Below are 72,089 nucleotides of genomic sequence, written 5' to 3'. Positions count from 1 at the left end.
GTGTTCAGAATACATGACCTCATATTAAATATCTCTGCTGTCTGAACATTCCTCTGCTTTAAACTTCCCCTCTTCCTCCTCCTCCTCCTCTTCCTCCTTCTCCTCCTGCTCCCAAACTCTGTTCTCTGCCTTGTCTCTAGTCCCACCGATGCACCATTTCTTTCCTCTAATAAATTCTAAAAGGGATGAGCGAGTTCCTAGTTCTGTGTCTTCCTGCGTTGTGTAACATTGCTTGCTCACTGGAATGTTCAGTAAGAGTTGTTGAATGAAAACCAAACTGAGTATTTTGTCCAGCAGAAGCAGGACTGCCTGCTATGGTGTTGAATCCATTATTAGGACCCCTGTCAAGGATGGGGCCTTGGGAGAGGTGAGCTGTAGGTGCAAAGAACAGAAAGGCTCATCGTCTAAAATCACAAACTAAATCAATAGCTGTAGAGCAGCTACTATTGGGATGAAAAAAATCAAGATAAGCACACATCTTTCCTTTCGTTTCCACTCCGAGTGTGAGAAGGAAGATACGTGTATTTCTCATCAGGCCAAAGGACTGCCTAGATGAGAAACATCTCCAGTGAGCAGTGCTTATTTCAACTACATGGGGAACTCCTTCCCAGGGAATCCTACTTACAGAAAGCTCTGTTCATTGTGGAGCCAGAAGAGAGTGCCCCAAAAATGAGGAGGCACCATGTGCTCCTGATGAAATGAAGTCAGCAACACCATTCTGATGTGTGCTGGATCTAAACTGAACCCCAAAAGTAGAATTTTACCATCACATGCTCAGCACATCTGAAAAATAAATAGCCTCATTTACATAATTGCACAATTGTGGACAGTCTGGATTCCAAAAGCCAGGATATATATTACTAGCACATGTCAGACCTATGGAAGGGTTAATCCAGGATGTCTATTACTAGCACACATCAGACCTATGGGAGAGTTAATTCAGGATGTATATTATTACCGGCATGTATCAGGCCTATGAAGGGTTAATTCTCAAAAGAAGCCCCTTCTCATACAGATGGAGGCAGGAAGCTGTTGTCAATGTTTAATCAATCAATAGGCATTTATTTTATGATATAAGGTTTACATTGCTCTCCATCTGGAGTTAAGTGGAAGAATGAAGAAGAGAATCTGTCAGAAGCAAAATTACTTCTTGTTAGCTTTGCCTCCAACGTTTCAGTTCAGCCTAGTACATGTTAATCTTTTCTATAACTTAAATAAGGCAAGAGAAAGTGATTATGTTAACCCTCTGTGGATTTCTCAAAAAGTCTCATCTCAAACCAACAATTTAGGCCACACTCTCCATGAGCTGTCAGAGTTCTGTCTCAAAATGTGATCACATAATTGGCCAGTTACTTTGTAGACGCCATTGTGTTACCAGTTGTATAAAATCCTGTGGTTCTAATTTCTCTTTCACTCTCCAGCACCTCCACCCTGGGTTCTGTGTCTAACTCTAAGAGCACTGTGGGAGAGTGCAAATAATACAGACTTTGGATATAAATAAACTTCATTTAAATGTCCTCAATTGGGAAGAGTTTTACGTTTGAGACAAAGCTCAGATTTCAGTTAGAAATGGCAGCACAGAAGTGCTTTAAAAGGGAAACAGAGCAAGTCATGAACAAGTGAAGGGCAAGAGTTGCCCTTGACTTGCTGGCCTGGGAACTGAGTAGGAATGGGAACCCCAGCCAGGGCATAACATCTCCAGGGACACTGGCCAAATGTCAGAACTGAGAGACAGTCGTGGGTGTTTCAGGGGTGTGCCTCCTGCCCATCCCTTGAGTGATTCTGGGCAGAGCTTTGTGGCTTCTCCAGAGTAGGAGTGAATGAAATGGAATTGGGAAGATGAGTCACAAACAAAACACTAGACCATCCTTCTTTAAGCCTAAACTCTAACTGGATATTTGGAGGGAAATCATCCTCTTATTGGCCAAAACTATAATCCAGTCAGCATCAGCACAGAGCACTGAAGGAGAGGGATGCCAAGGGACCATAGGATGCTCACCACCAGCTTGAAGGGGTCCTGTGACGATCAATACTGTCATCTTATCCAATCACCTAGGGACAAGGCCCCAAGCATGTCTGGGAGGGACTGTCTGAATGTAGTTAGAACATTCCTGTACTGTGAGGGAGTGCTTAGATTGGGTTAACTGAGTGAGAAGACCCGCCCCCCTAACTGTGAGCAGCACCATTCCATGGGCTGGTGTCCGTGACTGAAGAAAAAAGGAAAAAGAGGCTCAGGAGGACAGCAGTCATTCCTTTCTGCTTCCTGACAACAGATGGAATACGGCCGGCCAGTCACCTCAAGCTTCTGCCAGTATGAATTCCCTACTATAACGGCTGCACCCTCAAACTGAGGGCCAAAATAAATGTTTTTTCCTTCAGGTCACTTTGCGGGGCTATTTTATCACAGGAACAGGAAAGGTAATTAATATAGTCTCTAACAACCCAGCAGGAAAGGATAGGTCGGGTTTACTAGGCACACCGCAGACAAATGACAGAGGAAGACCTCAGGGTACTGCACTTTGAATCTCCACATACAAGGACCTCGCTGCTAGTGGTTCTAGAACATTCCATTGGGAATAGATTTCTTTTAAGCTGGTTTGGGGAGGAAATTTTAGTTACACATGTAAACAGGAATAAAACCCTCTGCATATTCAAGAACGCCCACTTGATCTGTCTAAATGGCAAGGTATCTTAGCCTGGTGCCTCTGTGATTTAACTGATATTAGACTTCAGAAAATATTTATGGGAAGAGGAAGCAACAATTAACAATTTCATTAATTCAATTACAACACACAGTAGCTCCTCCATAAATGTTTGTTGTTGCTGATGATAATTAAAATCTCTTTTATATATGGGCTATGACAGATAACCAGGTCATAACTAAGTCCTGTAGCTTGATGAGAACTCCCATTATGTATAAATATTGACTAAGGCTGAGCCTCACACATACCTATGAAATTCAAGTTTATAATCTCCAACTCACCAACAGTAAATGAGTTAAACTGGGACCTCTGTTTCAACAAACAACTACTGTATTGAAGAAGGAAGTACAGACATTATCCTAAATCTATACATAGTACTGTCATTTTTCCATGTTTTACAGGCAAATTTTGCATAAAACGTCTGATATTTCTTCATCATTTGGGGACTCTTGGGATTTTGATGGTAAAGGTCTTTTTGGTGATACAGTCCCCCACAGAGGACCAAGAGGAAGAATGAAAGACAAGATTACAAGATAAAAAAAAAAAAAAACATAAAGACTCACTCCGTCCTAACCTGTGCATGGTGACACATCCCAGCACTCCTCAGGCTGAGGGAAACTCACTTGTCTGAAACCATTCTAGGTTACATATGAAGACCCAGTCTGAAAATAAAGATCAACCTTACTCTTTAGTTATGCCTTGGAGCAATTACTTAGCTATAGCTAAGTAATATTTGACTCAAACTTTTTCTTTTTTAATATTTTTATTTTTCATTGATACATAGCAACTGTTCACGTTTTTTGCATAGGATATGATGTTCTAACCCATGTATTCAATGTGTGGTGGTCAGATTGGGATGGGTGGCATGTCTCTCAACTCAGACATTATTTATTTTCAAACTTTGCTTTCAAACTTTTTGCTAAAACCAGAATATAAGTAATTTAGACAGATATTCTGGTCAGAAGTCAGCCATGGATAAAGTAATTGCAATTTTTTTTATTATTGCATGTATATGAATGCTTTACCTACATGTATGTATGGGCAACACCTGTGTGCCTGATGCCCACAAAGGTCAGAAGAGGGTGTCAGGCTCCTGGAACTGGAGTTATACACCATTGTGAGCCACCCTTAGGTGCTGAGAACTGACCTGGGGCCCTCTATAAGAGCAACAAGTGTTCTTACCAGCCTCATAATAGTTTCTTTAGCTCCTACTCATCAGTGCATGTGTGTGTGTGTGTGTGTGTGTGTGTGTGTGTGTGTGTGTGTGTGTGTGTGTGTGTTTTCAACTACACAAACTAAATAGTGGGAAATGGGATGAAGATAAGGTGGGCCAGAAGTAAACATGCCAACGTTCTGGGCTCCTGGGTCTGTCTTCCCCAAACTTACTACTAAGACACTAGATCACATGTAAGATTCTAAATATTCATAACTGGATCCACAGTTTCATTTTCACTACCTCAGTCCAAACAAGGCTCTTCACTCCCTGGCCCCTTGCTGCTGAATCTCCACAGCATGAGCAAATACTGAGAAACAAGAAAGCTAGGGCTGGGGAGATGGTACAGTCAGCAAGCGCTGGCTGCCCAAGCCTGAGGACCTGAGTTCAGGCCTCTGGCACCTCTGTAAAAAGCCAGCCTGAAAGGGTCTGCAGGCTTGCTGGCCAGCTAGTGTGGCTGAACTGGCAAGCTCCAGGTTCCAAGTGAGACTCTGTCTCACAAACTAAGGTGTGGCTGGTTGTAGTGATGTACACCAGTAAGGATTTGCTGAAGGAGGCAGGATGATCAGTCTGGACTACACATTTAAGGCCAGTATGGTGGTGCATGCCTTTTATCCCAGCACTTGGGAGGCAGAGGGAGATGGATCTCTTTGAGGCCAGTCAGAGTGAATTCTAGGACAGCCAGGGCTACATAGAGAAACACTATCTCAACAAATAAACTAATAATGTGGAAAGTGATGGAATACACCAAATGTCGAACCTCTGGCCTCTACACACACATACACTAGCAAGCATACACAGTGTCTTAGAGCTACTATTGCTGTGATGAAACACCATGACCAAAAGCATCGTGGGGAGGAGACAGATGGCTTTTTTTCACTCACAGTTCCATATCACCAAAAGGAGGAACTCAAGCAGGGCAGGAACCTGGAGGCAGGAGCTGATGCAGAGGCCATGGAGGGGTGCTGCAGGAACCTGGAGGCAGGAGCTGATGCAGAGGCCATGGAGGGGTGCTGCTTACTGACTTGCTTCACATATAAGCCTGCTTCCTTATACAACCCAGGACCACCAGCCCGGGAATGGCACACCCACAATGGGCTGGGTGGTCCCCCATTGACCAATAATTAAGAAAATGCCTTACAGCTGGATCTTATGGAGGCATTTCCTCAACTGAGGCTCCCTCCTCTCTGATGACTCCGGCTTATGTCAAGCTGACATAAAAGTAGCTAGTGTACACAGCATACCAGCACACACTAAACCAGCATTCACTAGGTACACACACACACACAAAGGTATGTACACACACATGTGCACACACACACACACACACACACACACACACACACGAAGCAAGAAAGCCATCATAGAAAAAAGAAGATCAATCAAAGCATAATTTTCAGGGATTTTTACAAAGTAAAAACATGGTCATCGTTGTGAGTAGGCACCAAATTTAACTGCTAAGGATACAACAACTTCACCCGGACCTCTTTCCCTGGGGAGTAGAATCATTTAAGGATATGGACAGATTAAAATTTTGTCTTTATAATAAATTGGTGCACTTCATTGTTCACTCTCATTTCAGACTGAAAATCTTCAACAATTGAAATTCTCTCTCATAAGGAAAAAACAGTCATGTGCATTAATTGGTTGAAAACTGAGGGAGAACATGGCTGTGGGGGCCAAGCTTTCTTGTGTTGAGCCTTTGAAAGAAGAACAAAACACAACAACAATGTCCTCAGATAAATTGTGATTTTTCTCAAGCAAGGCTTCTCTGGAAAATTCTTAAGGAAATATTGCCACCTCCTGGACAGGAGCACAAGGAACAACCACCGGGCTCTTGCTTCACAGCGTCTTTGTAGCCTCGTTTACAAGGGCAACAAAAAGAACATTGCTTTGGTCTCTTCTCTTTTCTGTTACTATTGCCACACGACATTGATACACTAAAAAAATAATAATAGTAATAGTAATAATAATAATAATAATAAATCAAGTCATTATAAAAAAATCACAAAACTTTTGCAAATTGAACTGAAAGCCCATTTCAACACTAAATAAATTCTCCAGGGGGAAAATAGGTCACACTCAGCAGGTTTACTCAGCTTTTTAAAAATCTCACACACTCTGTAACACTTACAGGAACCTGATTAAAAAAATCTTGGCAGAATCCCAACTTGTTTCTGCCCCTTTATAATGTTGTTAATCTCACTTTATAAATAAGTTCAAGTGTGCCTAGCCTGTCTTAAATGTTTCAATATATTTTAATATTATAAAAAGTTAGCAGCACTTACAACTTTTCCTTGTAGTGTTTTGAGAGAGTCTTGCTGTGGAGCCCAAGGTGGCCTCAAACCGGTGATTCTTCTGCCTCTGCCTCCCAAGTGTTGACATACCACCCCACCTGGTTTAAAACTTAAGACTTAAAAATGAGACACCTGAGCCGGGCAGTGGTGACGCACACCTTTAATCCCAGCACTTGGGAGACAGAGGCAGGCGGATCTCTGTGAGTTCGAGGCCAGCCTGGGCTACCAAGTGAGTTCCAGGACAGGCTCCAAAGCTACAGAGAAACCCTGTCTTGAAAAGCCAAAAAAAAAAAAAAAAAATGAGACACCTGAAGAGGTTGTGGATATATAACTAGTGTATGCGAAGCCCTGAGGGAAAAAAGAGATGTCTGTGTTCTTCCTGATCATTTATAAAATGCTGGTGTCCTGCAATGATTTCCTCTTCTGATTAGTCAGTTGTCCTTACCATTTTTTTTTTTTTTTTTTTTTTTTTTTTTTTTTTTTTTTTTAGTAAAACAGACATTAATAAAACTATAGCAAAGAGAGAGCTGAATACTTGGTCGGTTTCCACCATCACAACAAATACGTGCAGCATCTCTGTGACATCTGTGCCTTGTGTTTGTGAGTCCGGTGTGGAGACGTCTGCAAGCCTGCAAAGCATATTTCACTACTGGATGAGAACATACAGAAAACCTGCACCGCTTGTCTTCCTCAACACTGTTTCGCTGTGTGAGTTTCTGCATGAAAACCTGGGCCCCTCTTCCTGTGGGCTTCACAGGGTTTCGGGTACCATTTCTCCGAGAAACATTTTCACTACAAGGATGTGATTAACTGTGATTGACATCCCCCCCCCCCCCATGTCTACATTCACTCTGGGGAGAAACTTTGCAGAGAAGCCCCATCTTGCAACAAGTCCCCCCCAAACTGATGGCAGATCTATCTTCTGTTCCCCAGTACTTGGGATGAGTGGTCCTGTCACCCAGTCAAAACCGGTCAGCCACTGACACCTGTGCTAGAACACTGCCTCAGTTTCCTCCACAAGCATCCTCTGCTCAGGCGGCAGCAGGTCCTGGATGTCTTTGCAAATGAGGTAAACACAGGCGTAGGAAGGGAGCTCAATTTCTTTAACCAACTGGCGCTTCTTATTGTTCTCTCCCAGGCAGTGACTGAGGTAACGACAAGTACCGATTTCAACGCCAGTGTGTCACGATGTGTGTCACCAGTGTCCCCAGAGAAGTGGGAGCATGACGGATGGGATGGAGGCAGATGAGGATGCAGGCTCTGCCTCCCACCCGCAAAGCTCTAAGCTAACTTTCCGTCCAGTTGCTAAAGCTGACATGGCAGCAGTTTCCAGAGGTCTCGGTATTGTACCACGGACTAGAGCAGCTTCAGAGAATACCAAGAAAATGAAAGCAGAGAAACAGGGAGAGCATTTCTTTTTTCCTAGAAATCTTGTTTTGAGCTGGGGAGTCCCTCATGCAAAAACATCTTGGTGCCAGTGATTATCTGGATCTGCAAAGGCTAAACTGATTCACTGTCCTGCAGACACCCAAGGGCTGAATATCAAGGAACAAATGCATTAATCATGGCAGCACCTGGGTGCCAAGCACATAAAGACCGCTGCTCCCGGCAGCAGTGATCACAGGAACCTTTCCCAAGACCCAGACCCCCAAGTAGCTCTCTGAAGTGTCATTACTGACCATGTGTGGTGGGAGGGATGGGGCGAGCATCTGACATTCTCTGAAACATGCACTGAGAAATAAACGTATTTGCATTTAGACCTTGTATAAAAAGGGAAGTAGGGTGGACGGGAGACTCTTTGGGCCAGAGTCATTGCAGATGAAACAAACACGTGGACACTGAAACACACGTGTGTGCGCACACAAACACACACACACACACACAAACACGCACGCACGCACAAAAGCTTTCAGGGAGAAACAGAAAATAATGTTTTGCAATTACAGTCCACAGCTGCTGTGGTTCTAATGTGTGCTTGCTACACAGGTGCGGCCATTATAACAATGAATAGCGCGCATTAAAGGTACCATCCATAGGGGTAATAATACCAGGGTTGAAAAGGTATTTTCATTTGCAGCCTGATGTTAGGCAGAAAATAAAATAAGGCGTTTCACAGCCAGCCTGATGGCTCAGCTGCCACATGGGAGGCCTGAGCCTGGGATGAATATAGGACCCTTCTGTGTGGATCTCTCAGTGGGAACCTGGCCGTGACTCCTACTACAGAGACTACCAAATCTCTTCCTACTCTTTAAAATAGTAAATAAATAAAAAGCCTTCTGATCATGAATTCGGTGAACTGAGGTTCTTAATAACTCACAGAGTTAGTAGGATCAGTCAGCCCGGCACCTACTAGAAATATTATTTTTAAAAATGGAGGAGAAATCCAAGAGATGGGGAAATGGGATAGAATGACTTTTGTGGGGAAGCAGCCTGGAGGGGGACATGGCTTTGAAACCACTCCCCAAGGCCTTTCTGGGTCATACCATGTGGCTTCCCATGCCACACGGCCCAAAAATGATCCTGCCACTGCGAGCTGTGGAACGTGAGGTTCCGGGTTCCACACACCCGACCCGACCCGGTAGGAGGATGAGGGCAGCACCTCATCTCAGTCATCTACTTCCGGTTCCGGGTTCCACACACCCAGCCCGGCAGGAGGATGAGGACAGTACTTCATCTTATTTATCACTCCGGCTTCTTTACTCTCAGTGGAAAAAAACTCCTCTTCAGGCGAGCAAGGTGTTCATGCTGAGTGAGGGCAGGAAGAGGCTGGGCAGGAGGCCTTGAACCAGCTTCATAGAAAGCAAAGGAGCATGGTCGATCCCGTGAACCTGAAACCCTCCGACACCCCGACCCTCTGCAAAGTGAGGTCCGTAACATTTGCTGCAGAGTTGGGTGACGTTCAAGAGCACAGCGGACACTAATGCAGTGCTGGCACATGTTACTTCAGGAGAGTCCTTTTCTGTCATCACTTCTCCTGAGTGGGTTCGTACGTGAAACAGAAATAGGGATCAGGAAAGAAGAACACGAAGTACATTTGGCCTTCTGTATGCATGGGTTCCACATCTGAGGATTCAACCAATCACAATGGAAAATTCCCTCGAAAAGTGTGCATGTGTGATGAACGTGCACAGGTGTATTTTCCTGACATTAACACCTAAACAATCCAGAGCAGCAACTGTTTACACAGCATTTGTGGTGTGCTAGATATTAGGAGTAATCTGTAGGTAACTTAAAGCATACAAGAAGGTGTGTATGTTACACACAAGTACTGTGTCCTTTTACTTAAGGGACTCAAGCATCCCGTACCTGACCCGTACCAATAGGTCGTGCTATGCATATTTCTCAATGCCATAACCAGCCTTAGCTTAAGTGTCTCAGGAAGACAGTTAAATGTTTAGCGCTCTGCAGGAAAACTGTTTTCATGCTGTCTATCATTAGCAGAGATGCAAGCAAACAATAAAACAGATAATAATGCATGTTGTGGTATGAGTTTGAAAAGAGAGGGGTCCATGGGACACAGGTGGGTGCTGGCACAGTGCAGGTGGCCTGGGCGTGCTTCCCCAGAGCCCAGGTGGACAGCCACCCACAGCTTGGAAGTCTGGAAGCTCACTACCCTGGCAGCGAGATGAGGGCCATGCAGTCCTCGCCAGAATGAAAACCATTCTAGAGAAGTGGGATAGGCCCCCATTTACCAAGAAAGGCAGGAACATAGCCCTTTGTAGAGAGGCCTTAAAAGTGAGGAGAGGATTCAAATTAATTTGAAACTTCACAGGAAGCCTGTATAATGAAAACAAAACTCAATTGCCATGCTGGCTGGCACACTCTGGGTCTGGAAGAGCTCACACAGCAGAGCTCTGGATCGCTGCAGCCCACTGGGAAGACAAGGAAAACAGAGCCACAGAGACAGAGGCTGTGATGATGATGATGATGATGATGATGATGATGATGATGATGATGATAATGGAGATATGAGAAGGATGAGGAAACTGTGAGGTGAGAAAGGGTCTTACCTATCTGTCACTCTCGGGGATCCAAGAGCTCTTAGCTGCTTTCATGGTACATTCATTTTATTGAGTCATTCAACAAGAATTGTTGACCAGTATGGTGGTTTGAATGAAAATGGCCCCCATAGGTTCATAAGGAATGGTACTTATTGGGAGGTTTAGCCTTGTTGGAGTAGGTATGGCCTTGTTGGAGGAAGTGTGTCACTGGGGGGCTCCAAGGTTTCAGATAGTCAAGCCAGCTCCCCCCTCTCCCCCTCTGCCTACTGCCTGCTTATCTGGATGTAGAACTCTCAGCTCCCTCTCCAGTACCATGTCTGCATGCATGCAGCCTTGCTTCCTGCTATGACAATAATGGACTAAACCTCTGGACTGTAAGCCAGCCCCCATTAAATGTTTTCCTTTATAAGAGTTGCCTTAGTCATGGTGTCTCTTCACAGCAATAAAAACCCTAACTAAGACAGAATTTGGTACGAGGGACTGGGGTGTTGCTGTAATAGGCCAGACCATGCTTTTAATTGGAGAAATGTGGACTTTGGGACTCTGGATTAGAAAAGCAGCTGAATGCTTTAAGCAGGGCTCAATGGGCCATCCTAGTAGGGGCAGGGAAGACAGTGGTGCTGAGGGAGACTTGACCTGTGGGGGCCTGGTGCAAGAGGTTTCAGAGGAGAATATTAATATGTGGCCTAGAGAGCATTCTTGGGATGTTTTGGTGAAGAATATGGCTGATTTCTGCCCTTGTTCAAAATATCTGCCTGAAGCTAAATTGAAGAGTTATGGATTAACAGCTTTGGCAGAGATTTCCAGACAGCTTAGTATTAACTGTGTTGCTTGAGTATTAGTGGCCACGCTTATGAGATCTATAATAAAAAGGAGCAAGCTGAGCAAGGAAAAATACAAAATGCACCGTTTGAGGAGAAAGGGGACACCAGGAAGCATAAACAGATTAAAGGAAAGCCTGATGCTAAGTGAAATAAAGGGAGTGTTGACCTCAGAGCAAGACCTCACCTAGCTAAGCTTCCAACGTGAGGAAAGGAACTAAAGAAAAGTGAAAAGGAATTAAAGAAATGCTTAGGGCCAGGCATGGTGATGCACACCTTTAATCCCAACACTCAGAAGGCAGAAGCTGATGGATCTCTGAGTTCAAGGCCAGCATGGTCTAGAAAGTTCCAGGACAGCCAAGCTTAGGCAGTGAAGGAAACGACTGAAAACAGAAAGCTGGTGAAGATGTAATTGAATGAGGGGGCCATGTTCCAGCCCCAGCAAGCAGCAGAACTTGGCAGCTTCAGCCACATGGCTCTGGCTTTAGAGTCAAGGATAGAAGGAAGGGATTATGAGATCTCCCTCTATGGTTAAGGAAAGCTACTGAGGCCAGGCATTCTGAGATGAAATTATAAGACATTGTCATTTTACTCCCAAGCTACTCAGGGGATTCAGCTGCTGTGTCTGAAGACATCCATATGCCAACAAGCCTTATGAGTGAGCTTAGACTCAAATCCTCCTTCTAGTCTACAGTCAGCTCATTGTAGCTCTGGCTGAGAAACCCTGAACCAGAACCACCAGCAGAGGTATACTGTTGTGGAATGTTTGTTTAACTATGCAAAGATGTGATGCATATAACTATGTAAAGATGTGTTGCATTTGTTTAACTATGTAAAGATGTGTTGTATTTGTTTATGCTGTGGAATATTTGTTTAACTATGTAAAGATGTGTTGCATTTTGTTTGACTATGTAAAGATATGTTGCTGTTTTAGCTTGCCTGCCTAAGGCACCTGATTGGCCTAATAGAGAGCTGAATGGCCAATAGCAAGGGAGGAGTTATAGGCAGGGCCTCCAGGCAGGGATAGTAAGTAGTAGGAGGAATGTAGGCTTGGGGAAGAAAGAAAAAGAGATATCAGGGAAATGCCAGGATCCAGCCAGAGAGACATGGAGGAAGCAGGAAAGGAGGACATACAGAATGAAAGAAGGATAATAAGCCCCAAGGCAAAACGTAGATGAATAGAAACAGGTTAAATTAAGTTATAAAAAAGAGCTAGTGGGACGAGCCTAAGCTAAGGCCAAGCATTCATAGTTAATAAGTCTCTGTGTGTTTATTTGGGAGCTGGTTGGCAGCCCAAAGAAAATGCCAACTACAGTATATTTCTGTTGTTTGTTTTGTTTTGTATTTTGAGGTAGAGTCTATTTCGTAGCTCTGGCTGTCCTGGAATTCACTAGACCAGGCTGGCCTTGAACTTACAGAGATCTGTCTGCCTCTGCCTCCCAAGTGCTGGGATTAAAGGTGTGCGCCACCACCGCCCAGTAGAAGTATGTTTCTGACTGTTGGTAACTGCAGTAGACAAATGTTTGTTGTTTTAAGATGCTCAGTACTAATTTATTAAAGGTAATTAATATACCTGCTACCATGATAAGCCAAGTAACATAAAGTATGGTCATTCCCCAGCACCTGCAGGACTCCTTAAAAGATCTCAAAGTGCACAGATTCTCCAGTATCCTTATAAAATAAGCATAGTGTTTGCATATAACCTACCCATAGCCTGACTGCTTTAAATGTCTGCATATGGCTTGAAATAGCTAATACAATGTAAATCTTATGTAAATACATGTTACTTAGGGAATAATGGCAAGGAAAAAGCTACGTAGTCATATTCAGATACAACCACTGTGGGTCTAACAGCAGCTTCAATCTCTGATTGGCTGATGGTGTAGATGTGGAAGGTGAAGACATGCAGAGCCAATTGAATGGACTATTTATTACACTTTAGATATGAACTGCCCCCACAGGCTCCTGTGTTTGAACACTTGCTTGCCAGTTGGTGGTGCTATCTGGGGAAGTGGTGGACCCTCTGGGAGGTATGTCGTTGCTAGAAGCCAAGTCCTGAGCCTTATGACTCGACCCCTCTTCTGGTCCCATCTCTGCTCCCTTACCCTCCCAGACGTGAGTGAACTGCCTCCCACTACTGCTGCCACAGCCCAGGGCTGCTTCTCCTGCCATTCCTTCCTCACCGTGACAAACTGTGCCCTCAAACCACGCCAAAACAAATCCTTCCTTCCTTAAGTTGCTGAAGATCAAATGCGTGGTCCCGGGTATGAGAAAAGAAGCTACTACTTGTACAGACACACATACTGTGTGGGAACAGTTATCAAGAAAAACATACTTGGGCCAGCAAGTGCTGAGATTACAGGCATGCACCATCACGCCCAGATTCACTGGTTATTTTTTAAACAGCAATAATAAGTGTAAAAAAAGAAAAAAAAAACATTTTTCCTCACAATACAAACCCAGCTGATCTTTCTTAACCACTCCAGCTCATTAACTTACTTGACTCAAAATTAATGACAAATTTTACACCCCTCACCCTTCTTATTACTGTTTATATTTTTGAGACAATATAATTTACATTGACTATATTCTTCTGATCTTCCTCCACCTCCTGCATACTGGGTGCCACCATGACCAGCTCTCCGTTTTTGTAAACGTGTGAGTCGATTTCTGAATGTTTTATCATTTACAAATGTCTAAAATTGGTGCATTTTGACATGGGGGGGCAATTCTATCAGAGAATTTAAGGAAATACAATTTTGCCTCCTTCCACAAACTGCCAGAGTGGGAATTGACACCTATCCATTTTCTCTGCCATTTTCTCTATCACCTGTAAGGACATTTGAGACAGCGCAGAACTGTGCCAACTCTGTTAACCTGGTGTGGCTGGATCCTGGACCTACTCGGTTTCCTTTCAGAACCACCGTTAGGGTCTGGGGAGACAGCGCAATAGTTAAGTGCTCGCCACACAAGTGTGAGGGCTAGCTCAGACCCTCAGGGCCCACATAAACGCTGGGCATCTGTGGTGGCCTGCGTGTAATTCTAGTTTGATGGAGAGGCCCTGCTCAGGGGATAAGGTAGCAACAACATCAACCTGAAGCCTCCACATGCTCCTGCACAGAGTTCATAAGTACCCACATGTGCCCACACATGGAAACGTGCAAACACCACACTACACGCATGTACACACACACACACACACACACACACACACACACACACACACACCCCATACCCAAATGGAAAAGAAGAAAAACACTATTAGTATGCTTTGAAGATTGTTAACTCAGGTCCCAGTGGGGCATGTCAGAGTCTTTGGGTGTGGTTAGAAGACACAAATTCTTTGGTTCTTGAAATCTGCCTATTTCCAGGGGAACTCTGCAAAATGGCCTTGGATCTGTTGTTGTAAAAGGAAGAGCCTTCAAGCACGGGTCACTTTCAAATGCTTATTGTGACTTCTTAACTATAACTCATCCTAAGCCAATGACATCAAACCCAGCTATTCGGCATCTAAGACCATATTGTCTCCTTGTAATAAGGTCTGGGATAGGTTGTTTTATATATATATATATATATATATATATATATATATATATATATATTGAACTGAGGATCGAACCCAGGGCCTTGCGCTTGCTAGGCAAGCACTCTACCACTGAGCTAAATCCCCAACCCTAAATATATTGTTTTAACAGTTTGTTTTTTAATAATCCCTCCTACAAGGAATATTTAGCAATGAGCAGACCAGTCTCCCACCAGTAACTAACAATATTGAAATAAAACACCCAAACAGATCAATAATAAACAACAACACTGAACTAGTAAGAAAAAAAAATGTCTCCCAACAAAGAAGATCCCAGCACTAATGGATTTGGTGATGAATCTACCAGACCTTTAAAGAAGAATAAACATGAATGCTCTGAAAATATGTCATAAATAAGAAAGGAAAAGAACACATCATTCTATACAGCCAATACTTCCCCGCTAGCAAAACCACAAAGACACAGCAAAGAGGAAATGGAAGCCAATTTCCTTGCTGAATAGAGATATGAAAATCCTTCACACCAAATTCAGCAACATATGAAAAAGACCATACTATGGGACTGGATTGATGGCTCAGCAGTTAAGAGCACTGGCTGCTCTTGCAGAAGACCTGAGCTCAATTCCCAGTACCTACATGGCAGCTCACAACTGTCTGTAACTCCAGGTCCAAAGGATCTGATGCCCTCTTCTGGCCTCTGTGGACACCAGGAACACATATGGTACATATGTGATATAAATACAGGCAAAACACCCATACACATAAAAAAATACTACATAGGAAAGATGTGTTTACTCAGTAATACAAGGATGATTCCATATATAAATTGATACTAATATAGCATATAAGCAGAATCCTGGGAAGAGCCCCATACTCAACCACAAAGAAAAATAAACTGTTGTCTCTTTTTTAAGGAAAATAGGTGGAACTGGAGATGATGTTACATGAAACAGGCCAGTTCCACAGACACAAATATCATGTTTGGTCTCCTAAGTGAATGGCAGTGAAGAGGCTCAATTTCTGTAAAAGGGGAGTATCCTTCACCTGGAAGGGACAGAGGAGGTGAAATGGACAGGTGAACACGATTAAAGTGCACTGCAGGTGGGTATGGAGCAGTCATAATGAAGTTACTGTACATAGTTAATACACACCAACAAAAGCTTTAAAATAAGAGAAACCAAAGCCGAAATTGTAAAGAGCAACGAATAATTTAAAAGGGAAATGGGTGTTGATTTAGAAATGAAAATGTAGTTACAAACCAAAATCAAACCCAGAACCAATATTATAAATAAAAATAAAAACCCAACACCAAAACCAACAAACTCTGTCAAGGGCCAGCAGTTTGGAGAAGTCCAAAAGTCCTAGCCACCAGGTTCCCCCAGCATCCCTCAGCCCCTACCTGGTACAGGATCCTCCAGCCTTGCATACCCCACCCCCTACCCGAACTCTCCAGCCCAGGGGACTGGGCTGCTCTTCCCTATACAATCCAACCATTTTGGGTACCCGCCCCTTTCCCCCTTTCGTACCTTTGGGCCTCCTGGCTGCTGCACCTGGCTCCCCTCTCCTCCCCCCTCCCCTCTGCCTCTCCTCACATGGCTCAGGGTCACCAGCACTCTGAACTCTCCCAGATATGTCTGCCTCTGTCTATCTACAGTAAATACCCCTTTTATCTACGATAAACCTTCTCCTCCACCACATCTAGGAGCAGTCGTGTCCTTTCCTTTTTATTTCTTTTTTTCATTCAGTTTTCCTCACGTTCTGTCCCCAAAGGAAGACAAGGAGGAACAATTTAAGGGAAGGGCTTCTTATGGCCCAGGCCTTCAGGAGACACGGAGACGTCACGGTGAGCGCGGTTGGTTGCTTGGGCTTCAGGGGAGTTGGGCGGCATTACCAATCTCAGTATAGCCAGCCAGACCTCACCTCCGAGGGTTCATCAACGCCCGAAGACAGCATGCCTGCTGGGATCGCAGCCAGGGCTGGTGATCCACAGAAGTCTCAAAAAGAAAAGAAAGGGAAGGGAGGAAGGATGGGAAGGAGAAAATGAACAACGATATGGTAGATAATGAATTTATGAGACGGAGATTTAAATTTAGTTAGGCTAAAGAGATGGCTCAGTGGGCAAAGGTGCTCACTGCCAAGGCTGATGGTCTGAGTTCGATCCCCAGGCCCCACATGGTGGGAGGGAACGCCTCCTGCAAGTCGTCCTCTGACCCGTATACACATAGACACACATGCACACACCAAATAAATAATGTAGTTTTAAAATAATTGAATGTATGTTATTTTAAATTTGTTCTTAGCAATTTAAGGCCAACAGGAGATAGAGCCATTCATGCTCCTCCCCCTCCACGCATGGTCTCCCGTCACTAACTTGGTAGTGTGGGCACTTACTGGAACTGAAGAGCCAGTGTTTTCACTTTGCTATTAACTAAGGTTCACAGTCTATATGAGGGTTTGCTCGTTATTTTATACACTTCTTAATGTATAGAGACACATATTGACTGCTAGGTACGGTCTGTCCTAGTCTGGTTTCTGTTATTGACAAAATGCCCTGACTAAAGAGCAATTTAGGGAATATCTGGTTTAGTTGGCTTACTGGGTTACAGTCCTTCATTGCAGGGAGATCAAGGAAGGAATTCAGGCAGCTCGTCATATCACATCTACAATCAAGAACAACTAGAGAATAAAGCGCTTGCTTGCTTGCTTGCTTGCTTGCTTGCTTGCTTGCTTGCTTGCTTGCTTGCTCTCAACTGGCTTTCTCCTCTCTTACATTGCTCAGAACCCCTTGCCTAGGGAATGGTGAGGCCCACAGTGAGCTGCATCTGTGAATGGAAGTTACTCTCCAGCCAGCAACTCCCAAATACCCAGCAGCCACTTCCCAGATAACTGATTCAGAGGCTTAATATTACTTATAAATGCTCAGCCAGTAGCTCAGGCTTATTACTAACTAGATCTTACACTTAAATTAACCCATAATTCTTATCTATGTTTAGCCATGTTGGCTTGGTACCTTTTCTCAGTACAGCATTCTTATCTTGTTTCCTCTGTGTCTGGCTGGTGACTCCTGACTCTGCCCTTCCTCTTCCCAGCATTCTTAGTTTGGTCGCCCAGCCTATACTTCCTGCCTAGCTACTGGCCAATCAGCATTTTATTAAACCAATTAGAATGACAAATCTTTACAGTATACAAAAAGATTATTCCACAGCATGAGTCTTTCCAAATCAATAAGACAAGCCTCCACAGACATGCCCACAGGCCAAACCACTCTAAACAATTCCTCATTAAAACTTTCTTCTCAGGTGAGTCCAGGCTCTATCAAGGTGACAGTTAAAACTAGCTCAGAAATTATCCAGGACAGTCTTGCTGCCCAAAACCCTATCCCAGAGTTCTTGGCAACCATCTACCTTTTCTATGATCTTCAGAGTTGCCTTTTCTATAATTTAATATAGTTGGAAATCATTCAATATGTAGTCTTTTTAGATTTGCTTATTTTACTTGGTAATATAAATATAGAGTTCCTCTGTGTCTTTTCCATGTACATGTCATCATCTATTATCATTTTTCTACTAGAAAACATAATAAACAAGGGTCAAAATTAAGTTCTTTCTTTTCTAACAGATAAATATTTCCTTATTTTTATGAACCTCCTCACAACATAGGATAAATGCTGAAATCAGGGACCAAATATTGGAAAGACAAGCAATGAAAGATAGCCAGAGATTGAAAGACAGCAAGATAACAGATACTAAAATACATTTAAGATGGGAAAGAAAAGTTACATTATTCTACAACTGTAGTTTACAACAATTTATTACTTATTGTTTATTTGTGTGTGAGAGGTAAGGGATGTATTCACCCATGCCTGGGCATGTAGAGGCCAGAGACTGACATCAGTCTTTCCTCTAAGACTTCTCCATCATAGTTTTGACATGGTCCTTTACAGAGCCTGGAGTTTACCATTTCAGCTAGACCGGTCGGCCTGTGAGCTCCTGGGGAATCTGTCTTTCTGTGCTCCCATAGTGCTGGATTACAGACACAGATATGTGCTGCTGTACCCAGCTTTTATGTGGGCTCTGGGTAATCCAAACTCAGATCTTCATATTTGTGGGGCAGGCATTTTACCCACTGAGACATCTGCCCCAGTCTTTTTTGGTTTTTTGAAGATAAAGTCTCATGTAGCCCAACCTGGCCTTGAACTCATTTTGTTTTGGTTTTTGGGTTTTGTTTGTTGGTTGGTTCCATTAAACTATCACACTGACAGGCTTATTCAACCTGTGGTCCACAGGCCACATACAGCCCAACACATCTGTATACTATGAATGCATGTCACTGTGTTAAAAGACTGGACAACCCTATGTTAAATCATAAGTATGTGCACATTGTTAAGTGTCAGCACTGAAAAGAATGTTAAGGAAAAGGGATGTTATCCTCAAGCTATTGTCCCTCAAATATTTATTAATTATTGTGGGTTTACAGTGAAATCATTATATTAATTGAAATAGTTATGGCACAGAAAAACAGTACCACACAATCTCACTCATATGAAGAATATAAAGCATGGTCCCATACCCACCTGCATAATAGAAGCACTAATTGGACTCAGTTGTTGGGGAAGGTGGGGGAAGAGGCAGAGAAAGAAAGAGTGAAAGCATGAAGTTAAAAGGAAAATATAATGATAGGAGTATAGGCAGAGTTTTCCTGTCCCAACTGCCTGTTCCCAAATAACTGACACAGAGGCTTATTGTAAGTGCTCGGCTGAAAGCTCAGGCTTGCTACTAGCTCTTACACTTAAATTAACCCATATTTCTTATCTATGCTTTGCCACGTGGTTTGTGGCTTGTTACCTCATTTTCTACACATCCTGCTTCCTCAGTGCCTAGCTGACATCTCCCCTGACTCCACCCTTCTTGACCCTAGCATTCTCTCTGTCTCAGGCTGTCTCACCCAATCTCTTCCTGCCCAGCTATCAGCCAATCAGCTTTTTGTTAATAATGAGAGCATTGGGAGTAAAATGATGGTCAGCAGAGGCTAGGGCCTGGTTAATAATTGTCAGTAAGTCATGAATAGGTATTTCCTCACTATACTCACTTTCCTCCCTTTTGGAACAGTAATATATATCCTGTGCCATTATAGGTTGGAAGTATGTGATTTGGTTTTTCATTTTGATTTTACAGATTACAATTAAGAGACTGCATGATTCTCAGAAGAGACTTTGAACTTTGGACTTCTAAACAGTGCTGATACTGTGATAGACTATGGGAACTTTTGAAATTGGACTAAATGCATTTTGCATTATGATATGGTGAAAAGCCTTTGGGGGCCAGGTAGTGGAATGTGTTGGTTTGAAAATGGTCCTTCTAGGCCCCATAGGGAGTGGCACTATTAGGAGGTGTGGCCTTGCTGGAGGTTTGGCTTTGCTGAAGGAAGTGTGTTACTGGGGGTGGGCTTTGAGGTCTCAAAGCTATGCTCAAGCTAGGCCAGTGTGTCACAATCTCTTCTTGCTGCCTGCAGATTAAGATGTAGAACTCTCAGCTCCCTCTCCAGCACCGTGCCGGCCTTTGTCCTACCATGCTTCCTACCATGATCATAACAGACTGATCCTCTGAACTGTAAGCCAGCCCCAATTAAATGCTTTCCTTTATAAGAGTTTCTGTGGTCATGGTGTCTCTTCACAGCAATAGAAACCCTAACTAAGACACATATATACAGATATATAAATGTTAACTAATATGCTTATGACATAAACATAGATGAACACACATGTTTATCTAGACCATCCTTATTTATTCCACTTCACATTTGTAGCATTTTCTCTCCAAAGTTAGAGTCCCAACTCCCAACACAGACAGATGGACTTGTTTGCACAGTTCTATGATACTTACAAAGCAGTTTTCAAATAGGATTTGTTTGTAACTCCAGTGCATACACACACACACACACACACACACACACACACACACACACACACACAGCAGGGTTGAGGGGATACAGTCACATGTGTTAATTATTTTCCCTTCTTTCTTCCACAAAAGGTAACAAATTTATGTTTTTTTTACACTTTGTTCTATCCCCCTAACATTTCCTAAATAGCTGCCATGCCAGTCCATTGGTATCTTATCTTCTCATTCTTTTTCACAACTGCATTTTACTTCATTGTGTATGTATAGTAGTTCATTCCATGTCCTATGATTCAATGTTTAAGCAGCTCCTAATATTTGCACAGAAATAATACCATGATAAACCTGTGTGCATATGTGTATCCATGCATTTCAGATGACTCTAGATAAATGCTTGGAACCATGCTTGCTGTACCAACAGGTGTATGCATATGAAACCTTATCAAACAGTTCCAACTTCTCTCTTTTGGCTTATACCATTTTACATCTCTACCAACAAGGTAGAAAAATGCCTGTTTCCCCACAGTCTACAAACAGAATATTGTGAAGTTTTTCATTTTAAATATTTTATAATGAGGATTAATCATTGATCAGTGAAATATTTTTATTTATATGCTCATGTGCTTTTTGTAGTCATTTTTCTTTTAATAATGTTGATGGTATTCTTTCATCATAAAAAAAAGTTTTTTATATTTATACATAACATTTGTTAATTATTTATTAGCTCTGAATTTTAAGTTATAACTAGCCTTTTGAATTACTAGGTTGAAAATTATTTAAAAAATGCTTTCTTCCAGCACTTTTTTTTTTTTTTTTTTTTTTTTTTTGGTTTTTCGAGACAGGGTTTCTCTGTGTAGCTTTGCGCCTTTCCTGGAACTCACTTGGTAGCCCAGGCTGGCCTCGAACTCACAGAGATCCGCCTGGCTCTGCCTCCCGAGTGCTGGGATTAAAGGCGTGCACCACCACCGCCCGGCTCTTCCAGCACTTTTTATTTTATGCTTTTATTCATATTCATCAATTGTACAATACAATGGACTACATTTTGACCTGTGTAAATAATCTACTTTGATTATATTCACCCCCTATATCACTCATCAAGCCAGGCTCCTCTTCTCTTTACATATGTCTACTTCCTATGTCTACTTTTAATTTCCTCCCCCCGCCCTCACTCACCCAGCTTCCATGTATGAAAGAACACATGCAAAACCTTTTGGTGGGACTGGATCATTTCACTTAATATGATGATCCCCAACTTTATCAGTTTTCTTACAAACAACATTATTTTATTCTTCCTTATGACCAAGTAAAATTCCACTGTGTACTTAGTAATATACCACATTTTCTTTATCCATGCATTTGTTGATGGATAAACACTTAGGCTAATTCCATAATTTAGCTATCATATATAGGACCACAATGAACATGAATATGCAGATATCTCCATGATACTGACATTTTATTTTCTAAGGAACTTCCATAGTCCTTGGCACACAAGTCAGACTAACTTGCATTCCCACCATCAGTGACTCCGGAACCTTATCCTCCACCCTCACCAGCGTTTGTTGCTGTTTTCTTGGTGACAGATGTTCTCACTGGGTGAAGTACAATTTAAATGTGCCTCTAATTTGCATTTCCCTAATGACTAGACATGCTGGACATTTTTTCAGTTATTTAACCCCCCTGAACACAATTCATTCCTTTAAAAGAAAAAAAATGAAATAAAAGGCTGTGAGATTTGTTTTTAAACTGTACAGTGTCTTTTTTTTTTTTAATAGTAAGCACACCTAACCAAATGTTGTCTGTAGATGGTCCTGTCCTGGTGGTATTTTCAATAACCACTAACCCTGCCTGAGAGAGTCTGGGGTTGGAAATTAGCATGGAAATTTAAAGCAGGTTTGTAGTGGGTAGCCATTCCAGCTTTGATCTGTAAGTTCCAACCCCCATTGAGACTTCGGCAACTGTCACGCCTACAAGGCGGGGCGAAAGGAGGCGCCTGGGGACCTGAGATCTGGATCGGCGGGCTCTCGCTCTCGGTTGCGGGACCCTGGACTAGAGAGGTGTACCAAGCAGAGCTCCAGAGAACACCGCTGGACTGCGATACACCTTCCCCAGACTCCGCGACCTACCTATCCCTTAATTTGTAAGTTACGCCATTAAATAAATCTCCTTTTATCTACGTGGAGTGGCCTTAATAATTTCACCAATATCTGGCGCTCACGTGGGGCAAATTCCAAAGGCCTGGGTGGCTCCCACCCTCAGCCTCTTCCCCGGCTAGCGGGTACCTAAACCCGCCTGCAAAGTTCCATATAACCAGGGAACGCCTACAGGGTTCCATTCCCTAAAGAGGGAGCAGCTAGTCCGGTCTCAGTTCCCTAGCTTAGTCCCGAGACCAGCGAAAGAGGCACTCCCCGGCTTCCCGAGTGCCGGCGCCGGCTCCGGCTCCCGCCATCTTGACTCCAGCGAGCTGCAGTCAGCCACGATCACCAGCAGGCCCTGCTTTGGAGCTGTACCAACGCCACCTGCTGGCTGAAAAGTGCTACTACACCCCCCAAAAACCACGAAAGGTAAGCAAAGGCACCTGATAATTTTACACCTTAAAATTGACTAACAAATTTTGAGTAATTCTTGTAATATGGCTGACAACATTACCTCACAAGAATTCGAAAACCTTTTTGCTTGTATGATGAATGACATCTTACTGGAAATATACGACCTTCCTAAGGCATATCTGGCCTGTACCATTTTGGCATTCATTGTAATAATCCACACAGTGTTCAAACACTGGTTTAATAACAAGAACAAAGATGAGTCATTATTGGGACTGATACAGGCTTTAAGCGAGAGCAATGAAGGCTTACAGAAAAAGATTCTATCTCTGGAATCTGCTTTAAGGGATAGCAATGAGACCTTAGAGAGAAAGATTCTTTCTCTGGAATCTGCTGATCAGGATTTACAAAACAGGCTTGTACCAAAAATTGATCTTATTGATAATAAATGTGAATATTTAATGGACAGAACACTAACTCTCCAGACACTATATAAGGAAGAAAGATTATCATTAATTGATAAGATAAGGTCCATGGAATCATGTGTTTCTGAGGAACATAAAAACTTCTATGATTCCATGAGGAATCTGGAGTCCCTTGCCAGAGAGGAGGCTCACTCCATAGAACAGACCCTAGGTGCTCGTTTGCAGGCCTTAGAAGAAACTCTCAGTAAACATGACAAGGGACCTAATAAGCAGAAGGGCAAGACCATAGAGGTTGTAACATCTCCAAATGGCTCTCACACAATGGCTTATCCTGTTATCATCCATGAGAAGCCAGCGGATGACACACACCCCGAGCCATATACTACATATACATTACAACCAATTTCCACAAGGGACTTTAAAAATATAAAGGAAGCAGTAGTTACATATGGGATACACTCCACGTACGTAAAACAGATGTTAAATTCGTGGTCTACCTCACATAGAATCATCCCAGATGACTGGCATCAGTTAATTTCAGCTGTTCTAGAATATAGCCAGCAGCTACAGTGGAAAAGCTGGTTGAGAGAAGAGGCAAAAATTATAGAACAACAAGGTAAACTCAGAGGTTTCGTGATCTCCCAAGATCAAATACTTGGTGAGGGATGTTTTGCTGACAGGAATGTACAAGCCATTTATGATGAGCATACAATATCCCTATGCCGTACAGCAGCTCTAAATGCTTGGGAAAAAATTCCAGAACCTGGAAAACCAACTGAGGTATACACAAAGATATTTCAGGGACCACACGAACCCTTCACTGATTTTTTACAAAGCCTGAACACAGCTATAACAAGAGCTGTATCAGATAAAGAATTAAGAAAAGTATTAACTGAGTCCTTGGCATTCGACAATGCTAATGCAGAATGCAGAAGAATACTTACACCATTAAAGATCAGATCAGCTCCTTTGGAAGAATGGATTCAGTATACTAATGGTGTTGAGTCTCGTAACTACAGTAATGAGGCTTGGATAGGAGAGACAAATCCCAGAGGTGAAAGAAGGCCCCGTGTTACCAAATGTTTTACATGTGGTACACCAGGTCATATAAGTAAAAACTGTACGTGGGGTACTCCTAGGAGTAATATTCCTTTTAGGAATAGCCTAAACAGGAGACCCCAACCACCTCCCGGATTATGTAGAAGGTGTGGCAAAGGCCGACATTGGACCAGTGAGTGCAGATCAAAAATAGATATACGAGGTAACCCTTTACTGGCGGGAAACGCCTCAGGGGGCCTCTTGCAGGCCCCCAAATCCAATGTAGTACGAACATTCCCAGCCACTGTGGAAGAAATTCCTCTCCAAGACAACTGAATAAACCAATGCTTAATGTAAAAACCGATACTGCAATGGATGATAAAACAGCTCTGATGGATGGATCACAGTTTACAAAGAACACTATAAAACAAATATTTTGGCAGACTTCCATAAATGATCAAAGACCAAAGCTTAGAATTCGAATTAATGGCCTGGTTATGGAGGGACTGGTAGACACAGGTGCAGATGTGACTATAATTACACCAAAATCATGGCATCCAAATTGGCCTCTTCAAGAGGTAGATGTCCAACTTTTAGGGATTGGCACCCTATCTCAGATAAAACAGAGTTCGAGATGGGTTGAATGCATAGGGCCAGAAGGACAGAGAGGAAGGCTGAAGCCATATGTAGCAAATGTAGCAGTAAATCTTTGGGGCCGAGATCTGTTACAACAGTGGAATACCCAGATTAAAATTCCTACACTTTCAGAAAAAGAATACAGACAAATGCATGTTTCTAGGAATAATATCATCACATGCTATAAAAATCAGGCACCAACCATTCAGGCTGTTCACAAACAGAGCACAACTGCTATTGAACCCTCAGAAGTACCAACTGCCTTACCTTTAAAATGGCTAACTAATAAACCTGTCTGGGTTGGACAATGGCCTTTGACAAAAGACAAGCTACAAGCTTTAGAACAGCTGGTTCAAGAGCAGTTAAATGCTCAACACATTGAAGAATCTACCAGCCCTTGGAATTCTCCTGTATTTGTTATTAAAAAAAAGTCTGGTAATTGGAGAATGCTGACAGATCTGAGAGCTATTAATAAAGTAATTCAGCCAATGGGCTCCCTACAGACTGGGATGCCCTTGCCCTCTCTGCTACCTAAAGAATGGCCTATAATAGTTATTGACTTAAAAGACTGTTTCTTTACCATACCCTTACAAGAAAATGATAGAGAAAAATTTGCCTTCACAGTACCTAATTATAACAATTCTCAGCCAGTCAAGAGATATCAATGGAAGGTCCTCCCACAGGGAATGTTAAACAGCCCTACCTTGTGCCAATACTTTGTGCAGAAACCATTGGAGATAATTCGTGTAAAGTTTCCACAATCCATAATTTATCACTATATGGATGATATCCTATTAGCTGATCCAAAGTTAGATACATTAGAAAGCATGTTTGAAGAAGTAAAAAAAGTTTTGCCTCGCTGGGGACTGCAAATTGCTCCTGAAAAAATACAAAGAGGAGATTCTATTAACTACTTAGGATATAAAATAGAGCTACAAAAAATTAGACCCCAAAAGGTACAGCTAAGGAGAGATCGGTTGAAGACTCTTAATGATTTTCAAAAGTTATTAGGAAGCATTTCCAACTTACTGGGCATCATGGGAATACCCAAAGATGGACTACAAAATTTGGCTAATACTCTAGAAGGGGACAAAGAATTAAATAGTCCAAGAGAATTATCAGCCGAAGCTGAGAAGGAATTGGCTCTAGTAGAAAAGACAATTCGAGAAGCACATGTGGATCGTGTGGATCCAGAACTTAAATGCATTCTTGTCATATTCCCCTCCAGACATTCCCCAACAGGTATTTTGATGCAGAGGGAAGATATTATATTGGAATGGATATTCCTACCACGTAAACCAAATAAGAAATTAAAGACTTATATAGAAAAGATCTCTGATTTGATTCAAAAAGGTAAACTAAGACTTCGCCAGTTGACAGGAATGGACCCAGCAGAAATTGTAGTACCTTTAACTAATGAAGAAATTTCATCGCTATGGAAAGATAATGAATACTGGCAGAGAGCCTGCAGTAACTTTTTGGGAGAGATTAACAACCACTATCCCAAAAGCAAGAGAATAGAATTCATAAAGAAGACTGAATGGGTCCTTCCTCACATTGTACGACAAAAGCCAATTTCTGGAGTCCTCACATTCTATACTGATGCAAATAAATCAGGGAAAGCAGGATATAAATCAGGAGACTTAAGTAAAGTGGTACAAAGTCCATACAGCTCTGTACAAAAGGCAGAACTGTATGCCATTCTTATGGTACTGATGGACTTCACAGAACCCCTCAATATAGTCACTGACTCTCAATATGCAGAGAGAGTTGTTTTACATATTGAAACTGCTGAATTTATTCCTGATAATACAGAATTAACTTCATTATTCATACAATTGCAGGAAATCATCAGAAAAAGGGAACATCCTATATATATAACACATATCAGATCCCATACAGGTCTGCCAGGACCTCTAGCACAAGGTAATGATGAGATTGATCAGTTACTAATAGGTAATGTGCTAGAAGCTTCAGAATTTCATAAGAAATGCCATGTAAATAGCAAAGGTTTGAAGAAGGATTTCTCCATCACTTGGCAACAGGCTAAGGATATTGTGAAAAAATGTCCTACTTGTTCCATCTATAACCAACTTCCATTACCTGCAGGGAGCAATCCAAAAGGTATACAAAGAAATGAAATTTGGCAGATGGATGTGTTTCATTTTGCAGAATTTGGAAGATTAAAGTATGTACATCATACCATTGACACCTATTCAGGATTTCAGTGGGCAACTCCTATGAGTTCTGAAAAGGCTGATTCTGTGATCACACACCTATTAGAAGTTATGGCCATCATGGGAATACCTGTACAAATTAAGACAGACAATGCCCCAGCATATGTCTCCAATAAAATGAGACAATTCTTTGCCTATTACAATATAAAGCATGTTACAGGTATACCACACAATCCCACAGGCCAAGCAGTCATAGAAAGATCCAATCGAACTTTAAAAGATATGCTAAATAAACAGCAACGGGTAACAATGACTCCTAGAAATAGATTGCATAGTGCTTTATTAACCTTGAATTTTCTCAATGCTGATGAGAAAGGAACAACAGCTGCAGAGAGACATTGGACGACAGACAAAACTCCTGAGCTAAACCAACCAGTTTATTTCAAGGATGTGCTGACCTCAGAATGGAAACCTGGATATGTTCTACGTTGGGGAAGGGGTTTTGCCTTTGTTTCTGCAGGAGAAGAAAAGCTATGGATACCAACAAAATTAATAAAAATTCGATTAGAACAGGAAAAACCCCTTGATGAGGAGAAGTAAAAGATCATCCACCAATGTGACATCTCTACAAGTTGTAAGAAAAATTTAACAATCAAAGGTTGGGGTAGGGTTCTGTTTTTGTCTTTCCAGGATGATGGAAATACCCATCTTACAGAAGTCATAAGGCCTTGGATATCCGGATGTTTACAGCAGAAAGAAAGAATCTATTGGTACCAATCTACACACGGTAAAATCTCACTGTCTAATATCTATCTCTCTATCAATCTAGAAAAGCTGTGGTTCCAATTCAATTATAAGCCAAGCTGACTTTGGAGATGGAATTGGCTCACTCCTTCTCTAAACCCAAGCATATTGCTAAAAGGAAGTTTGAGAGATTCTTCAGTCCCATATCTGAAGAGCCCTCTGGTGTGGGACAGAAGGAAACCAATAAAAAAGGACCATTGTCTTCTAGAGTCTAACTCTCTCCATGCTTACTCTTGATTTCTCAGAATCCTTTCTTACATGCTATGTCCTCTTTAAATCCAAACCTTCCATTTTGATAACAAATAAGTTTTTCTAATAGCAATCTCAGAAGTCTCCAGAAGGAAGACGGGGCCCCAACAACAACTCTACCCAATCCAGAATGATGCCATGGTAATCATCATCATACGACACTTCTTACCAGAATTTCAGACAATCTTACCCATTACTCTAAGACTTGCTGCAGAACCTACAGTTAGTCTAACTGAGATTTAACTATCTGAGCTTTCTCACAGTACCCAACAGAGATAACATCACCCCCTAAACAGCAGGAACTAATTCTAAGAAAACGACGCCCCTTCTCCCTTAGGTTTCATAATTCTCAGGGTTATGGATGATGGTTATAGGGTTGGGGGTGGAAGGAAATATTAAACTCAGTATTCTAAAAAAAAAAAAAAAAAATGAAAATGAAAAGAAGAAATGGAATGGATAGGTATAAGGTATTATGGTAGATTATTATGTATACTAGTAAACAAATTTAGTAAAATAGCAGCCTTAAATAATTTGCACTGTAATTTGCACTGTTATGGATTCTTATATGTTGATACAAATGTAAACTATTTTTATATTCCTGTCTAAGATAATTTGTATATTGATACAAATACAGAACTATATTTGTTATAATGTACATATATTTCTACTCTTATTTGAAATACTTGTATATTGATACAAATGTAAATTTATATCTGTCATACTTTATGTAGGTTCTACTTCTGTTTAGGATATTCGGTATATCGATATATATTTAAGATTATTGTCATATTGCATATTGCACTATATACTCCTACCTCTGTTATAACATCTTGTGTATTGTCACAATTTTGAAGTCATCGTTCTTTACCATACACTTGCTTATAGACTGTTTACCTTGTTTACGTGAAGCCTTAGTCCTTAGGTTATTTCGGTAGATAAGACTTATAGATTTATAGTCACCTATGCTTGTCATCTCTATAGTTACGTTAGTTAGGTTATCCAGATTTACAGATACATAGGTCAGATGGACAGGTAATCTTCAAACACTTCATAGACCTAGAGAATATGGCATTTAAATAACTTAGAATTCTGTTGATGTGAGACATAATTGCTCCTGGCTGCACCAATTTGATCCCGAGAGAATGTTGGGCTTCTAAGACATTTCCATTTGGAAGTTTGTCTTCTTGGCACAAAATGGCCTACTGGGCAAAGAACTGCCCTTGCCTCGACGGCTGACAGTACTAATGCAATGCTATCCTTTCTGGACAAGCGGGACACAAGGAAAGCGACCACTGTACTCTGCCAAGACAGGGTAAGATGGTCTTTCAGAATTCCTGCTTCTGAAAATGGTCTGTCAGATACTTTAGGCCTGTAGCCAATTTGAATGCACCAACAATGCTGAGAAACATTAGGTGACTGTCCAGGCTGCCAGCTGTCTCCGTCTACTCTCGCAAGATTCCCGAAAGTTGCTTGCATCCATCTACCATTTCTCAGGTACCATTATATTCCTTCTCAGGTCTTTGATGGGATTGAAGACTAGCAGTTATAGTTACAACCTAGTAGATAGAACATATTAAGTATTAGATTCAGGTTCTTTAGGATAGGACACCTTTTGGAATGATCTTTGTAACATGCCATTTACCTATGCTCTATACTTCTCTGGATAATAGTATGTGTTTCTTGCTTGATATTGTTTGCATTGGTTGTAGTTCCACCTTATCTAGGTCATTATCCCTCATTATTCCTGGACTATATTTGATAACCATTCCTTTGTATATAGTCTTGTATTAGGTTAGAACTTTCTTATTTAGACAAAAAGGGGGAGATGTAGTGGGTAGCCATTCCAGCTTTGATCTGTAAGTTCCAACCCCCATTGAGACTTCGGCAACTGTCACGCCTACAAGGCGGGGCGAAAGGAGGCGCCTGGGGACCTGAGATCTGGATCGGCGGGCTCTCGCTCTCGGTTGCGGGACCCTGGACTAGAGAGGTGTACCAAGCAGAGCTCCAGAGAACACCGCTGGACTGCGATACACCTTCCCCAGACTCCGCGACCTACCTATCCCTTAATTTGTAAGTTACGCCATTAAATAAATCTCCTTTTATCTACGTGGAGTGGCCTTAATAATTTCACCAATACAGGTTCTTGTTGGTGCACAGTACAAATAGTTTATATGGGGTAGTAGTTGTCTTAGTTAGGGTTTCTATTGCTGTCAAGAGACACCATGACCACAGCAACTCTTTTAAAGGAAAACATTTAATGGGGTGGCTTACATTTTCAGAAGCTTAGTCCATTATCATCATGGTGAGGCATGGTGGCATGCAGGCAGACATGGTGCTGGAGAAGGAGAAGGAGCTGAGAGTTCTACATCTTGATATGCAGGCAACAGGAAGTGGTCTGTCGCACTGGGTGTAACCAAAGCATATATGAGACCCCAAAGCCCACCCCCACAGTGACACACTTCCTCCAACAAGACCACATCTACTCCAACAAGTCCATACATCCTAATTGTGCCAATCCCTATGGGGGCCATTTTCTTTTAAACCACCACAGTAGTATTTTTGGTTTTGGTTTTGGTTTTCATCTTGATTATTTTGATGTAGCTTATAGGAAAATAATTATTGTTCTGTTAACTGAATACCACTCTGTAATAATTTGAAATATATATATATATAGCTGTTTTGTTGACATTCTGAATGCTTCTAAGTAAATACATTTTTTTCTATAATGAGTACTGTTGTGCTTTTCATAAGTTTGAATTTTTTTCTCAAGGGGGAGCTAGTTTTTGGTTTTGCCCATTTTGGGTCGTATAAATTATTGCAGTATTTTTCTTTGCATAGTGTTAGCTTTTGTCTACACACCCTGCATATTATGAAGGAGGTAATAAAAATTAAAACATTTTCATCCACAGTTGAAATTCCAAAATCATGATCAATTGAATTAGAGATTTCACATAATCCACTTGCAAAGCTAAGAATAATCAATTGTATCACACCATGGAATTATTGAAATCAAATAACCTGAAAGTCTGTGTTATGGAGTTCACGACCTCCTGGGAAAAGACCATAGGCTTGATCTGGATTATAATTAGTTAAATTTATGAAAGCTGCTGGTAGGACAACAATCTCTGAGCCAAATTAAAGGTTCCCATGGAAAGTGGGGTGAGGGAAGGTTTTGAAAGGCAAAACCACAAGAAGACCTTGAGTATCTGCGTAAGCAAGCCAAGAGTTCTGATCTGCCAAGGTTAGGTAGTCAAGACAACCTCAAAATAGTCAATGAATGTCTGCATAAGCAGATTACAGAAACCAAAAAGCAGTCATATCATAACAAGTGGATAGTCAGGGCTGTACATTTGGGGGTCACTGAGTCAGGATTACTGGGAACTTACCTTCCAGGGACTGGAGTCAGAGACAAATGCCCAGTGAGCACCAAGATGGTTGTCTAGCATAAAATGGAGTTTCTTTAGCCATCACACTGTTCCTGAAGGACTAATAGAAAAGTGTGTTCTAGTGAGGACTCTGTATTCTTTAACTACCATTACTGCGTAACAGCAGTTACATTCTACAGTTCCCCTATTAAAGACCTGAGACCGTATCCCCAAAAGTGTGAGCTTGAAGTCCAAGACGGCCATATGAAGCTTTTTGTCGACATTAGTCCCAGGAACAGCTATAACAATGCTGGCTATAATATCTTTGCCCATTTATCCAAATATGGATTGCTCAGGAAACTTGACAACTTAAAAGTATTTTCAATTAGTTGAGCCAGCTTTTATTAAATTATGCCACATTTAAAATTAAAATAAGGGTGTATTTTCCTATATTGTGATTTGTCCTATATAAATAAAGATACAAGGAAAGAAAAACGTTGCATCTTAGTACCCTTGTCCAATTCATTTGGGTTTTTCTTTATAAAACCTGAACCCATTCATTAGATTCATGTTAATTGGCTTAGCACCTTAGGAAACAATTTGAAATTTTGTAATTTTTTTGAGATTATCTTCTTTTTTTTTGTTGGTTTTTTTTTTGAGACAGGGTTTCTCTGTAGTTTTGGGCCTTTCCTGGAACTCACTTTGTAGACCAGGCTGGCCTCGAACTCACAGAGATCCTCCTGCCTCTGCCTCCCGAGTGCGAGATTATCTTCTTTTAAAGTGCCAGTGTATTAAAATAGCACCCTTGCTATTTTATGGAGTAGTGTTGTTTATTATGTAATTGTGACTTCAGTTCTTTCCATTTGTGTTTGTTTATGTAATTTGAGGAGGAAAACTGAACATAAGCCTGGGATGATACTAATAAACTAACAGTTGTAGAGGGTTTTACTTTTTAAGTGTTTCCTCTAGTAAATTTCCATTTCGAATCTTACATCAAAGTCTTTGATCACTCTGAGTTGACGTTTCTACAGGATGAGAAAGTCTAGAGGTCTTCAGTTTTTCCAGCACCACTTGTTGAAAAGGTTGTCACTGTTTCCCAATGTATCCTTTTCCCTCTTGTCAATAATCAGCTGGTGATGCTGAAGCTTGTTCTCAATTTCCTAGTCTCCTCCTCTGGTCTTCATGCCTTTGGACCCAGTCTGTGCCGTTTTTGTTCCTATGGCTCTGTAGTATAGTTCCAAGTCGGGTGCTATGACACTTATAACATTCATCTTTGTGCTCAGTAATGCTTTGGATATTCAGTCCCTTGTGTTTCCATATGAATTTTAGGATTTTTCTCTTTCTGTGAAGAATGTCATTTCAATTTTGGTAGGGATTGCTTTAAATCTGCTATCATTTTTTGCAATATGACCATTTTAACAATATTTTTCTGCCAAACTAAGACTATGGGAGGGTTTTCTTTTTTTGTTTGTTTGGTTTGGGTTTTGTTTTGTTTTGTTTTGTTTGCCATCTTCTAGTTTCTCAGTTTCTTTATTCGGTGCTTTATAGTTTTCATTGTAAAAGTCATTAGCATTTTGTTTCACTCCTTGGCATTTTCTTTGGTGAAGTTGTTGAAAACACAATTATTTTCCTGACTTCTTTTCCAATGAGTTTGTTGTGTATAGAGAAGCTACTGATTTCTTATATGTTGACTTTGTATCCTGCTATTTTGTTGAAAGTATGTACCAGATCTCAGACACTTCTGGTAGAAGGATAGAATCGTAGCATCTGCAAACAGGGATAATTTGACTTTTCAGTTTCCTATGTGCACCCATCGTACTTCTCTCTTTTGCTCCAACTATAATTTCACACACTATATTAAACAAGAGTGATGTCAATAGATAAAGCTTACCTCATTTCTGATTTTAGGGGAAACACTTTCAGTCTTTTCTCAGTCAATATTAACATGGCTATTGGTCTACAGTCTCTAGTCCTAATTACCCTGAGGTCTGGTCCTTCTAGTCTCACTTTCTATAGGGCTTTAATTATAAAGGGATGTCAGTTTTTGTCGAGATTTTTCTGCATCAGTTGAATGGCTCTGTAGTTATCCTTGACTCTGTTTATATGCTGTATTATGCTCATCATTTCCTGGAATGAATACAACTTTATCATGATGTAGGATCTTCTCAATATGTTGAATTCAGTTTGCAAGTCTCTTATTCTTATTAAAATCTTTCACATCTGTGTTCATCAAAGAATTGGCCTTTAGCTGTCTCCTCCTCTTTTCTCATCTGGTTTTGGTATCAGGTGATAGTATCTTTGTAAAATGAGTTTGGAAATGTTTCCTCCCTATTTTTCTTGGAAAAACCTCAGAAGTATTGATGTTTGTTTTTTAAAGGTCTGGGAGAATTCATCAGCAGATCTTTCTGCTCATGGACTTGGGGGCTGTTTTATTAGTTTTCAGTCTTATTGATCATTATTGTTCTGTTCAGGGTTTTTTGCATCTTCCTAAGTCACTTGTTGATAGATCTTATGTGTCTAGAAATACATTAATTTCTCCTAGTTTTCAAATTTATTAGAGTGTGACTTTTGAAAAGAATCCCGTTGATCTGTATTTCATGCTACCCTCTGTAATATCACCTTTTCATTGCTAATTTTATTGGTGTCCCTTCTTTCTTTTGGCTAGTTTTGTGAAAAGTCTGCCCATCTTATTTATTCTTTCAGAAAAGAACTCTTTGCTTCATTGACCTGTTACATTGTTCATTTAGTTTCTATTTCATTCATTTCAGCTTTGATCTTTTTTTCTCCGTTAATTTTGAGATGGGCTTGCTCTTGTCTTTCTAAGGATTTTAGCTGTATTGTCAGGTTTTTTATTTGGGAAATGATTTTTTACACTTATATATTTACTTGTGTAGGGGGTGGCACATCTCATGGTATACATGTGGAAGTCAGCAGACAACTTGTAGAAATGGCTTCTTTTCTGCCATGCTACAGGTCCTGGGGATCAAACTCGGGTCTTCAGGCTTGCTGGCAGGTACCTTTGCCTGCTGAGCCATCTCATGAGTCCTCTGACTTATTACTGTAGGTATTCAGTTATAAACTGCCTTCCAAGAAGTACTTTCATCGAATCCCACAGGTTCTGGTGTGTTTGTTTTCACTTTCATTTACATAAATATTTCTAATTTTACAAACTATTTGGGGAGAAACTTTTTTCATATTTAGAGCTCTACTCCATTTGAAATTCCCGTGCGTGAGATGAGGAGTGGAGTTTATCACTTTCCAAATGGCTAACCAGGCCCCATTTAGTACTCTTCACCACAGTAAATCTGAAACCTCACCTTTCTGAAATACTACACATTTTTAAATTACTCGAGTCCAGATTTATTATTATGTTAAATTAGCTATCCACGTGCCATATGCTAGATGCTTGCAGGTTCTTTCCACATTGAGAAGGAAGAGTCCTCCTGAAGCACTTCCGAGCAGTAATTCTGTAGCAATCTTCGTTAACTGTTCATCTTTCCATATGAATTATAAAATTGATTTGTAGTCTGCATCAACACAAAAAGCTCACTGGAATTCCTATCAAATTGAATATTATGAATTATAGTCTGTGAGGCATGTTCATTACACTGAGTTGTTCTAACCAAGGAGGGAAGACACCTTTTCATCGGTTGACCTCTATGTTAATAATATATATGTTATGTTTTGTCCGGGTTTTCTTATTGGCAAGGAACATTCTGTATTAATATTATTCCTAAATATTTTGTCTTAATCCAGTGTTCCCCAGATCGGAGTAACCAATCAATCGGGTGACACGACTCCCTTGTGAGAACTGTGACCCAGTTGATAACGGTTATTGGGGTGCTGGGGTTGCAGCTCCCTGTGGAAGTGTTGGCCAGCATACACAGGTCCTAGCTTCAACCCCTAGCACTGCAAAAACAAAAAAGTCACTCTGAGCACTGAAGGTGTGAGGAGGCAGGCTTACTGAACTCTAGTTCAGGTATAGCTGGCGCTACAGAACATGTTGTTCTGATGGTTTGTTTTCGCTTTCCCAAAGTTCAGCAGAACCAACCCCTTCCACAAAACCCTGGTGTTTATTGCATGTGGCTTCATGTTAATCCAATGAAAAGGTTTTTATACTTACATCACCACTCTTAGGAAAAGTAGTTTCAGATTATCTGGTATAACAAAAAAGAAACACAAGCTCACATTCTGTCTTTTGTGGGGTTTTTTTTTTCTGTTTTTAATTTATATATCACCATTTTCAGTGAGTGAGAAAAAAACTTGCAATTATGGAAAGGTCCTGAGGTAGCAGTTTAAGAGCACACACTACTCTTCCAGAGCACTCAGTCCAGTTCTCGACACTCACATCAGGCAGCTCACAACTGTTTGTAACTCCACTTCGGGGGATCCAGTGCCCTCTTCTGGCTTCCACAGGCACCTGCACCCATGTACGTGTACACACACATACACACACAAACAATTAAAAATAAATCTTAGAAAACCAGAGCAGTGTGCAGGAGGGAGTGTCGGGGGAGGATAACTAATACTGTAAAGACTTTTGAAAATATCATATGAAAACTTGCTCCTGGAGTAGCTTCCTAAGATATATACATACACATACATAAAAGGGTTTAAGTGGCATTACCCTATAGCAGGGTGACAATGCCTCCCAGATACCATTGGCTATCAAATAAAAAGTTCGGTGCCAAGTATGGGTTTCCTGGAGTTGTTGGTCCGTGAGGCAGCATAGATACCACCCCCTCAGAATGATTACAGCTACTGCCATTTTTCTTGGCTATCAGAATTTGAGAGTCTGACCCTGTTGCTGAAGACCATCTACCTGTGTCATGGGACACGGGGAAATTTAACTGCTACTGATATGGAAGTTTCATCCCTACTGGATAACTTTCATAGTGCTGTGGAGTTCTATGCACACTATCAGGGGAGAAAATCATCAATAATCTTACCTAGGTATGAACCCTGCAAGCTACATAACGACTGGCCTGGCAAGATATGCCCACTTGTGCAAGTGTGGCATGAAGTTATGGAAGGAACTAAATACTTTCTGCTTGGACTTAAAGTCCACTCCACGAGATGGAACCCATGACTGGCACCATTAGCTGAGTCAAAAACATGTCACTGGCTGAATCATTGGCCCTACAGAAGAACCTAATACTATTAAGCTGCTAAATCGACCACAGTAATAAACTTTTAGCCCCCTGATTTCTTATCTTCATACCTGTGTTATTAATGCATTTCTCAACTCTCAGCAGAGAATCTTCTTTTTGCAGTAAATGGAAATTAATATAGAGACCCACATAAAAGGGGGCATAAAGAGTGTAAGAGTCAGGGGAGGATACATCTTGAGCAAAGCAGTGTGTGCCCCACACGATAGTACAGCTGCACACGTGAACTCGCAGCTATGGATGTACGCACAAGACTTTCACAGCATGGCGGGGAAGGGGCTAAAGAAGCCCCACCCCTATCTGAGAAGTTACTGGCAACTGCTGACTGAGAAGGGGAGTCTTCAGGGGCATGGGTCCTGGGAGGCTGCTCTTGTTCCAATAGATAGTCCCACACCCGTGCACATGCACGCAGCCCTCAATGGACTCAATGGGTGTGGTGACTTGAACGAGAAGTGTACCCCACAATCTCGGGCATTTGAACACTTGGTCCCCATTTGGTAGTGCTGTTTGGGAGGTTTGAGAGGTACGCCCTTGCTGGAGGAGGAAGTATGTTACGGGGCGAGGGGAGGGGGGGTGAGCTTTGAGAGTGAAAAGCCTCTTTACTGCGCTCTCTACTCCATGCTTACAAAAAAGCATGAGCCCTTGGCATCCTGTCCCAGCCACCATGCCTGCCCCTTCTTACCATGCCTCCACTCCAGCATCATGAACTCGTAACCCCTCTGGAGCCATAACTCAAGTCTCTCTTCCTCAAGTCCCCTTTGGCCATGATGTTTTATCACAGCAACAGAAAGGAACTAGGACAGTGGTTATTAAATTTTCTTTTAAAAAGACAGAAACACATAAAGTTGGGGAAGAAAAGTTTGCTGGATAGGGGAGGGGCTGGAGGGGAGGGAACGGGGTTGGATTTGATCAAAACACATTATACGCATTTATGAATATTAAATATTTTTAAAGAAAACTACTGAGCTAAATGGTTGATCCATATGCTAGTGTCCATTTCTCAAATGAAATTTTTGTAACTTTTGCTGTGAGATGACTCCATACCACACACAGATACATGTACACACGTTACTTTCAGTTCAGACCATTAGAGATGCTGAGGCAAAGGGGCTTTGAGGTAAATGTGCTAAGGTGGCCTGGTCCCCAGGTATTCCTAGCCATCCCTGCTCAGGCTGATCAGCATATCACTGGGGTCGGGATATCTCCAGGTACATAGTGGGGCCAGTAATACCCATTTACCATTCTTTCATCCATCCTCCCGAGACTCTGACTCCCCCAAACTGAAATCCTTTTTGTTTCATTCTGGTGAACCCTCACCTGAGCCAGTAAAGCATCCAAGACCTGGGGAGACTTATCCTATGGTAAATATGTGCTATCAAAGGGACCAGACTGGGACCAATCCTAGAGTAGGTATTTGTCAGAATTGGGGGCATTTGGGCTCTGAAGATTTAAAAAAAAATGGACTAAAGAAGCATTGCCTTGAGCTAGATATGAAGGTGGATGACCTCAGATCCTTAACTCCTGGCTGGAGGACTAAGGAAATTTGTGACTGAAGGGTGTGACACCTTGAACTAAATCACGGCGTATGGGCACAGCTAAAAAAGAAGGGTCTTTGAGATGCAGAGACGGAACAAATACAAATGCCCTTCAGTCTGTGCTAGGGAGGCTGAATGTGTGGTGAGAAGCCCTCTCATGACGGACACCAGAGAACCTTCTGAACGGTCAGGTTTAAGACAACAATATTACTCACTTTAAACAAACAGAATCCAGAATAAATGTGCAGCGAAATCCTCCATGGCTCCCAAGCGATTCAATACCCGGAATCCTCTACAGTAGATCACAACATGGCCCACATCTGGGTGTGCAGCTTTGTAGAGAACCAGTTTATTTAAAGAAAAGGTTGTGAAGTAGAGAGGACTGCGGTGTAACAAGCAGTCAGCTATCTCATGAGTGGTGAGAAAATGCAACTGTCCTCCCTCCTCGTGAGAAGAGCGGAGCATTTACTAGTGTTCTCCGCCCTCTTCACCGCTGTGGAGAAGGGAGAGGAGTGGTCAGGAAGACCCCTTATGGCAGGAGTTGATGGCTGGTCAACTTTTACAGATGTAGAGGGAATCGTGTTGTGTTGAATTGTTTTTGCTCTCCAAGCCCAATTCGTGTATTAAAGTTCTGATGATGTGACTGTATTTGGAGACCGAACATTTAAAGAGGCCCAAAAATTTATAAGGTGTGGTCCTAATCCAATATGAAGTGTCCTTATAAGACTGGAAAGGCTGGGCACAGTGGCACATACTTGCAACCCAGCACTGGGGAGTGCAGGTAAAAGCATCAGGTTCAAGGCCAGGCTTGGCTACATAGTGAGTTCAGGGCCTTCCTGGGCTACATGAGACCCTGTTTCAAAAGAAGAATGAAGGTAGGAAGGTTTGGGATTTGGGGGGAGAATGGGGAAAAGGAAGAGAAAGAACCAGGGAAGTACTATGGGAACCCTAGCAAATACAGAGTTTAGAACCAAGAGTGGGCTATTGTCATAACCTAAAAATGTCTTAGTAGCTCGGAATTGTACAACATGTGGCAGCTAGACCTGTTTGAGATGCAGGTGTAAGGTGATCCTGATGAGGTCTCAGGAATCAGGCATACCTAATTAAATTAATTAAATTTTGGTATTAAAACTGGTATCCTTGCTATATAGTGACAAGGAACTTGGCTGAACTGAATCCTAGTGTTTCGCAGAATGGAGGATTTATTGTCGTTATGATTAAGGGTGCGCACTGCCACAGCACATATGTGGAGGTCAGAGGATAAATTTGTGGAGTTGGTTCTCTACTTCTATGTGGATTCCAGGAATCAAACTCAGATCCTCAGGCTTCTGTGGCAAGTGCCTGTACCTGCTGAGCCATCTTGTTGGCCCCAAATGGAGGTATTTTAAGCAATGTAAGTACAAAATACTCACATGAGATTTCTACATGGATGACCAAACTATGGCCTTATTTGCCCTTACTGCATGAGGACAGAGATAAATTGAGGGGATTGTTGAGCAAAAAAAAAAAAAGATTAGAACTTTAAAATTTGGAAAATTCTCCCCTTATTCATATAGTTTTTTTTTAAAGCCATGAAAGTGTGTTTTGGAGGGAACAGTAGGTGGCTAGAAACCATTTCTAAAAGATTAGTGTGAGTGTAAACCACAGAGTCTGTCAGCCATCTCACCCAGCACTCTCTAGCCTGGATGGACAAGGAAAGAGACTGGGGCAAAACCAAGACAGCCTATAGGGCTTCTGAGATTCTAAAGAAAATATTAGTGGGGCTCCAAGCCACGAGCATGTGTTCATCCTCAAGAAACAGGGGGAGTGTAGGGCGGTGGTGGCACACGCCTTTAACCCCAGCACTTGGAGGCAGAGGCAGGCGGATCTCTGTGAGTTCGAGGCCAGCCTGGTCTACAGAATGAGTTCCAGGACAGGCAGGGCTACACAGAGAAACCCTGTCTCAAAAAACCAAAAAATTTAAAAAAAAATTAAAAAGGATAAAAAAGAGCTTGGTGTGGTAGCTCACACCCTTGGGGGAGGCAGAGGCAGATGGATCTCTGTGAGTTTAAGGCCAGCCTGGTGAAGAAAAGAAAGAGAGAGAGAGAGAGAGAGAGAGAGAGAGAGAGAGAGAGAGAGAGAGAGAAAGGAAGAAAGAAAAGAAGAAAGGAAGGAAGGAAGAAAAGAAGGAAGGAAGGAAGAAAGGAAGAAAAAAGAAAGGAAGGAAGGAAGCGGGAGGGAGGGAGGGAGGGAAAGAGAGAGAGAGAGAAAGAGAGAGAGACAGAGAGAGAGAGAGAGAGAGACAGAGAGAGAGAGAGAGAAGAAAAAGGGGGAAATGTGGTTCCAAATAAACTCATAAATCAGGATTACTACTAATGTGGAGTGAGGTCAAATGTGTCTCCTCAGTGTCCACGGCTCACACACCATTACCCGTCACCCCTGTGAGCCAGGGGACAGAACACTGTGTCAAATATTATTCTTGAGACTTAAGGTCCCACAGAATTTACCTTGCTAAATTTGTACCTGACACTGGGACCCATCATTCCTCAGGTCTTTCCAGTGTTTTCCTTTTGGAATAAGAATATCTAAACCTGTCTGGCCATTGGAATTTGGAAGCAAATTTCATGTTGGATTTCATAGGATTACAAATAGAAATATGGCTTACAGGTGAACTGGACTTAAAGCCCTTCCCATACTTGATTTAGATATTTATATTAGAGATTTTCAATTTAGAGTTAATGCTGGAATGAGTTAAGGATTTGAGGTCTAGGGATGACGTGAATGTATTTTGTATCTCCAAATAACAACTCTGGTGCTGTGGAGAAAGCCAGCTGTTGACTGAATCATATTCCCCACAATGTAAACACTGATGCCTCACCTCTGATGTGATATAACTTGGAGCAGGGCATTTAAAGAAGTTATCAAAGTTGAACAAGGTCCTCTGGTGTGGCCCTGTCTGGGAGGAACAGGCACCAGGAAAGCCTGTGCAAAGGAGACCCGGCCTGTGGAAGCACAGCATAACAGGAAGCCATCCACCAGTCAATAGAGAGGTGAGGCAGGAGCCACACCTGAGCCGGTCTGGGAGAGGACTCCCGGGTTCCACATACCTGGCAAAGTAAATTTCTTTTGCCTAAGCCTGGGGTATTTTGTTAGGGAGCCCTAGAAAACCAACACACACTGCTAACTGAAGAAAGTCAACCATACACCAACGATTCCATCAACAAGTGAGGACTTTCCCCCTATTCCATTTCAGGAAAATGGGACATTCATTCTCCAGTGACCTCTGCCAGCTTCCTGCTCCTGGAGAAAGGAAGGAACAGGACAGACAAACACCTCTGTGCTAGGAGCTGATGGCCACACTTATTCCTCCCAGGTCTGTGGTGGTGAGACCCCTACCCCACCCCGACCCCAGCAATCCCTGCACACATCGGCTTCTTCCCAGAGCGGGTCTGCTGATGTGTGTATAACAAGGACAGAGTTAAAGCCGGGGCCACGCCCAAACAGCTTTTTGTGGACTAGACTGAGTCCTCCAGACAGAGGTGAGGTGTGACATCCCATATCCAGTCCCTTACACACACGTGCAGTTGACAGGAAGCTCCTACTTAGAGTGTGTCCTCTGGTGTCGCGTGAGAAGAGACTTGAAGCCAAAGGCGCGCCCGCACTGGGGGCATGGGTAAGGCTTCTCCCCCGTGTGGCTCCTCTGGTGCCCGATGAGGTTGAACTTCTGGCTAAAAGCCTTGCCGCACTGGGGGCACACGTAGGGCTTCTCTCCCGTGTGTGTCTTCTGGTGCCTGGCGAGGAGGGACCTGAACTCAAAGGCTCGTCCACACTCAGGGCACTGGTAAGGCTTCTGCTCCCCATGGGTCCTCTGATGTCTGATGAGAGAGACCTTCTTTCCAAATGCATGCCCACACTCAGCACACAAGAAGGGCTTCTCCCCTGTGTGAATCCTCTGGTGCCTAATGAGATTGAACTTCTGCCTAAAACTCTGGCCACACTGGGAACACACATAGGGCTTCTCCCCTGTGTGTGTCTTCTGGTGCCCGATGAGGTTGAACTTCTGGCTGAAACCCCTGCCACACTGGGGGCACACGTAGGGCTTCTCCCCTGTGTGTATCTTCTGGTGTCTGGTGAGGAGGGACCTGAACTCAAAGGCTCGTCCACACTCGGGACACTGGTAAGGCTTCTCCCACCGTGCGTGGGTCCTCTGGTGTCTGATCAGCGTGGCCTGCTTTACAAATCCACGGCCACACTCAGGGCACAGAAAAGGTAGCTCGCCTGTATGAATCCTCTGGTGCCCGATGAGGTTGAACTTCTGGCTGAAACCCTTGCCGCACTGGGGGCACACGTAGGGCTTCTCCCCCATGTGTGTCTTCTGGTGCCTGGTGAGGAGGGACTTGAACTCAAAGGCTCGTCCACACTCGGGGCACAGGTAAGGTTTTTCCTCTGTGTGAATCCTCTGGTGCCTAATGAGGTTGACCTTCTGGGTGAAACTCCAGCCACACTGGCGACACACGTGGGGTTTCTCCCCGGTGTGTGTCTTCTGGTGTCGGATGAGCGTGCCCTTTTGGCCGAAGCGTTGGCCGCACTCAGCACAAACATAGGGCTTCTCCCCCGAGTGTGTGACCTGATGAGTGAGGAGCCTGGAGAGCAGCCTGAAGCCACGGCCACACACCGAGCACAGGAAGGGGTTGTCGCCCGAGTGTGAGCTCCACCGGTGCTGCAGCAGCGAGGCCTTCCGGCAGAAGCCTCTCCCGCACTCCGGACACACGAAGGGCTTCTTGTCCAGGTGAGTCCTCTGGTGGAGAAGGAGGTCTACCTTCTGGCGGAAGCATCGCCCACACTCCGGACATACCAGGGGTCTCTCTCCGGAGTGAATAATCTTCTTGTGGTTGTTGAGAGAGGATACATACATGAAGCCTCGCCCACACTCCCCACACACATATGGCTTCTCTCCGGAGTGTTTCCTCTGATGGACGGTGAGAGAGGCCTTCTGAGTAAACTGGTGCCCACACTCAGAACATGAGTAAGGCTTCTCCCCTCCATGCATCCTCTGGAGCTTCAAGAGGTCTGACCTCTGGCAAAAGCCTCTTCCGCAATCAGGATATCCATGATGCTTCTGAGAGCTGAACAGGCTTGCAGCAGCGTTAAGCCCTAATGGAAATGCTCCATGTATGACTGCTCCAGATTCTGACTCGTCGGATCCGGTCGACACTGTGCCTGCCTTCTCAGGGATCCCTCCTGGGGCCAGGTCAAGGTCTGTTCGTTTCCTGTTGCTGTCTACCCAGTACACTGCCTGCCCTTGACACGGGCTAAAGAGCGTCTTCAGGATCCTCGAAGGACTTGCTCTCTGCAACAGAGCATCGCTGCTGTCTCCCTCTTCGTCTTCTTTACTGCTAGAATAGTCTGGAGCTTCTGGCTGGAGGTTGCTGCCTGCTTGTGGGCTTGGGAAAGTCTGAGGGGGGTGTCCACTCAGCACACACACTTTGAGGACTTCTGGACTAGCAAAGGATATCGGGCAGGAGAGACAGGACTCTAATTCTGTCCTGGGTTCTGCTAAAGAGAAAGCAGTGGTTAGATTCAGAGACACCCATGGACAGTAACATTTCCCCAGCAGTCATTCCCGAGGGGTTCACACACTCCCCTTACAGGCCTATCTCCCGTACTCTACTGCAAATAGTCTTCACACAGCTCTGAACGTCAGGAAACCAAAACACTGAAAAGCTTCATGGGAAATGTCAGCATGTAAACTACTACAACTAGTCACTCATGGTGGCATGAACATCCACAAATACTTGCTTTTACTCAATGAGTTATTTCTTCATTGATTTTCTTTGTTCTATGAGGAAGTGACTAGTTTGAAGTCATCTCCCTAAAGGTTTCCCCAAATGGGAGAGGCAGTATAAAACCATCTTAGAGAACCACGTGTGATATTGAACTGAATGCTCCCTCACCCATAAGCAAACGAGGAAAACAAGCTGGGTCTCTCTTATCAGCGAGCAGGGATTCAGCAGTGAAGTGAGGCGCCATGGCCTAGACCGGCGACCCCTAAAAGGAATCTGACTCCAAGTAACCCAATTAATCTGAGACTTCCTTGGATTTTCAAGTCATAAGAGAGAAATGTTCCCCTCTAATAACCGTACTTGCCTAGGAGATAAATCAGTATACCTGTCCCACTATAATTGGTTCTTGTCTACTTGGAGCTGATTATAAAATCCAGTGAGCTCTGACTGAGGACTCAGAATGTCCAGCCTTTCTAGACCTACCTGATTCTTTATGACCAACACAGGTGAGACATATTTCATGAATCATCGGCAACAGGTCTCCTAACTGTTTAAGATTGCTGTTGGACCATAGTCAATTATTAATGTGCCACTTACATCCCCTTTCACAGTCCAATATCAAAAAGGAGTCATCACAAGGAACACATCCACACAGTCTAAAATACATACTGTGGAACCTTTTACCAGAGATGTTTCCTGAGCCCTGACCCGCATCAGTGATTTGTCTGACCTGACCTAAAATCAGAGTTTGGCATCCAGAGGGGTCACCACAAGAAAACCCACAGAATCAACTAACCTGGGCTCAAAGGAGTTCACAGAGACTGAACCGACAACCAGGGAGCCTGCATGGGGCTGACCTAAGCATTCTGCATATATGTCACGGTTGTGTAGCTTGGTCCTCTAGTGAGACTCCTAACAGTGAGAACAGGGGCTGTCTCTGACTCTTTTGCAGGCTTTTGGGACCCTACCCCTCATACTGGGTCACCTTGCCCAGCCTTAATACATGGGGGGAGGGGGTGCTTAGTCTCACTGCAATTTGATATGTCATGTTTTGTTGATACTCATGGGAGACCTGCCCTTTCCTAAACAGAAATGGAGGAGGAGTGGACTGGGGGTGGGAACTAAGCGGGGGGAGGGACTGAGAGGAAAGGGAGAAGGGAAAACTGTGGCCAGGATGTAAAATAAATAAAGAAATAAATACTTTTATTAGAAATAAATAAATAGATGGCCAATAAAGACTGGGGGGTGGGGAATAACTACCATGAAGCCCCCCCTTCCTAGCACCTAAGTCCCACTGTTCTTCCTCCTAGGAAAACTATTCAGTGAGCCAGCTCTCTGGTGTCCCTGCTGGTTGAACAAGCTCTTCTTTACAATTACTAATGCTGTTCCTCCCGGCCTTCCAAACTGTAGAAGTTAACTTTCAGCCTGGTCCCTAGACCTCGCCACCAAAGGTCCTACTGCGGTCAGTTTCTTATCAGGAAGTGTGTTCTAATTCAGCTCACTAAACTCATTTATTTTGGTAAGCTAGCTTGCCCATATTAACATAACTCTTGGCTATTGCTTGCATTTCTAGTTTTTACCAGATATTTATAGCTCAGTAGTAGAGAACTTGTTTGTCATCCACAAGGCCCTAGGTTCAATATTTGGCATCAAATAACACACACACACACACACACACACACACACACACACACACACACACACACACACAGAGTTTCTTTAATTCTTGAGTTTTTAACAGCTGAAATTGGGTATACAGTGCTGACTACTTGCCTGTGGTTTGAAGGAGGAAAAGGGTACCCCCTGCCCTGTCTTACCAATACCCCCACACGTCCTTTTGTGTCCTCAGCAGCAGGGGCAGGAACTGTTGTGTGCCTTGTGTAAACGTGGTGACTGATCTAAGCACAGCTCCCAGAGAAGCGCAGCACCTTCCCTCATAGCTCACTTAGCAGTGTAGTACTGTGGCAAATTTCAGCTGAAAGCAACTGAGCTTGCCTTCCTGAACATGAGTGACTCTCATCCCAGCAAGCATAGGCCTGAACACAACTAAAGACTGATCTTCTCCCAGTAAGAGAATTCCTCTCCTGAGTGCCTTCCTACTTAGAAATCATTCCTCAACTTCCCAACTCAAGTAAAAGCCTTGGTGCACATGCCTTGGAGCTGGAACTGCATCACTCCTGTGGAAATCCAGCTTGCTGACTACAAATCATGAGGACTGTCAGCCTCCACAACTGTGTGAGCCAATTCCCTACCTACAGTTAGGAACACCTCCATCCTACTGATACCGGTGCTGTCTTTCTGAAGAAAAAGAGATTTTTGGTACCAACAAGTACACATTTCTGTCACGTGGAAAAACATCGCAGTTGCTTCAGAACTGAGTGACAGAGGCTAGGGAAGTTGTGATGTACACACTGAAGGGGCCTAGATTGCCACTAAAGGGAGTGATGGTAAGAAATACGGAAAACAAGTTTCTGAACTGTACTCCAGTTTCTGTGGAAGAGTAGCACTTATACACAATGAAATATTTAGCTGAGATTTCTAAGCGAAGTATTAAAGTTGCAGCTTGGATTATCCTTACCACTTAATGGAACATGCAAGAAGAAATTAATTGAATTGTTAAGAAAAAAAAAGGAAGTTCTCAGCTTATGCATACTGGGAAGATAAGAAAGCTTGTCCTAAAGAGAACACTAAGAATGTCGCTAAACAGCCTTTTATGCACCATATAACCACAGTAATTGCAGAAGCCTGCAACGGACATGGGATTATAGCACCAGAAACACTGCAGTTGGAGCCAACAGAGAACAGGAAAACAGGACACGGTGAAGGAAGGCTGGCATACTTCTTGGGTTCCACGGCTCTGGACAGAAGAACTCCCACTTTTAGTATTACGGATTTTTTAGGTAAGGGGTCTCCATCACAGCACCTTCATCCATCTAGGTCATTACATCCTCTCATTTCCTCCTCCACTATCTTCCCTCCACCACCTCTATCTAGCTGGTTCTTTCCTCAACTGCTGCTTTCTTATTACATGTGTTCCACTACTTTCTCTATTTCCTACTTCTCTTAAGTGTCCTCCCCACCTTTATGATTGATACCCTGTTAAGCTTTGTCAAACACACACACACAGAGAGAGAGAGAGAGAGAGAGAGAGAGAGAGAGAGAGAGAGAGAGAGAGAGAGAGTGTTTTATATCTGGGTTCCATATATGAGAAGAAGACATACACTATTTGTATTTTAACTCTGGCTTATTTTGTTGAACATAATGATTCCCAGTTGCACTCATGTGCCTGCAAATCCTTTTGGTATATACAGGAGTGATGGAGCTGAGTCACATAATAGTTCAATTTTTAGTTTCTTGAGGACATGACATACTGATTTCCATAGATGTTGCTTTTGTTTAGATTCTCACTGGCAGCATGCAGAAGTTCCTCTGCCCCATATCCTCACTTGCACTTGCTGGCATTTGTTTTTGTTTTTACTGATGATAACCATTCTGACAGGGGTGAGATGGAATCCCAAGCACCGTTAATTCTCAGCTCCCTGATGGCTAAAGATTGAACACTGCTTCACACGTGTATTGTCCACCTGTATTTCTTCTTCTGAGAACTGTCTGGTCCGCTCACTTTCTAACTGGGTTCTTTAGTATTTAATTTTTCTAGCAGAGCCATTTTGATGTAAACATGCACTGTGCTTCAAAAAGGGGAGAATGACCCCCCAGATCAAATCAAAGTCACTTCCACCACAGACGTGAAGTCCACAAACTGAGGGGGTCATCGGACCTCAGTGCTTGGTTTCAGAGGGTACAACAGTGGTTCCGGGAAGGCATTCTGCTCCTGGCTGATGGCATGGGATGCGGCTTGGCAGAATCCTAGGAATGGAAGCCCTGCCTCAAGTTGGTGGGGGACCTGGCCATTGCCCGTGAGCCTGGGAGCAGAACAAGTCCAAGGGGATTATTTGTGAGCCTTGAGCGTTACTGGTATTTGTCTTCCTAGTTTGCAATTTACTTGGTGTTTATCACCCCACTCTTCCTTCTGTTAGTAGTAAACAGAAATAGCCTAATCCTAACACACAAGGCACAAAGAAAAGCCCACATGAGGGGAAGAACCACAGTAGACCTGTCGACATTTACCACTTGAAGTACAGAAAAACGTTACCCTCACTTAGGTCTCTTTATCTTCCATACTCTTATCATACCTTTTTTGTTTTTTAAAGGTAAACTTAAGATTTAATCATCAATAGGACCATTTAGAAGTAAATGACACTCTACTGTAGTGCCATTTTGGTTCTCTTCATTATTTTTTTCTCCTTTCCAATGCTCCTGCTTCAGGACTTCTCTTATTTTTAATGGTCTTTTTTTGTTGTTGTTATTTGGGGGTTTGCTTTTTGATCTTGTGGATGAGAGCAGGATTACTTCTTTTACATTTTCTTCTCTTTGAAGAATTTCCTTACCTACAGTTTAACATAGTATGTGTCACAAATTCTTTATTTCTATAGTGTCAATGTATCATTTTCCTTTCATTCCTCAAGGATAGTTTTGCTAGGTATAGAATTTACAATCCTTTCAGCACTTGAAGAAAATTCTTGCCATGTCCTCGTTGGCCTAATTAGTTCACATGAAAAATCCTCTATCAGGAAGGCATTTTTTTCTCATTGGCTGCCTTCCAGATTTTTTCCGTTTTTAGTTTCCAGAACTGTAATTATTATGTGTCTCAGTATTTATGCATATAAATTTATTTAATGTTTCTATGGCTTCTTGTATCTATATGTTTATATCTATTGCAAAATTTGATATGTTTTCAACCATGATTTTCTCAAATATTTTTCAGCATCTTTTTTGAATTCTGATGACATAAGTGCTGTTTTCTTGGTTTTTATCCCAGAAGTCACTGAAATCATTCTTTTTTCAGTCTATTTTCTTTCTTTGTTCAGATTTATGATATTTTATTGTTCTGGAATCAAGTCCACCAATTCCACTTGGATATAGTGGTGCACATATTTAACCCCAACACTCAGGAGGCAGAGGCAAGTGGATCCCTATGAGATCAAGGCCAGCCTGGGCTACAGAGTGAGACTCTGTTTTTTTTTTTTTGGGGGGGGGGGTTTGAGACAGGGTTTTTTTGTGTAGTTTTGTGCCTTCCCTAGAACTCACTTTGGAGACCAGGCTGGCCTCAAACTCACAGAGATCCACCTGCCTCTGCCTCCCAAGTGCTGGGATTAAAGGCATGTGCCACCACCACCCGGCACAACTCTGTCTTAAGACATAAACAAGTTCACAGATTCTATTCATCATTCCAACTCTATAGCTAAGCCCATCCAATGAGTTCATATTTTCCGTTGTATGTTTCAGTAACACAACTGCAAATTTATTTTTTACATAAACTACTTCTTTGCTGGTATTTTTATACTTTTGTTTCAAGTGCACTGTAATAGGTTGAAAATCCTTGGGATGCTTTTTTACTCAGTACTAGGGATTGAACCTATGACCTTGTACATGCTAGGCAAGTGCTCTATTCATGAACTATGCCCCTAGCCCTCTTTTTATATCTTATTTTGAAGGTCTCACAGTTGTTCAGGTTGGCCTTGGACTCACTCTATAACCCAGGCTTCCCTTGAACTTGCCATTCTCCTACCTCAGCTAAATGCTAAGTTCACAGTCCTGCATCCACCAGACCCTGAAGTCTAACCTCTGATCCCCCCTTCGTCAGCTGAATGTCACTGTCATCTTCAAGTTCCCTGGCTCTTGGTATGATGAGTGATATTTTTTATTCTATCTTGAATTGGCTTAGATTCTGGGCCCTATTTAGATGTCATTTTAAGAAGTACACACCCTATTTATGCTCAACACTAAGATACAAGTCAGTAGTTAAGTAAGTTATGATCAATATAAAGTAACTCTACTCACTAATAAAAATGAATTATTGATGTGCACCGCATGGATAAATTTGCAAGTAATAATGCTAAGTGTAGAAAACAGTTATATCCTGTATGAATCAATGGACATAAATTTTGGAAGATTCAAACAAATCTATAATCAGGGAAAACAGATTAGAAAGGAGGAGATATTATTGGCAGCTGATGGCTTCTGAGGAAGGGAGAGTCAGTCTCCTTTAAGGAGCAGGCCTGGTAGGTCTGCCACACTCCATGGATGGCCTCATACCCATGACTAGATGGGCAACGCAAACAGGACTTGTTGGGTTATATTTAAAAGGGAAGAAAAGGAGGACAGGAAGTTGGGAAGTGCTGGGGAGACCTGGAAGGAGTGAGAGGAGAGAAATGGGGGCGAATATAATCAAAATACATTGTCTGTGTGCATGAAATTCTCCAAGAATTAATAAAAAATACTCTGCTTTTTTAAAAGAAAGAAACAAGAGGACAAGGAGGGTTGGAAAGCAGAAGTTGTGGTAAGGCACATGGAAAGAGTGGGAATGAGGGACATGCTCACTGTGTCAGTTGTAACAAAACGTATTGATTTTCACTTTCAATACAGTTTATTATACCTTTAAAACATGCCTTATTTCTTAATACTCATATCTTAATAACATTTTATTATATGTTAATATGCCTCAGATGATAAAATTCTTTTACAAAGTCAAAATTTGATATAAAACATAACATCCATATGATTTATTTAGAAGGAAAAAACAAAAATAAGAGCATGGTGGTATACGCCTTTAATCTCAGAACTCAGGAGACAGAGGCAGACAGAGCTCTATGAGTATAAAGCTAGCCTGGTCTACATAGGGAGTTCTAGGCCAGCTAGGGCTACACAGTGAGAGCCTGTCTCAAAAAAATTCTTTAAATGTCAGTAAAGTAAAAATAAATGAATGAAAAAGGATAAGCCAGATGGAAATTTACCTATACATTCTAATATTCATATAAAATTATATGAATAATTACATATTTATTCATATAGGCCTAAATGTTTTAGGGAAAATTCTACAATTGTAATCAATAACAAAAGAGAAAAAAAAACAACTTAACTGAAAAGTGGGCAAATGTCTAAAGCAGTCAACTCTCTCTCTCAGAAGGGGGCACAGATCACATGAGAAGATGCTCATATTAGCTACCTACCCCATGGGCGTCCAAAAAGATGGGGGAATGAGGTCAGACAATACCAAATGTTGGTAAGGATGTGTCCAAAGAATTCTCACACTGCCACTAGAGTGCATTCTCTTACCTGCTTCAACACAGTTTGGCATATCTAATCCATCCAAGGCTACAAACATGTATGAACCAGCTTCTTCAGTCTGGCTATGATTCCTGCACACTTCCACAATGTCATAAAAGAGTACAGAGTGACAATGTTTAATTGCCAGGAACTGGGGGGGTGCACACAATGAGTGAAGAAATTTACAAACATGCAAACCACGTGGTATCTGAAGGCTAAAAGGCAAAGGCAGCTACAGAATGTGAACAGAGGAGGTGGAGAAGCAGGCCAGCCTGAGAAGGAACGAGCCTGCCCCCTGGTGGACAGTGGGCTCCTAGCCCACAGGGCTGACAGATTGCTACAGTTCTTCACATTTTGTTGTGATCTTGATTAAGCCATCACAAAGGAAACAAAGTTATGGGAATCTACAGGATGGGTGTGGTGTACAGCAGTTGCCGAGTCAAGAACAGAAACGGAAAAGCACTCAGCAGGAGCAGCCTAGTTAGTCTGGTAGAGGGGGTACTGTTTGGAAGATCAAAAGTGAGTCTGGGAAGAGGACAAGAAGAAACCTAAAGGTGCTGCTGGCACCAAGCAGAGAAATCAGGCGCCCTGATGAGGTAGAGCTCCAGAAGAGCCCTCTCCTGGTAAGCATGGGAAGGAGGGAGGCAGGAAGGGAGGGAGGAAAAGAGGGAGGGGATGCTACACAGCCTTCCCTGGAGCCCTGGGAGGAGAGCTCCCCCTAGCATGCCAGAGTAGACTTCCCGGCCTGCTGAGCTCCTCAGTGCCCAGCAGCATCATCACCTGCCCAGTCTTCCACTTACCTAGACAAAGGTCCAGAAGGCATTCACTGCCATCTCTCCAGGGCTCTGCCCCTTGTTCCAGCTGTGAGATGAGTTTGGGTTTGGAAAATGCAATTCCTAGTCGCAAGAAACAAAACCAAAAAGACCTTAGGCTAGCGGCTTAACTCCAGGGTAGTGTAAGAAATGCCACACACCCAGAAGGGAAGTTCAGAGATGGGAAAGAATACCAGAATGCTGAGAAGGAATGAACGAGGGCAGGGGATTCTGGGTCAGAAGCAGGGTGATCATGCCCTGTGCTTGGATAAATAAAGTTCCTCCCATATTTGAAGGGTGCAGCCTAGAAAGAGGACTAGAAATACATTGTCAGTCATTGCAAACACACACACACACACACACACACACACACACACACCAGAGAGAGAGAGAGAGAGAGAGAGAGAGAGAGAGAGAGAGAGAAAACTTCACTACAAAATATGGACATTCAAAAGAACAGAACACCTTGGCTGCTACACAGATGTTTAGGATGCCCACAGGTAAACTCTGAGACCTAACACAGGATGGCCTTACCCAGAGAGACCAGGTGGCTGTAGTTCTCCAGCATCACTTCCCTGTACAGGATCCTCTGAGCAGGACTCAACAGTTCCCATTCCACCTGGTTGAAGGCCACAGCCACGTCATGGAAAGCCATTAATGCCTATAACAAAAACACATTCCTGCTCATGAAAGAACCAGCCTAGTTAAAACCAGTTTAAGTCACTATCCGGGTCCAAGACGGTTACAATGCGGCAACCTGGTGCAACCACATGAAGTTTACAGGCCCTTTTACCCTGAATCTTGCTTTTGTATGTTGGAGAAAACTCCCTCCATGTGGATGCCAGGCCTGTACGTGGAACCCAGAAATGCAGGGTTTCCTATTCTGCCCTATTGATCTAGGCATATACAAGCCCTTCCAAACACCAGTTTTAATTATTGCAGCTGTATAGCAGGGCATGAAATCAAGAAGACTGAATCCTTCCAGTTTATTTTATCTTACTTTTATTTTATTTGAAGGGGTTCTGGCTATGCTGTCCACGCTAGCTCAACGTCCAACTCTCCCACCTCAGCTTCCCTAGTACTGGGATTAGACATGTACATACTGTTAATAAACTTCACTTAAAAAGTTACTTTAGCTATTTTTAAACACCCTGTGCCTTCCTATACAAGTTTTAGAGGAATCTTGTAAATACCTACAAACAACAACAAAAATTGTTGTAACTTTACCAGAATTTCTGTTTACCATATATCTTAGTTAGGGCTCCTATTGCTACAATGAAACACCATGCCCCAAAATCAAGATGTGTTTGTAGGAAAGCGTTTATTGGGCTCACACTTCCCCATTGTAGTCCATCACTGAAGGAAGCCGGGACAGGAACTCAAACAGGGCAGGAACCTGGATGGACGCAGAGGCCGTGGAAGGGTGCTGCTTACCGGCTTGCTCCACATTGCCTACCCAGACTACAGAACCCAGGCCCAACAGCTCAGGGGCAGCACCACCCACAATGGGCTAGGCCCTTGCCATCAATCACCAATCAAGAAAACGCTCCACTGGCTCTCCCACAGCCCTCCAATGGAGAAACTTTCTCAATCTAGGGTTCCTCCTCCCAGACAACTAGGGCTTGTGTCAAGTTGACACAAACCTAGCCAGCACACCATGTGCATCCACACGGTGAGAACTGACCTCTTTACTATGTCAAATTTTCCAGACCCCCACCCCCACCCCCCACCCCCGGCTCTGTGTGTATGTGTGTGCGTGTGTGTTATGATTTCTTTCACAAAATGTAATTTCCAGCATTATAATCCTACAAGGTAGCCAGTTGCAGTGGTCCACACCTTTAATCTCAGCGCTCAGGAGGCAGAGGCAGGTAGATCTCTGTTAGGTCAAGACCAACCTGGTCTACAAAAAAAGTTCCAGGACAGCTAGGGCTGTTACACAGAGAAACTGTCTCAAGAAACAAAACAAGCAAAAGGAGATCCTAAAAAGTTCTTAATTACACTTCAGAATTTCAGTATGTGTTGTGTGTGTGATCTTGACGACACTGAAGTTTGAAGGGATAGTCACTGCTGTGAGATACATGGTATATGATACAGCTGTTTGTGCGCAACCTGACCTAACTCACTCACTAGCCCTACAGAGTTTTTCTGCTAAATTCCCAGAGATTTTCTATAGGGACCATCATGTCCCAAGAGAGTATAAACAGTTTTAGTTCTTAGTTAATGATCTGTATGTTTTCACCTCTTTTTCCTTCCTTTTTTTTTCTCTATCTAGAACTTTTAGTATTACATTGAATGAGTGGAGAAAATAAACATTCTATACTTGTCCTCAGTCTTAATGAATTCAGTTTTTCAGCATTAACATGCAAACATTAGGATAGCTTTTATCAAAAATCAAGGAAACAGTCATGAAAGTGTATGGAGGAACTGAAACCTTGCACCGAGGACATAAAATGATAGCATTTCTATAGAAAATGGTTTGATAGTACAATTACCACACTATCCAGCAATTCCATCTGTGTGTCTACAGGCCCCCAAAAATCGAAAGCACAAACTAAGAACACTGCAGAACAATGTTCCTAATAGCATTGTTCACAGAAGCTGAAAGGTAGAAAACCCCAGCTGTCTATCAACTGATGATGAATGGAGACGTGAAGTGTGGTACACACAGACATTAAAAAGGAAATTCTGATGTGTGTTTTCTAGAATGAGCCTTGAAAATATTATGCCACGTGAAATATGCCTCGAACTCACAGAGATTGGCCTGCCTCGGCCTCCTGAGTGCTGGGATTAAAGGCGTGTGTCACGCTGCCTGGCCCCCAATAAATCTCTTGAGTGAGGTTTGTGGTAAAGACTTTCTTTCCCCGGAGCTGAGCAGAGCAAAGCAGAGATTAACAACTTTTGCCAGAGCAGAGCAGAGCTCTCACTGGAGTGGAGGAGAGTAAGTGTAACACTTTGGCTGCGGAAACTTTCCCTTGCTGGAGCAGAATTGTTACACTCTGGAGAAGCTGAGCAGAGCTGTAACATTTCTCCAGAGCACAGTGGAGCAGAACTGTGACAACCTCACTGAGGAACACACACACACACCCCGTTGGAGCAGAGTTATTATACTTGTATCAGAGAAACATTTCCTGGAGCAAGGACTGTAATACTTTGCTGGGGAAAGTATTCAGAGCTGTAGGTAATCCTTGGCTTCTGCCTGCTAGGATACCTTCCCCTGAGAGCTGTAGGTATTCCTTGGCTTTCAACTGTCAGGACACCTTTCCCTTCAGAGCTGTTAGGTATTCCTTGGTTTCCAATTGTCAGGACACCTTTCCCTTCAGAGCTGTTAGGTATTCCTTGGTTTCCAACTGTCAGGACACCTTTCCCTTCAGAGCTGTAACACTTACACTAACTCTAACCATCTTCTTTCTGTGGGAATGTTATTCAACTCTTGAGACTCTAACAAAATGCCTGAAAATTTTCTTTCTCGTGGTGCTAGAAAGCAACTGGAGTGCTGTGGAGGGCTTGGTCTGTTTCTAAGATGGTGTTTTCTATCCTCCACAGGGGACAAACACTGTCCTCAGAGGAAGACAAGACAAACAAGCAACAAAGGCCCAAATTAGTTCCCTTTAGGCCCATTACAATCTTACTCCTTTATACATGTTCTGCCCATGGCTTAATTGCCTCCCAAAGACCCTATCTTGTTTCAACATGTGGATCTTGAGGCAAATATTTAGATTACTGAAGTATTCCACTTTTTTAAGGTATTTGGATCAGGTGTCAAGAGAAGAGATAATTTTACTCCTTCCTTACCAACTTGGTAGGCTCACAGAGTAGTGATGGCTTCAGATAAGAAATCAGTTTAGTCACACTGATCTCTTGTGGGAAATGAATCACTTCTCACTTAACTGCTTCCACAGTTCTGTCTTTGGGTTGTAACAGTCTGAATATTAAAATCATGGTGTGGATTTTCTTTTTAACGTTTATCTTGTTTGGAGTTTGTTGGGCTTCTTAGATGTACAGATCTTCTTTCACAGACTTTCTAGAAATCGTTTCTTTGCCTCTTCCATGTATCTTTTCTTCTGTTTCCACTGTGTGCATCAGTACACCTTGTGGTGCCCCATGGCTCTGGTTTTTTATTTATTTATTTTGTCTTGCTTTCTTTGCTCTTTAGAATGGATATTCAGCTGAACTGTCTCCAGAGTCTTTTGTACATCTACCTAATAGGCTGCTGAACTCCTCTGATGTAATTTTCACATGAGTTATTATATTTTACTACTCTAGAATTTCTGTATTCTTTCCTTTTATAATTTTTCTTTACTGAATTCAATATTTGCTAAAACATTGTTGACTTCAATTCTTTTGGCTCTGTGTCTGTGGTTCCCTTAGCTCTGTGTGCTGAGTTTTCTCATGGTCACTTAGCAAGCAGACAACTTAAGGGTAGGTAGGCTTCTGTGGAATAATCCTGTTGTTCACTTTAAATATGTACTACTCTCATTGGTTAATAAAGAGCTGACTGGCCAATGGCCAGGCAGGATTTTCGGGGCAGAGAGAATGCTGGGAAGAAGGGTGGAGTCGGAGGAGATACCATGAGACTCAGAGCAAACAGGATGGGAAGTACCCACATGAGGTAAATGAGACTTGGGGCAGCACATAAATTAATAAAAATGGGTTAATTTAAGTTATAAGAGCTAGCTAAAAATAAGCCTAAGCTATCAGCCAAGCATTTATAATTAATAAGACGTCTCTGTGTGATTATTTAGAGAGCGGCTGGTGGCACAGAGAAACTCTGCCAATAGTAGGCAGCTGAAAATATCACAACACTCTCTTGCCACTAAGCATCAACTTTTTCCTTCAACAGTGTCTTCCAGTTTTGACTAGACTATCATTCTACTAAAGTTGGTTTTGACTGCTCATAGTCTGTCAGCTCATTGGTTGCTTGGTGGGAAGACCAGAAACCTGATTTCCCTCCTATGACACTTTTATTACACATTCTTTTTAACTGAATTATTTTATGTATATGAAATATCCACAAGTAAATCCATATAACACAAAGCACATTAGTAGTTGTCTTAGTCAGTGTTCTATTGCTGTGAAGAGACCTCATGACCATGGCAACTCTTATAAAGGAAAACATTTAATTGGGGCTGGCTTACAGTTTCAGAGGTTAGTCCATTATCATCATGAAGGGAAACATAGTGGCATGCAGGCAGACATGGTGCTGGAGAGGTAGCTGAGAGTTAGACATCTGGATCAGCAGGCAGCAGGAAGAAAGAGAGAGACACTAGGCCTGGCTTGAGCACTTGAAACCTCAAAGCCCACCCCCAGTGACACAATTCCTCCAATAAGCCACACCTACTTCAAAAAAACGCCACACATCCTAATGCCGATCAAGTAGTACTCCCTAATAATGAAACATTCAAATCTATGAGCCTATGGGGGCCACACCTATTCAAACCATGATAGTAGTTAACAGGAGCTGGGAGAAGAGAATATAGCATAGAATAACTCCTGAGCATAAAGGATTTCTTTTGGAAGTAATGAAAACATTTTGGCAGTGAAGGCTGTACAATCTGATACACATTAGTTGAAAATATACTAAAATCCACTGAAATGCATATTTCGTATGGGTAAACTTCACAGTATATAAATCATATCCAAATACATTTTTAAAGATATACTTATTTTACTTTCATGTGTATGGGTGTCTTGCATATGTGTATATCTGTGCACCACGTACATGCCTGGTGCAAATTCAGAAGAGGAAGTTACTGATGGTTGCAAATCATCATGCCAGGTCTTCAGCAAGACCAGCACATCTCTCAACCACAGAGCCATCTCTCTAGCCCTCATTTTTTAAATTTAAAATTCTAACGATGAGTATTCTAACCAAATGGGGAACTTTGTAGTAATGGAACCTGAACTATGGTTATTGTTGTTTGTAAAACATATTATAATTTGCAGCAGACTTAAAAAAAAACCTTAAGATTCAATGAAAGGCTATTAATTGATTTCTAATTAACTAGTATCCTATACCTACCAGCCCTTTAATGTTATAACTCAACTTTCAAGCAAAATTCTTCAAGTATCATGTTATGTATATACAGGTCAGATTTTCCTATGCAGTTCAGATCTGATACACAATAGAGTAACTGAAAATACAATTGTGGTTTCAAAAACCACTGTTGATCAAGAACACGTCTCTAGGGGCCATGTGTGGTTGCATACACTTAGGAGGCTTGGGAGGCAGAGGCAGGTACATCTCTGTGAATTTAAAAATAGTCTGGTCTACAAGTGAGTTCCAGGCCAGCAGGGTTGCATAGCGAGAGCCTGTCAAAAAGAAGATTTGACAAAAGAGGGGGGCACATAGCTCTTGGTTTCTTTCTAATAATATCAAAACCAATAATTTTCAACTTATCTAGGAATATGCAAATCAAATATTTGCCATCTGACCCCAGAAAAATGATAAGATCGCCAGGCGGTGGTGGCGCACACCTTTGATCCCAGCTCTCGGGAGGCAAAGGCAGGTGGATCTCTGTGAGTTCGAGGCCAGTCTGGTCTACAGAGCAAGATCCAGGACAGGTCCCATAACTACACAGAGAAACCCTGTATTGAAAAAAAAAAAAAAAAACCTCAAAAAATGATAATATCCAGATCTTCTCTCAAAAACATTTAATGCTTGATATATTTATAGCACAAAGCAAAACTCAATTAGCAAAAATGGCAATAAATATTTGTGTAGCTAATATATTAAACATAAAAGTGCTCCTTAGCAGCTGTTTGTTCAGCTGGTTGATACATATTAACTATCCTGAGTTACATCAAGCTGTTAGGTTGTCTAATCAGTACAGAATGATTTGTTGTTAAAGAAGCAGGTGATTCAGACCGTGTGTGTGTGTGTGTGTGTGTGTGTGTGTGTGTGTGTGCGCGCGTGTGTGTGTGCGTGTGTGTGTGTGTGTGTGTGTGTGTGTGTGTGTGTGTGTGTGTGTTCACGTACTTCATATGTATGGGGGTGCATGTGCATGCACATGGCAGCCAGAGAAAAACCTCAGCTGTCATTTCTCAAGCCCTGTCCACCTTGTTTCTTGAGACAAGGTCTGTCATTGGCCCAAGACTCATTAAATAAGCCAGGCTGCCTGGGCCGTGAGCCCCCGAAATCCGCCCACCTCTGCCTCCTCAGCACTGGGATGACAAGCATCCACCACCACACTTCAATTTTTTTTAACATTTATTTATGTGTGTGTGTGTGTGTGTGTGTGTGTGTGTGTGTGTGTGTGTGTGTACATGCATACCACAGCACATGTGGAGAGGTCAGAGGGCAACTTTCAGGACTTGGTTCTCTCCTTCTACCATGTAAATCACAGGGCTCAAACTCAGGTCATTGGCAGCAGGTATCTTTACCCACTGAGCAGCCATCTTGCCATCCCCTAGCCTTTTGTACGCATGTCTGTCTACTATGTATGTATGTGAGCATGGGTGCAGCTGCCCCAGGGAGGCCAGGAGAATGTGTCGGACTCCCCAGGGCTGGAGTTACAGCTGCCCTAGCCCTCAGTCTCTAGACCAGACTAGCCTTGAACTCAGAGACTCACTGGCCTCTGCCTCCTGAGTATTGGGATTAAAGGCGAACACCACCATACCTAGTTGCAGCTAAGGCTCTCAACTTCTGGGCCATCTCTCCAGCATTCCCTGACTCTTACTTTTTTTTTTTTAAATATGGGTTCTGAGGAATCAAACTCAGGTCCTCACACTTATAAGACAAGAATTTTATCAGCTGACCCATGACCCCAGTCCAATCCAGGCTTTTAAGCATCATCTTCCAATTTTTTAAGTATGGATGGTTCCTCTACTTAAAATGGTCCAACCTATACTCTTAATTTTACAGTAGTATAAAAGTTACACACATTCATTCAGCAGAAACTATTCTCTGAATTTTGATTTCTTCCTGAGCACACAATATAGCATTACATTTGTACAGTGCTAGTCAGTAGTAATAAAGTGCAGCTCCTAGTGAGCCACGTGATCACAAGGGTAAGTAACTGGTACTCTATGGTACCCTGTAAGGCTAAGCTCTTATGCCTGGTAGAGCAAGTGAATTAAATCCACTTTCTACTTACAGTACAGTCAAGTTACAATGGGCTTTTCAAGACATCATCCCACCATAAATCAAGGAGCGTGTATATAAAAAAAGCTCAAACACAAAGTATGGTGGCCACACAAGCAAAGTTACCCATGTGCCACACATAGACAGCAGGCATAGAATCTTTACCTCTACACAGAGAAACCAATGTATTCAAAGGCTACTGGCTAGTGTAAGCTTCCAACACAATAAAGGATGGCCTGTAGTCACTATGTCGGAGAAGGGCTAGACTCCCTGAGACATTCCTATAAGAATGTCTTCTCCCAACTCTCCAGTTTGCAAAATCCTTCAAAAGCCATCCTGAAGGCTGGGAAGGCAGCTGTTGATAAAGGGCTTACCTTGAAACCATACGCTCCTGAGCCTGATCCCCAGCACCCAGCCGAAAGCCAGGTACTGAAATCCCAGTGCTGGGAAGTGGAGATGAGATCCCTGGAGCTCACTAGCCAGCTAGCCTCGTCTAATCAGTAAGCCCAGGTTCCAGTGTGAGTCACCATCCCAAAAGAACAAAATGGATGACTCCTGAAGAATAACACCCAAGGTTGACTTCTTTCTGGCTTCCATGTCTTACACACACACATACACAGCCTTCATATACATCCTTTAGGCCTTGGGAATCATTGGGTTCCTAAGCCTAGACAACCTCTGTTGTTATGTTAGCCATGTGATGATCACAGTTAACTACTTAGTGAATGCTTTTGACGTGAATGAAGCAAAGGAATTTTATAGAAAGCTCCAGGAAGGACAGGTTAGACCTCCCAGATGTGGGTAGGCACTGCCTAACACCCACAGCAAGACTGCAGACAGGAATGGGCCATGAGAAATGGCAGGGCTTACCTTGTTTCTGGTTGTCAGGAGCCCTGGGGCCATCTCCCACTCTCCAGAACTCTCTCCCTAGAGAAGGGTCTACTTGCAGAGTCCAATCTGAGAAACAAGAAAAAAGGTGTAAGGCACTTAGGAAGAAGGCCCTTCCTATCCCAGTCTCCTGATTCAGTAGGAGGTGGAGACAGGGTAGAGGTGAGGTGGGCAGGCTGACAGAGAGCATCTCTGCAGCCCATTCTTAACTGATCTGAGCCCCCAGATCTGAGCCAGTCACGAGATCAAACCCCATCTCTGGCTGAGTAATGGAAGAAGTCGAGGGCAATCTTCTCCCAATCACAGACAGAAAAAAATCATTCCTTGCATGAGGTATGTGACCTGGATTGGGTCCTGGCCTCCACACTTGAGTAAGAAAGGAGACAACAAGGGAGAGTTAAATATAAACAGGGCATGAGATAATGTTAGAAAACTGTAAATATCATTTAGGTGTGATCATGACATTTGGGGATATGGACGAAAATGACAGAACCAGAAGCTCTGAATGATGAATTGATATTTATAGTTACTGTTAAATAAGATGCCCTCGACAAATAAAAGTATTAAAATAGTGGGGGGGAAGCTCTTCGTGGAATAAAAAAAAGTACTTAAAAGACATGTCAACCAAAAGTAACATGTGAACCTTACAGAGAATTATTCTAAGTAGTCAGTGAAAAAAGAACTCTGACTTATTCTACAGATGGCATGATTGTGGAGAAAAATCCCACAAAATCAACAACAAACTCCTAAAGCAAGTTATTTTAACCCGTAGACACAAAGTTCATAATAAAATATCACTTCCCTATACAGTAGCACCAAACCACTGGAATTTGCTATGAAAACAGCACAACGTTTAGAACAACATCCAAACAAAGTAATATTAATATAATTTTTTAATTATGATGGCTATGAGGAAAACTACAAGACTTTGTGGAAAGAAATGAAAGATCAAAGTGAATGAAGACATATTCCATATAATAAGCAGGAAAAGTCAACATGTTTAAGGTGTCAGCTCTCCCCAACCTTGGCTATAGATACAAAGACATCTCCATCAAAATTCTAAAAAGTCTAAAATTCATACAAAAAGACAGGAAAGTTAATATGACACTGAGGAACACACCAAACCCCGCCAGAGGTCACAACTCACAAAGCAGTAACCAGGACAACGTAGTGTTTGGGGATGGGGGAAGCAAACTTAGAGACATAGCCCCATAAACTGAGTCAAACAAGCTCTGTTACAAGCAGTCTGAACTGTTCTGATGAAGATGGTGAGTGTTGTGCTCAGGGGAGAGCGTTCTACAACATCCTTGTTCAAAGTGACTCTGAAGAGACAAACCAGAACCCGGACTTGAATGGGGAGTGCAGTAGTAGCTAGACTCACAGACAGGCTGTGGCACAGGGCTCCAGAAAAGAGCCAATTCCAAAGAAATCCATACTTTGAGGTGAGGACTGGGAGCAGGACAGTTCATTTACAAGTGATAAATCTAGGTTCTGAATCCACGGACTTTAGAGCTGTTATACTTCTGGAAATGATTGCAATGTCTTCATATTGTAAAGTTAAAAATAATAAATCCTGGAAGAGAAGGATAAATAACACTAAAGGTCTTTTGAAAAACGCATGTGGAAAACCTACTACCATAGATGCCTTAGTATCTCTCTAGATAGATAGGTAGATAGACAGACAGACAGAGAGATGATAAATAGAAATATATAGTGTGTGTCAAAAAAAATGGAGTTTCCTATAACAATATCACTAGCTACCACAGATGAATAAATTAAAAGTCTTTTGGAGTTGTTAGCCCCAAAGACACCCCCCAAACATTACAGGTATTGTCACTGCTCTTGGTGACCCTCCAAACCTTGATGAGAAGACCCTACTACTGAAGACACCACATATTTGAGTCATAGAACATGAAGAAACCAAGCTGGTACTGACCTGGAAGCTTCACCTCTCTTCTAGTTTTCAGCTGCCAAAAGATGCTATGCATGCTACCAGAGTGAAAAAGTAATCCTCAATCGGACCTAACTACGAGCCCTGCAAACTACAATAATGACTGTCCTGGCAAGATACGCAGATACGTCCACTGGTGCGATAGTGGCAAAGCCATCGTGGGAGTAACCAACCACATTGTGCTTGGATTTAAGTGTCACTCCAAAAGATGAAAACTATACCGGTTACCAGGACAAAAACCTATCTAGACATGCAATAGTTCCTAGAGGATTCCCTACTGCTATGATTTTGCTAAATGGACATACTATTAAGCCAACTCCTGATGACTTACTGGCTTACCCATAGATTAATGCATCTCTCTCCACCCTCATTTGAGACACTTCTATTTGCAATAGATAATGACTAACACAGAGACCCACAACTGGCCAAGGTGAAGAGAATTAGAAACTGCGGACTGTTCAGCCCTAATGGGAATCACAAACCCTGCAGCCCAGGCTCAGGAATCCTTGAGGAAGAGGGAGCAGAAAGCATGAGAGCCAGAGGTGGAGGGGGACCATAAGGAAACAATGACTTCTGGCCACAACAGGGCGGCTGTACATAGGAACTCACTGCAGTTACAATGCCATGCACAGCACCTGTGCAAGCCCAAGCCAGAGCAAACCACAGCATGGAGACGGGAGTTCGGTACCAAATCCCACCCCTAGTATGGAGCTACTGGCAATTATTAGCTGCTGGAAGAGGAAGAGACAGTTTCCTCTATGAGTATCTATAGCTCCTGGTAAGCCAATCACATTTCAGTGAAATATTCAAGACTATTTGGGCAACACAAATCAGTCTTGATGGATTTTAAAACAAGAAAGACCGCCGGGCGGTGGTGGCGCACGCCTTTAATCCCAGCACTCGGGAGGCAGAGCCAGGCGGATCTCTGTGAGTTCGAGGCCAGCCTGGGCTACCAAGTGAGTTCCAGGAAAGGCGCAAAGCTACACAGAGAAACCCTGTCTCGAAAAACCAAAAAAAAAAAAAAAAAAAAAAACAAGAAAGAAAAAAGTCTGCAAGGATGGGTGGGTAGAGAAAGCAAATGGATCTGGGAAGAATTTGGGGTGGTGAACATGATCAAAATGAGTTGTACGGATCACTTAAAGAGCTAAAGAAAAAGCAAAGACCTGGCCACATCTCCAGGATCAAGGAGTCAGCCAACAAGTCCTGGGCCATGGGGGAAAATCCTCCCCTGGCTGCACTTCAGGCTCTTGGAAGACCCCAAACTCAAGAGAGCCACACAAGGTCAGAAGCCCACAACATGTACAAGGACCAACCCCCCAAGACACACACACACACACACACACACACACACACACACACACACACACACACAAGCCTTGGCACACACCAGGGCTCCAGGATTCAACAATGGCCCCAGGCTCCTGGTCTTTGTCGGTCCCTTCAATCAGGCAATTTTGTATGTTTTTCCCAAAGGCAATCCTCAGGCATGAACCTGGGTCCTAGTGAGCAAGATGTATTTCCAAATTTATGGTGAGCGCAGCTCCTCAGGACTAATACCCAAGACTCTCGTCCTCACCAGTTCAGGTGTTTGTTCCTGTAGAGGATAGCTACCGTCCCTCACCTCTCAATCTCAGTGGCGAGTGGGAGTAGAGTAGAGACATCTGGATGCCCCAGATCCAGTCTCCCAGACAGCGCCCAAATGCAGGGGACACACCTACAGCCTAGCCTGGGAAGCAGATCTTGGGCCAGGCCAACCTGCAGCTTGTCTAGAACAAGGTACTGGATCCCACATCCCAGCCCCACATGGCCCCCTCCCCACCCGAGGGTCTTCACCGAGACCCTCCTCTGAGATGGGCAGTGCAGCTGATTCCACTCCGGAAGACTCCACGCATCCAGGACCGAGCAGCCGCTGAAGCCTGAACCTTGTGAGTGGCCCACGCCTGCAATCCGGACTCTTCTGGAAGGATCCGCAGGAGCCGGGGTCGTCCTGCTCGCTGGCCACAACCGCTGGAGGACAGTCCACAGGCACAGGTGACGACTGCAGGATGCGGAAGTACACCGGCCGGGATGACGCGCGCGCGCGCGCACTACACGACCCACGCAGCTCTAGAGATGGGGAAACTACAATACCCAGAATGCTGCGTGCAGCAGGACTCTTCAAGCTGGCTCCGAGGCTGCACCTGGAGTCACACTACTGGAGGGGCTCGCTACCACCAGCAGGACTCTTTCCCTGGCTGCAGGACGACCCGGTAGGATCTTGGAGAAACTGAAAAATCAGAAAAGCCAAACTGAAGTAACCTTCAGGTACTTAAGGAGGCCCATTAATCAATTTTTAAAAAGATGTGTTATCTAGATGCCTTCATCCCGCCGACTCACCATTTTTTTTACACGTCCGTTTTAAAAGACATCTTGTGTTTTAAACTGCAGCTTGTATGGATTTACTTTTTGAAATGCCAAAAATGCTGAGGAGGTTGTTTCTTGAAAATAATTCTAATTTTTTTAATGATTACAAGAACACAAGGACAAACTAAGTTTGAAAACATTTAAAGCTGTAATGTTTTAAATTATTTTACTAATACAAAAACCACTTATTGGTAGTAACAGAAATCAATAAAATCTTTGCAAAAAGACTAGGAATTTGAGTTGAACTGAATTTAATTTGGGGGAATTTGATATGAAATACAAATTATTTCCTATTTGCTTCTTAAAGTGAAGTAACACATAGCTGAAGTAATAGGGACCAGATTCAGTCTTCCACATAAATCAACTTTAAAAAGACAAAATGTGTTCAACAATAGATGTGAAAGCGTCGCACATGGAACAATGAAGGGAAGTCGGCACTGTGATAATAAAGGAAGTGTGCAGTGAACTTCCCTGGTGGAGAATATTTCCTGGTCGGAGAACAGAGAAGGCAGGGCCTGGAGGACAATTTGAGATGAAGCCAGAATACTGGGGGAACCAAAGCAGCGTGAGTTGAAACGACAGTACAAAGAAACGGAGAGCCAGAGATGGGCGGAGGCTCCTCTTCCGACTGCATCCACTACACACAGACAGCACGTGACACAAAGTTGCACTGTCCAGGAGAAAAACACCGGAAAATGTTAAAAGGGGTGCGGGGGGGGGGGGGGGGGTAAGGAATAATACCTATTCCTATGAAACAATGAAACCTTCATAATTTTACATAATATCTGGAAAGGGATTCACCTCAATAGTGAGACAAATTGGGCCTCAGAGCCTTTCTTGTTTCAGTTAAGAAAGCTCAAAAGTAGGCCTAGAAGAGATCAAATTGTTTATAAGTAACTTCATTTTATTTTTAAAAGCTCAAGAATGCTCAAAATACATAACTATGCCACACTCAATAAGGTAAAAATTAGAATATCAAATTTTGGATTAAAAGATGTCACACAAATAAAATAGGAATATATTGCTATGATAAAGGAAAAAATAAAATCAATAAAAATAATATTAAGAAATAGGGAAGGAGCTGGAGATATAGCATAACAGTTAAGAGCACTTGAGACTCTTGCAGGGGATCCAGGTTCAGTTTTCAGCGTACACATGGCACCTCATTACTGTCTATTATTTCAATTTCAAGAGACCAGATGTGTCAGGGACAAGGACAGAATCTCTAGTTAGTGGAAAAATACAGACACCCCCCCCCCCTATAAGACAGGGAAATAGATCATCTTACCTCAGGTTGCCTAGCAACAGGACATTGAGTCAGAGCCCTTGACCTTTTCACCCTGTAAACATCCTATACAAACATCCTGTTAGCTTGCCCTACCCTATGCAGATGACAGCTTCTTGCTCCCCGCACCCGGCAGGAACTATATAAACCCTCCTGGAGAAAAATAAAGTTGCACCTTGATCAGAATCTTGTCTTGGTATATCTTCTTTGTGTCTCCTGTCCCTATCATTCCGTCCTTAGGGTGGTGGAGTTCCCATTGAAGCCCTGCTGGCCGGGGCACAGATGCTCTCTTCTGGCCTCTGCAGACACTGCATGCACATGGGACACATAATTCAGGCAAAACACTGATATACATTAAATAAAAATAAATAACATCTTGGGGGCGTGGCTGGGGAGATGCGCTCAGTGGGTAATGTGCATGGCACTCAGCCATGAAGATCTGGATTTGGATGCTCAACACCTGCTTCAATTTTTGTTGTTGTTTTGTTTTGTATTTTGAGACAGGGTCTATGTACCCCTGACTGTCCCTGAACTCACTATGTAGTCCAGGCTGACCTTGAACTCACAGAGATCCATCTGCCCCTGCCTCCCAAGGGCTGGGATTAAAGGTGTGTGCCACCATGCAATTTATATGATGGAGAGTGACAGAAGACACCCGATGTCAGCCTCTAACCTCCACACACATGCACATGTGCAAACACATATGTACACACATCACACACACACATGTAAAAAGAGGAAGAGAGATGAGGAGAGTAAGCCCAGAATGGAGATCAGCAATTGGGAGCCAGCGGAGCAGCCCAGGTGTCTGCCCACTGATCCAGGACACCTCCAGAAGCTGGTGTCCAAGACAATCTAGTTGTCTTGTCAGTCTCTAAAGACACCTAAGACGTTTCTGTCCTGAAATTGCTATAATGCCCTTCAGTTCAAATGCTTTCACAGGCGTGTGTATACTGGAACAGAAAAATAGTAAATGTATGATGCTCCAGAGGCAGTGGGGCCTGGGAGAATGGAGCCACTAAATGAGGCGGGCTACAGTCTCATGCAAAGCCAACTTTATTCAGAGCATCAGACAGTTTATCACGAGGGTTAAGAGAGGTAGCCTGAGTAAAGTTCTCATGAGTTCTAGCTGTATACAATCACTAGGACAAGTCACATGTGCAAAACATGTTTTTCCATAGAGGCATATAAACATTTAATTGAATAACACCAGCAAGAAAGAATGAGTAATCTGAAGTAATCTCACTCCTGTCTGCTACACCTGGGAGAAACACAAAAACACAGTCCAGGAACTATTCCATGTTTTGAAGAAACTGAGGTCACAAGATTCATGTTTCTTTCAAGTTTTCTCACAAGCACCCAGAATCCTCACCTGACTCCATTCTTGGACCGTGTGCTGATGATGTGTACAGCTGGTGGAAAATATATGTTTCACTGATGAAGAAGAAGGTTATTGATAAGCAAGGGAGGAAAGATGCAGTCAGGATGTGTTACTAGAGTATAATGAGACATATCAATATGCATTCCGGTTTATTCTAACAAAGATACAGATGGATATAGACACATAGATATCTGGTACACGTGGGTTAGGATGCTCAAATATGTTTCCTAGCTCATCTGAAAGAATCCAGAAACAATTATAGCTCAGTAGCAGTAAGCAAAGCTGCCCATATCTGGTTCCTAAGCCATTCTTTAATGTAGGAATCAGCTCCCTGTATGTATAGCTGCTGCTGGAGATACACAGGAAATAGACAGTGTGAGCTTAGATTATCTCATAGTGCCAGATAGGAAGTGTTCAAAAACAAACTGATCCAGAAACCAACTGGAAAATTTCACAGCAATCAAGTCCTTAACAATGTTTTTGAGAAAAAAAAAAAAAAACAGCTGGGCATTGTTGGTGCACACCTTTAATCCCAGTACCTGGGAGCCAAAGGCAGGCAGATCTCTGAGTTCAAGGCCAGCCTGGTCTACAGAGAAAGTTCCAGGACAGCCATGGCTGCACAGAGAAGCCCTGTCTGAAAAACCAACCAACAAACAAAAACAGAGCATTGGGTTGAAACCTGAAGTATAAATAACCAGTGAGTCCATATTAGTGTAAATTAAATAAATAAATGAATGCGAGAAAACATGCAAACTTCCTAAACAAAAGAATTCCAAGTAATTTGTGTAGACATTCCATCCTGAAGAAAGTAAAGCACTAGGGAGGCAGAGGCAGGAGGATCTTCTTAAATTCAAGGCCAATCTGAACCACAGAATAAGACCCCATCTCAAAAAAAAAAAAAAAGTTTTTTTCTAGTATCTTTTTCTGCATTTGTTGAGGTTGGTTTTTTTTTATTTGATTTTATGTGTATGTTTTGCCTGCATGTATGTCTGTGCACTATGTGTATACAGTGCTCATGGAAGCCAGAAAAGGGTGTTGAATACCCTTAGAACTGAATTTGTAGGAGGTTTGTGCTACTATGTGGGTGCTGAGAATCAAACTCAGGTCCTCTGAAAAGCAGCCAGTGCTCTTAACTGCTGAGCCATCTCTCCAGCGCTCTACATTGGTTTTAAAGTCAGTTTTCAATGGGATGGGGCAGGGGATAGGGCTGGAGAGATGGCTCAGATGCTAAGTGCATGCTCCTGCAGAGGACTGGAGTTTGGTTCCCAGCTCCAAATAAGGCTTTTCACCGCAGTTCCAGGAGATCCAACACCTTCTTCTCAATTCTGTGTGTACCTGCACTACATACACCATACGTGAAGACATACAGACATACACATAATTTTTAAAAATAAGGATTAAAATGTTTTCCTGTGTGTTTTACATTTTGAAATGATCAAATGCCTGAAGAAAAATTTTATGTGCATAAAATAGAACTAAGCTGACAATTTATGGCAGAAGTCTCAGCTACTTGGGAGGCCAAGGCAAGAGGATCATTGAGCCTACAAGTTTGAAACCCGCCTGAGTACCATAGTGTATACTCATCTCAAAAATTAATAAACATTCAGGGGGAGAATAAAGACCCAGTTTTACAGCACACTAAAATACTTTACCACAACTTTCTACAAGCAAAGGTAACCATTGTAGTCATCAAAACCAATAAATTTTAATTACTAGCAAATCTTCATATCCTATTCAAGTTTCACAAAATGTACCAATAAGATCCTTTATTAAAATTTAATTAAATTTATAATCGTGGGCTAAAGGTAGTTTTCATCTTCCTTTAGTCTACCTCAGTACGAGGCAGTTTCTGTCTTTTGCTCTGCTTTTGTTGGTTTGTTTTGAGACAAGATCTTGCCCATGATTGTTGCAGAATATTTGTACATGCTAAGATATGTCTTTGCCAAGGTGCCTTCTGATTGGTTTAATAAAGAGCTGAACGGCCAATAGTTAGCTAGGAGAGGATAGGTAGGATTTTGGGGGAGAGAGAGGAAGAAGAGGAGGAGGAGGAGAAGGAGGAGGAGGAATCTAGGCACTTGGATTACTCGGGAGACGCCAGGGGACACAGAGAGGAAACAGGAGGGACAAGATGGAAGAGAGGTAATTCCAGGTGATAGAACAAAGATTAATATATGTGGGTTAATTTAAGTTATAAGGGCTAGTTAGGAACAAGCCTAAGCTATAGGCCAAGCTTTCAAATTAATAAGAAGTCTCCGTGTCATTATTTGAGAGCTGGATGGCTAGACAAAGAAAGACTTGTTACACATGATAGCCTCGAACTTACTGTCTTAACCTCCAAGAACTGGACTGTGTCATGACCTCTGGATTCTTTTACATTCATGACCTTACCACTGGTGAGGACAACAAACTGAACATTTTATAGAATCTTTTGGTTTATGTTTGCCTTGTTTCTTTGTCTCTCTCTCTCTCTCTCTCTCTCTCTCTCTCTCTCTCTCTCTCTCTCTCTCTCTCTCTTCCTCTGTGTGTGCGTGAGAGAGACACTGAGGTCATGACCTGAGCCTCATGAATACTAACCATGCACTCAACCATTGAGCTCCACCCTGACCATTCCCCCAGTCCCTCACTGGGGGATTCTAGGCGGGGCTCCACCCTGACCACACTCCTGTCTGGTTTCTTCAGGATTATACACAAGTTAGACATCTTTTTTCCTTTTATTGAAAATAGAAGATTCTTTTCTCATATATATCCTGATTATAGTTTCCCCTCCCTCCACTCCTCCCAGTTCTTTCCCACCTCCCCTCCCCTCCAAGTCTGCTCCCTTTCTGTCTCTCATTCGAAAAGAATAGACTTCCAAAAGATAAGAACCAAACATGACAAAATATAACATAAGATGAAGCAAAAACTATCATATCGAAAGTGGACACTGCAGCCCATCAGGAGAAAAAGAGTCCCAAGAGCAGGCACAAGAATCAGAGACTCACTTGTTCCTACATTCAGGAGTCCCATAAAAATACTAAGCTAACAGCTACAATATATAAACAGAGGACTTGGTGCAGACCCATGTAGACCCTGTGCTTGCTACTTCTGTCTCTGTGAGCTCATCTTAACCTTGTTTTATTGATTCAGAGAGTCTTTGTTCTCCTGGTATCCTCCATCCCCTCTGGCTCTTACAATCTTTCCATCTCCTCTTGGGAATCCCTGAGCTCTGAAGAGAGGGATTTGATGGAGACCTCCCATTTAGACTCTCTCTATGTAATGTCTGGCTGTGGGTCTCTGCATCTGTTCTCATCTGTAGGTCAAAGGTTTTGTGGCTGAGTGATGTCCACATTTCTTTTTTGGTAGCCTGCAGAGTACCTTCCTTCATCAAAGAGAACAGAATGTAGGGGTGAAGGCTCCATGTAGTCACCAGCTCAACTTCTCCAGGTTCAATGAATTGAATGGGTGTTGTCTTCAGCAAAAGGGCCTCATTGTCAGTTTTCAGAGAGCAGCTATTTGTCTTAGCAACAGCCTAGGTTGTTTGGAGATTTCCATGGGGCCCCCTTAGCCAACAACTCAATTGAATGCAGCCCAGTCCCACTCCTGGAAGGCTCGCCTAGCAAAAAGAGATGGCCTGTTGAGATTCCCTACGTCCCATTACTACAAGCCCTCCTCAGGATCACCTTCATAAATTCCAGGAGGTTTCCACTGCACAAGGTTTCCACACCTCCCCCAAAAAAGTACCCAATTCCAGTCATCTCTCCCAGACTCTCTCCCTCCATCCCATCACCCCTCACCTGATCCCTCTTCCTATCCCCACCAGACCCCAGTCAACCCATAAAATCTATTCTATTTTCTCCTCTCAGGGAGACCCATGTGTTTCCACCTAGACCTCTCATCTTTACCTAACCTCTCTGAATCTACAAATTGTATCTTGGTTATCATTTAATTAATGACTAACATCCACTT

General features: G+C 42.6%; 1 protein-coding gene across 8 annotated transcripts; it reads right to left on the bottom strand.

Annotated features, from left to right (window-relative positions):
- Nucleotides 1–38,742: 38,742 nt before the first annotated feature.
- Znf169 (zinc finger protein 169) lies at nucleotides 38,743–65,161 on the bottom strand. Of its 8 annotated transcripts, none has more exons than XM_052727392.1 (5): nucleotides 64,895–65,161; nucleotides 61,107–61,193; nucleotides 52,691–52,817; nucleotides 52,145–52,240; nucleotides 38,743–43,950 (listed from the first exon to the last, which is right to left on the bottom strand). In XM_052727392.1, the coding sequence occupies exons 2-5, from the start codon at nucleotides 61,137–61,139 to the stop codon at nucleotides 41,993–41,995; spliced, it is 2,214 nt and encodes a 737-aa protein (XP_052583352.1). In that variant the 5' UTR covers nucleotides 61,140–61,193; nucleotides 64,895–65,161; the 3' UTR covers nucleotides 38,743–41,992. The 8 variants fall into 8 exon arrangements, with proteins under 8 accessions (XP_052583352.1, XP_052583350.1, XP_052583357.1 ...); XM_052727390.1 differs by having other exon boundaries at nucleotides 64,909–65,161; XM_052727397.1 differs by having other exon boundaries at nucleotides 38,743–43,947; nucleotides 64,909–65,161.
- Nucleotides 65,162–72,089: the final 6,928 nt, after the last annotated feature.

The sequence above is a fragment of the Peromyscus californicus genome, unplaced genomic scaffold (assembly GCF_007827085.1).
Source record: "Peromyscus californicus insignis strain IS unplaced genomic scaffold, ASM782708v3 Scaffold_8__1_contigs__length_139910024, whole genome shotgun sequence".
NCBI lineage: Eukaryota > Metazoa > Chordata > Mammalia > Rodentia > Cricetidae > Peromyscus > Peromyscus californicus.
This window is presented reverse-complemented; position numbering and strand designations above follow the sequence as displayed.

Bases quoted from the DNA above. Each gene is read 5' to 3' on its own strand.
- Znf169 (XM_052727392.1), bottom strand. From the start codon at position 61,139: ATGGCCCCAGGGCTCCTGACAACCAGAAACAAG. The intron at 52,818-61,106 runs GTAAGCCCTGCC...TTTTTGTTATAG, and splicing joins TCCTGACAACCAGAAACAAG to GCATTAATGGCTTTCCATGA. The intron at 52,241-52,690 runs GTAAGGCCATCC...TCTTGCGACTAG, and splicing joins CAGCCACCTGGTCTCTCTGG to GAATTGCATTTTCCAAACCC.